The sequence below is a fragment of the Hemitrygon akajei genome, chromosome 5 (assembly GCF_048418815.1).
Source record: "Hemitrygon akajei chromosome 5, sHemAka1.3, whole genome shotgun sequence".
NCBI classification, from domain to species: Eukaryota; Metazoa; Chordata; class Chondrichthyes; order Myliobatiformes; family Dasyatidae; genus Hemitrygon; species Hemitrygon akajei.
In genome coordinates, this window is record NC_133128.1 from 40,342,029 (window position 1) to 40,414,117 (window position 72,089).

A 72,089-nucleotide genomic window follows, 5' to 3' on the forward strand; every position below is an offset into this window, starting at 1 on the left:
ATTCTCTTTAGTTTTTCATGCTCATTATCACTTAAGTGAGTTTTCTGTAAAAATACTATATGGGCTTGTTCTTTTTTCGTTTTGGATAGAATTCTACTATGCTTGATTGGATTTAACAGCCCATTGACATTAAAAGAAATGAATTTTACTTTGTCCTTAGCCATGTGTATTTATCTGTCAATATATTAATGAAATTAGCAGAATAAATCTTAATCGATCTACTCCCTGAACAAATAAGAACCAAGAAACGCAAATAATAAAAAGGCAACAAAGGTGTGATTCCATGGCTGAGGTCTCTAGTATGTGACCCTGGGTTGAGCTGAATGAAATGTCTAGCTGTGGGGGATAGCTCCTCCTACCTGTGAGTTGAGGGCCCCCATTGCAGTACCCATAAAAGTAAGTGAACAAATCTATAACCATTACACAGAAAAGATTTCCCTATGAATTCCTCATATACATACATACACACACACACACACACACACACACACACATTCTCATTTAGGTGGGGAAGTAGTAGTGAATTAATGAGTAATCCACATTATAGTAAGTATTTCTTGAGATAGGTATAGCAACGTCTATTTTTGCTTCCGTTTAGCTTCTCAACATTTTTAACGTTAGCCAAACCTTATTGCTCTTCTTGAGGGGGTGAAAATTTAAAGGACATGTGAGGCAATTTTTTTTTGTTTAACACAGTGATACTGGTATAAGCAGATATGAGTAGCTTTTAAGAGGCTTTCAGCACAGGAATATGCAGAGAATGGTGGGATATGGTTCACATACAGGTAGAAGAGGTCAGTTTAATTTGGCATTATGTTTGGAAAAGACAATGTATGCTTAAAGGCCTTTTTCTGTGCTATTCTATGCTAGGTTCTGTGTATTTGTTGTTTAAGTACTATTCATATCCTGAAACAGGAGAAATATCTCTCAATGAATCTTCTATTTTTGCTCAGGGTCATCTTGGGCCTGGATGCCAGAACTGTTATCCACAAGTTTAATATTTGGGCAAAGATAAGACTTTTGCAAAATCATTAAACACATAATATTTTAATAATTCAGTAGAAAGGCAATTTGTGTACTAACAAACAATTATTGCATAAAATTCAATATAAAACTTAACAAATGGGGAGATATTTTAGCTGCAATATTATTTACTAAAATCGTGAAATACAGATGGAACGCAATATTAACTTGGTATGACCATATTTTAACGAGAAAATAAGTTGATAATCATTTTAGACTCTAAATATTTAAATAAAATATCTAAACAGATTTTGCAACATGGTTTACATTTTGTCAGTACTAAGTCAAAGGTTTAAAATGTATCACCAAGCAGCATTTATATTCATTAACTGGTACAGACAAGAAAATTACTGTTTGGCTAGTTATCTGCCCTCCCCAGTATAAATGAGATTGTACCACTCTTCCAGAGAAGTGCAGAATGAAACAGTTTCTTCTAAATTCACTTATATTAGTGGAAAACATTATTAGATAACACAGGCAGACACATTTAACAATAAGCTTAGGTTAACATTGGAGAGGTTTCACATTATGAAGTTACAGTAGTTCATAATGCCGTGTTCATTTTGTTATACTGTAGTCCAGTTTTCTACATACTCTGTTAAAAAGACAAAAAATAGGGAATTATTTGCAAAATAATATCTGACAAGCATTCAAGCTATTTTGTGAGGAGAATCCACTCGTTTCTTTTTTTTTAAAAAAGCCCCACAGTTCCACTTTGTTGTTATAGACAAAGTGTTTAAAACATTAAAGAATATATTTTAATAGAAAGCCATTCAATTAGCAGCACTTGAAAAACAAATTTGGAAAACTCAAAAATGAAATAAAAACAGAAAATCCTGGAAATACTCAGAGGGCAGGCAATAACAAATGGAAAAAGAAAGATGATATTTCAGGTCGAAGATTGTTCCAGAGAAAAATGAGAAAAGAAATATATGGAAAGTTACAAATATGGAAAAGAGGGACTGCATGGTAGCATACCAGTTAGTGTAACACCATTAGAGCGCTGGTAACTGGGTTCAATACTACCGTTGTCTGTAAGGAGTATATACTTTTTCCCTGAGATCACGTGGGCCTCCTACGAGTGCGCTGGTTTCCTCTCGTATCCCAAAGGCGTATGGGTTAGTAGATTAATTGGTCACATGGGTGTAATTTGGGAGTGCAGGCTTGTTGGGCTGGAATGGTTTGTTACTTTACTGTTTCTCTACCTCTTCTCACTATTCCAGGCATCCAAATGTCTTTCAGGTAAGGCAGCAAATGACTTGCAATTCTTCCAACTCCATATGTTGTACTTTGTGTCCATGGGCAGTGTCCCCACTGAAACCAGAGGTAGCTTTGGTGATCGCTGTAAGTACTTTCTATTCAGTCCACAGTGGTGAACCTGAGCTTCCAGCCATTTGCCATTTTAATTCTCAGTACTGCTCTGACTTCAAACTGCAACCTCCCACACCATTCCCATGAAGCAACTCATTTTCCATTCAGACATGTTGACACTCTGAGCTCAATACTGAATTCAACAATTTACTGCCGTATCATGGGCATTTATTGTATTACTAGTTATATCAGAAGCTGATGCAAAGCCTGTACTGTCAACTCAGCTTTTCTCCGCCATAGGTTTTACTTGATCTGTTGGGCATTTCCAACATTCTTATTATGCTTCCAGCAAATACTAGTCTGCCTTTCATAATCCCAGCACAGTTCCAAAATCCAGCCACTATATCTCCCTCATACACCTCCCCCAATTTGATCAGCTATGATTAATATGTATTCATCATCCATACATAACAGCACAAATCACATGGACAACCTTAGTCTCATAATATCACAAATTCTGGTGTCATCACTATCCCTCCCCTTTACTACTTAACCTGCTCGTCTTCTCCCTTTTCCAGTTCTATTGAAGGAGCATTTACCTGAAATGCTAATTGTGTTTCTAGCTTTACAGACATTATCTGACCAAGTATTTCCAGTATTTTCTGCTCGACTTTGAATTATGATCATGAGCATGTTGTGCTAAAATTGAGCAAACAAAATACTCTATGCAGACAAAAATATAAATACAATTACATTTGCAGAACTGGGGTCTGTCGCTCCTATCTACACCAGTTAAAATTAATTCAATTGCTTTTGCACCTACTGATTTTTAAAAAATAAAAACAGCTAGCACAAAAAGTGCAATTTTACATCATCCTGGCAAATACATCGAGAAATCAGAACAATCATGTATTCAAGCAAGTTGTTTACTGAAGCATAGATGAGAAATATTCACAAATTCCCTGTCTTCATCTTGATCACAATTAAATACAATTAATACCCAACCCCCTTTAAAGGGACAGAAAAACGAAGGAACTCGTTTATTGAGGCAATTGTACTACTGTAGTTTTGCTAAAACTATGCATCTTGTCAAGATACATGCCAGAAATAAGCTTGACAATAATATCTTGATTAAATTAAAATCCAGTGAAGCAAATGACAAACCATAAATGTAATAAAATATTTCTCAAAGTTTCAAAATCATATGCCTACTTTCTATAAAAACTATTTTCTTCAAAGATAGCAGGCCAATTACAATGTACAATAAAAGAACTACTTCATTGCATACCTGTTGTGAAGTTGAGGTGATAAACGTAAGCTCACAGTGTTTCCAGAGCTATTTATTACAGGTAAAACAGTAGCTGTAAACAAAAAGATAATAATTTTCCAACTAAAACAACTTAATTTAAGAAAACAAATGCAATTGGGAACTTTTCTTGAAGAACAACCATGGATGTGCATTGTTTACAATGCTAGTTAAAATGTTTACTTTAACCAGAAAAGAGTTTATAAACTTGTTAACTTAAGATGTGTCAATTTGTCTACTACTATATTTAAATAAGTTTAACTCTCGATTGCTTTTGCCTCGTAATTCCATCCAGCAGTACATTTCCTCAATGATAAACGAACTCATGGCCTAGAGTTCTCTGGCAAATTCTGCTAGACCATTTATTACTTTTAGAGTTTAAAGGATGCTTAACTAATTATTATAATATCCAACACAAAATGCATTTTCTCCATACAATTTTAAGTTTATTATCTAAACATCAATTTGAAGACATTCAAACCAAACTATTAACATTGTAGTAGTCGTTGTAAGAATTACTGAGGACGCAAGTCTAAAAATCAAATACAGGAGAAATCCATGCCATGGCTGCTTGGGAAATGGAAATTCACCCTCACAGAATTCGCAAATCTCAAAATTTTCTGGTAGTGATATGGATTTTGTGAAAAGAAAATACATTTATTTTTTCCACTTGCTTTTCTTGATGCATGTGCATATGGCACAGTTTCATGTTACCAAGAGTTATGGACCATTTCCTAGGAATGCAACCCCACAGTAACGTTGGGTTAGGTGGCACACCAAAAGTAAAAAAAACTGCCTGGAAGAAGAGCTCTGAAGATGTACATTAAAAGGGGAAAACAACACAACTAGTAACGGTAAATTCTTGAGACCAGTAGCAGAGGCACTAATACTACCAGTGAGCTTTAACTGAGCTGGTTGTAGCGATAGAACAAATGCAGGTATGTCTGAATGTTTGTCAAAGACTCATTCTGGCATTGTGACAGATTCTGGCAGCCCTGCAGGGCTTAAGTACTGAACTGGAAAGAAAAGCAACATTTTGTATTCTGTGATCAAAATAATTTTGTAACTAAAGTGGTCACAGGATTGAATTCATACTACAATATTACAAATACTGTAGTTTCTCCCTTAATATTTCAGCCTATTTGAAGGAAATCAATCTCGTATGTGCAAAGTAATTCTATTATGTGAACAAAAAATAACTACCAGAACTGGATTATCAAATTTGATACATACCAGAATTAGAATATGGTCTATTATTTTCCCATTTAATAAACACATCTGCAGCGATTTTCTGGAGAATGCAAAAAGTGCAACAGTGTAAACAGAATTGAACAAGACATCACCAAAGTTATTATGTGCACCATCAATTGCAACACTGATACAACAGTTCTGCACAGAACACAGGACAATCCACAGTACCTCTCTATTTTGCTTGCTTCTTGGAGAAAACAGTGTACAGTGGTATTCCTGAGTCGTGCTTGAAGACTCTGGACAGGAGCGAAATCTCTTCAGTGGCACTCGTGAAGTTTCCTTTGTTTGGTCAGTACACACAGCCCGTTTCCTCGATGACAGGGATGGTAAGCAGGTAACCAAGCTCACTGACGCTATTTCTCTTTTGGGAACGGAATGGACATTTAATATACTGGGATGTGCCATTGAGGCTGAAAGGCAGATTGAATTCTGAACCAAATTTTGATACAGTGATTCAAATGCATCTGTTTTGTTTGGTTTAAGTAAGCTTTGTACAGAACAAAGTTTGTTTGCAACAGGAGCAGAGGAAATAGAATGTCTCTGTTTACTACTGCAGGGAGTGTTAGCTGAGCACAAAAACCTTGCAAATGGTGATCGGCTGCATTTTGCCACTACAGTATCTGGTTGTGTAACTGTACTGTTGTTCACTGGCCATTGTTCTGCATTTTGCAAATGATTAACGTTGATTCTTGAACTTGGCGATTCCACCGTTGCTACACTGGATTTTGAACTCAATGATTTTAAGCTACTGGAGTTAGTCCAAGCTGACCCATTCAAAGGGGATACATTAGTGTTCCTTGTGTTGCAGTAATTTGCAACTTCAATTGGACTTTGAGGATTGCGAGGGCTTACTTGTAGTGGCTGGCAACAAGCTGAATTATCATACAAATTTCCAAATTTGGAACCAACAGTTTCAGATGTTAAATTTGTTTGTAGCACAGTCCTCGGAGATACATTAGCAGCAAGGGAAAAAATTGCGTCCAGATTACCTTGCAAGGTTTTGGAACTTTTTGGAGAAATTGCTTTGTTCTGCATTTGTTTGACTCCATCACAGGTCTTCAATCTTAAAACAGAATGACCTCTTAGCCTCTTAAACTTCAGGCCATCGATCCTGACTTTGACCTTTATTCCATTTTGAGTTGTGTTTGCCTTTGATTTACACACATTGAACTGGAAATATCGATAACGTTGTATTAACCTTGACGCAGCTTCTTTCTTGTAGGTGCGATCAAGCAAGTTACTCATTGAAGCTACCATACTTGGATAAACATCAATAAGTGTTGTGTTACTTAAACCCGAAGAATCATCGGGACTTTCTAGTAGAGTTTGATCAACACGAGTAGGTGTGGTTTCTTCCAAATTCATTGTATCACAACTACTATCCTCAAACTTATGCAAATCAACTTCTATGTTACTAGGAATGCAAAGTGGCTTGGCTGGCATTTGGCTAGAGGTCAAGGCTACTATCTTTGAATTATCTTGGTCAGCACAATGAGAATTTGAAGAATGATTTAATTCTTTGGAGATTGTATCCTGAAGGCCATCATTGCAGTCTAGAGATAAAGAAATTAATGACTTTAGATCAACACACATAAAATAACTTTAATATCTATTAAATTCTGTATCTAATGTTAAAAACAATAGGTCAAACTCAACAATCTTGTAGAAACAGTAACTAACATGCTATGAATATAAATATTTTCACTGACAAAACAAAATGTTTTGAGAATAGAAAAGATTTGATAAATACATTTCACTTGTAAGCCAGTGCAAGCTCAACAAATGATTTGAATGCACATAAAATAATCAGTGTGCTTGGCAGATGCAAGAAATAGGAAATTAATTTTCTACAATCTATTGAAAAAGCACATGAAAACACTTGGGAGCATTGAGAACGAAAGCTGAATTAGAATGAGTAGACAGAAACAAAGCATGTACAATTTCCAGATCTGTGTATGCTGGATAAAGATCAAATCATGATGAATATAACAGAATCAGGTTTAACAGGATTCATACCAATTTGTAAAATAGACTTAACACGTAGTAGAAGCTATTCAGAACGAGTATCTAAAATAAACTAGTTAAAGAGCCAAGAACCAAATCTTACGATGTTCTCAGGAGATGCTGCAGGGCATTCTTAAGGGGAGACCGAAACTGAATTAAGAGATCGAAGAGATACACTAAAATTTAGACTTCAAGAGGGAATAATCTCAGGATTGCTGCCCATGCCACAGGCTAGTCAGAGCAGGAATTGCAACAGAATCAGCACGAATTTTTGGCTCAAGCAGTTTTGCAAGGATGGAGGGTTTCAGATTCCTGGGGCATTGGAACTGGTTCTGGGATAGGTCTACACCTGGGGCCAATGCAAAAATCAGATAGTCTTCACCTGTGCAGGACCAGGATTAATGCCCTGGAGCATTGTTTGCTAGCGCTGTAGGGAGCATTTCAATTAATACGTCAGGGGTGGGTACTCAGGTAGAAAGACAGAGAGGAGTAATGCAGAGATTAAAGCAAAAGTTAGTGAGAGGGGCGTATATAAAAGTCAAATGCAAAAGACACAAAGGCTATTAGATACTAAAAGGACAATGAGTGGAAGAGCACTTTATCTAAATGCCTGTAGTATTAAAAACAAGGCCAGTGTATTTGTGGCACAAATCAGTAGAAAAAGGGTATGATTTAGTAGCCATTAAAGAAACAATGCTTGTGGGGTAGAGATGATCAGAAATTAAAAATCCAAGATTAGCTTTATTTGTCATATGCACATCAAAACACAAAAAAAGGTCTTGTTTGTATCAACGACCAACAGAGTCTGAGGACAAGTTCACAAGTGTCGCCGTGCTTCCAGTGCCAACGTAGCATGCCCACAATTTACTAACCCCGTCTTCAGAGTGAGGAAGGAACCTGGAGCAGCTGGAGGAAATCCATGGTGTCACGGGGAGAACATGCAAACTCCTTATAGCTGTGGAAATTGAACCCTGATCTGGTGGGAGTTGTCTTTAAGCCATAAAATAACATTATAGTGGCACATGCAATAAATCACATATCTGTGATGAAAGTAAGAATGGAATGGGGGGTGGGGAGGAAACTATCACTTGCACTTAGATTGGGCGAATCAAGTTGGTCAAGGCATCCTTAAGGAAGACTTCACAGAATGTAACCATGATTGCTTTCTTGAATAGCATGTCAGTGAAGATCAAGTGGAAATGATATCTTAGATCTGGTTCTGTACAATAAGACAGGCAAAATTAACTATCTTCTAGTTAGGAATCCACTTGGAAACAGTGATCACAATATGACTGAATCTCTCATACAAATGCAGGGTGTAACAGATTGATCCATCTATGCCTAAACAAGCAAGACTACAAAGGGAGAAGGAGGAGCAGGTAGCATAGACTGGGAACACAGACCATATTGTGCGATAATTGAGGAACAGTGGAAGAGTTTCAAAGAAAATTTACACTGTGCTCAACTGCAGTATATTCCAGTTAAAAGCAAGGACAGTAATGGTGGGAGAGCAAGATTTAGATAACTAAGGCTTACTCTCCTCACCCTTATTTTTATAATGTTTTAAGTGTAAAAATATTTTCAACAGAAGAGTCCTTGCTGTAAAACAAGCTGCCTCAAAAGTAGCTAAAATTATCTTCCAAAACTGTATTTTTAAAAAGTTCATTTTAATGCCAGAGTCAAAATTGACAGAAGCTCAACATGATTGCTACCCAGAATATTTCCATGTTCTCTGAAATAAAACTGTTTACTTTACACGTATTTCTTTTTAATGATTATTTTTCAGTACACTTGCAAAAAATATGGAAGGTAGTCTTCATTTCAATCCACTAGGATACCATACAATCATTTATAGTTTCATTGTGTGTGTACAACAACTCATTTGAGTGCATGATACCTAAACCATTTATGGGAATGGTTAGCACCGAAAAATAATCCGAAAACACAACCACATGTTTGTTTTAATGTGCAGGGTTCCTTTCTGCACAAGCATTAGTGTTAAAGGTATTGAATTCACATGAAAATCTCTGAAAATTAATTACAAAGTAATCTAAACCAAAGAGAAAACTTAAAATATGAATATTACTTAGAACACTAAAATTTTTGGTGGTAGTGACACACTTAGAATAACATACGTACCATGAAAATTAGGTGATGATCTAATTTTCAAATTCGATGTGGGTGTAAATGTGATCAATGGATTGTCTTTAGTCTTCCCGACACATTCCACCTTTAATGAGATGTAATACTTTAAATTATTTCGTACTTATGCTAATGGAAAAATAAATTACATGACTTTCCATGGGTCAACAGCTCCCAACAGTGCAAGTTGGTGTAACTTCATAGGAAGCAGAACAGGTAGCCATTTCATCCCAAGTGCCTGCATCATCTTTTAAAACACTATTAGATTTTGTTTTACTTCAACATAATTTGAGTATTAACCCCATATTCCTCAATTGCCCCAGTATCCAAAGAATGGATAATGCATCTTGAGACAGCAACCCTGGACACTTGGTGATCTGGCCAGAGGAAACTTCATCTGCCAAGCCCTACAAGAATTGAATTCAGAGTTTTAATGGTTCACTTCTCATTCTGCTCAACTCTAGAGCGCAAATCAATAAATTTCCACCTGCCCAACCCAGTACTTTAGCAGGCAGCTCTCAAAGTGTATTTTAAGGCATTTTCATATCATTCCTGCATTATTTGTTGCCAATATTGTGGCTTGAATTATTTTAAAGCACGCAAACTTAACATATAACTTTCACCTCAAATATGCCTTTCACCCAAGAAAGCAACATACTTCTCAATACTTTAAAAGAATGGCAGAAAGAATCTTATAGACAAAAATGAGATGCTATTTAGTTCTTATTCAGAAAGCAATCTAGTAAGTTCCATCCCTGCCAAAATCTAATATAATAATATCTTTGAAGTATTTACCCAATTACCATTCAAAAGCCATCACTCAATGTTTCTTCCACCTTGCATTACCAAAATATTTTCCTCATCTCACCTCTGGCATGACTGTCATTCACAAATTCATTCTTTCTGATCACCAACTTTTTATTATCAAATCTAAAATTCCTTAATTTTAACAACTACTAGATCTTCTCTTTGTCCTTTTATTCCTAAATGAATCCCAGTGTCTGCACTCTAATTGTCATTATTATCCTCGGAACCAATCTAGTAAATCTCATCTGTAGTTGTCGCAATCAGATTAAGCATATGAAAATTACCAGAATATCATTATTTTGTAAAAGCAAACCTTAATTATTAATTGGGAACAAATTTTAACAAATTTTAAACATACTAAATGTATTCCAGTGCTAACAAGGAGATTTACCAAATGATTACTTGTTTTCTTCAAATAAATGCAGGAAAAGGTATTATTTTAAAATGGATTAAGGTTGACAATGAAAATAGTGCAACAGAACTGTTGTATTCATTACAAATCAAAATGCTTTACAAAATCACATGAATTAAAATCAGAAAATTGTTTTAAAATAGAAGCACAGAGGATGTTATTAATAAAATGGTGATACAGCCCAACAAAGTGGAATCATTTTAGACTGTGAAGTTCATTCGTTCTCTTGGGAAAGTCAGATTGGTTTGTACATTTGGATAGTGGTTCCTGTCACAAAGAGGGATACACGGAATTAAGTTCTTAAATTAAACTCTATAACAAAATAAAGATCATCATCTACTCATACAATTTGTTTGAGAAAACACATCTTGATGCTTCTCTTTACACAATGCTTACTTGCCATTACTTCCCCAATATACACAGAAATACACTCACCACAACTTGCTCCCCAAGATTTGAGTTGCTAGCAGCCAGCATGTCAACATCTATCTCATATTTATCACCCACATTCATGTCTCCCATGGAGACACTGGTTTGCAACTAGATATATAAAAAAAAATTACCCTTATAAGTTTCAACTTGATTTGTAACACTTCTATCAAATACAATTGTGATGTTAAAATGTTCACAAGGCAATTAAATATAGACATAACTAAAAATGTCTGCCAATATTTAAATGAAGAATTACCTAGTTGAATCTACACCCTTTTAAAATTTGCAAAATTGGTATAATCATAAAGAACAAAGAACAATACAGCACAGTAAGGCCATTCAGCCCACAATGTTGTGCCGACCCTTAAACTCTGCCTCCCAAATAACCCTCCACCTTAAATTCCTCCATATACCTGTCTAGTAGTCTCTTAAGACCATAAAACATAGGACCAGAATTAGGTCATTCAGCCCATCAAGTCTGTTCCACCATTTCATCATGGCTGATCCTGGATCACACACAACCATATCTCCATATCTCTTGATGCCCAAACCAATCAGTAATTAATCAATTTCCACTTTGAGCAAACCCACGGACCTGGCTTCCACCGCAGTCTGTGGCAGGGCATTCCACAGATTCCCCACTCTTTGACTTAAAAAAAATTCTTCCATACTTCTGTTCTAAAAGGTCACCCCACAATGTTGAGGCTGTGCCTTCTTGTTCTGGATACCCCCATCACAGGAAACATCCTCTCCATATCCACCTTATCTAGTCAGTTCAACATTTGGTTGGTTTCAATGAGATCCCCACGCATTCCTCTAAATTCTAGTGAATACAGGCCCAAAGCTGCCAAATGCTCCTCATATGTTAACTCCTTTAATGATATTGCTCGATATTGGGACTTCCATATTGAGCACAGAGACATCAGACAAATTAGCAACTAACTTGTTTTTTCTCCCTGACACCTGTAATGTTGAGGGAAGCTTTTGATGAATTAGACATCAAGGACGTCACTGATGTCTAAGAATCTGTCTGAATTCTGGTCTGAAGTAAAGGAAGTTATGTTCTGTATGCTTTCATCCTGTGCTCACCTGAATGGTTGCACTTGTGCAGGAGGACACTGCATCAGCGTTGCCACTTTTGGACAATGGTAATATTTAACAGGAGGCAGGCTCTCCCGATGCACTACTTATTGTTTTGTTTAAACCTTCAATCAACAATGGTAATTCAGATTTTCTGATCATTATTACATTGCTGCTTGTTGGAACCAGTTGTGTATGCGATTGAAGAGGTTTATTTAAAAGCAAATTTGTCTTTGGCATTTTGTACAAATCTATCAGTGAAAAACCAAGCTGTTTAAATACTGGAGATTAATGACCTTTTAATAGATGACAGCCTCAAATTTTATATTATTCTTTAGATTGGAAATAAAAAAAACAAAGAAAATGTAGAAGATTGCTACAGTGAATACCCCATAAAGTACAACATATTAGCATGTGCCTTATTGTAAATTCATTTCAACAAATGAATTTCTACTCAAGTTAAGCTTCAAAGGTTAAGAGCTAACATTAACATATCAACATGACTGATTAAATAGCGACATTTATTTTACATACACACATTGCTACTGAGGATCATTTTCACAAATGTCATGCATTTGATTTATTTAATTATTATTATTATTTTTTTAATTGTATTTTATGCAAGATATTTTGAGATAGTTACTGCACCTTAGATATACTTTCAGTGTACTGTCCATCCTTCAAAACTTCAGTAGCCTGACCTACTTGACCTGTTAGTAAAAAGACATTTTTAACCCCTTTGAATATATGCAAAATTTAACAGGCTTATATGTACTTATTACCTTACTGCTGCCATGCCCTTCATGAATTGTTCAGACATCCAGAGATTATGATTTTTTTTTAAATTCCAATTTAGATAGCTTGAAGAAAATAGAAAGCCAATCAGCAAACAAATTATTTCATATTATTTAAGTTATGGTCATTGAAAACGTATTTAATTGCTAACCAACATGCCAAGTTTGCAAATACAGGTTGAGTGCCACTTATCTGAAATTCCAAAATGTGAAAACGCCTGGAATCGTTAATTTTTTTCAGCACAGCACGTCACAAATAGAAAATTCAACAAGCTGCTGGGAAGGTTCCAAGCTTTGTGCATTTTTGAGAAGTGACTTCACATGTGTAAGGAACAGCAGTTAATAAAAATTAGAAAAACATTGCATAAAGTGAAAACTGGACATCTCGATTGTGATTGTGATTCAATTCATCAGTGTCAGAGTGAACATATGCCACTGGACAGTACGTTGATCAGGAAATAAGCGAAGATCTATCGCAACAAATTGAAAATTGAAGGTAATCGTGAATATGCTGCAATTTGGCTGATGTAACAAAAGGCACAGCATTAAATTCTAAAGCATTTACTGATCACAAAGGCAGCGGAAAATTGAGTTTGCCGAGATTATCGCTGATGAAAATCTAACAAGTCTACAATGCTGATAGTTTTATACCTTAACTGAAACCCAAGTAAAATAGTGTTACAGTAACCTTTTCATCAAAACACAGAATCATAGGTAGAGACTGAAAGCCGGCCGTTGTTTGTTGCTCAACAGCTGATGTGGCATTCTCCTGATGCTGTTGTTACCCTGCACAAATTATACTTTTATTATATTAATGGTATGTAATAACTTTTACTGTTAAGAAATCGTGTGTGATAAAGAAGTACAAGACAAAGACCATTTACCGTTAGCACATAAATTCAGAGTTGGAAATGATGGAGATCCCAAGCTATCTGATCATATATTCCAAGATCCGAAATCCAAAACACTTTCTGTCCCAAGCATTTCAGATAAGGGGTACTCAATCTGTACCATACTCAAAGACATGGTGGGAACTTCCTACAAAGCCATATCAACACAAACATTTGGGGGCTGGAAGAAGTGGAAACATGCAAAAGAATAAAAATCAGGCATTTCCTGAAAAATTGCTAAAAACTTGAGCCAGTCAACACATTCTTAGCCAAGCATTTCAAATGTTTATCATTCATTCTGGGAAGATGACGGGAGTTTATAGATTAAGAGGCTGGATTAGAATGTGTCAAACAAACACTTAACAAAGCTCTATCTTTTCAATACCAACAAATGATATTGAAAAGTACAATGCCCAGATTTACAGGTCAAACTAAACTAAGAATCAAAGTGTTAATGACTACACAAAAATATAAAAAGGAGTTGGAATAACAGAGATCACTGTTGAAAAATACAAGGTCTAGACACCCAATAAAAATTGCAAATTGGAATGTTCATTTAATAGCATGTGTGAAGCAGCTTGGATAAGTAAAAATAAGTTTGAAATTATAGTTCAATGGAAATAGCCAAGTGGCAAGATTTTGTAAATTAAAGACTGAGTGAGTTGCAATTTGAGAATTGTGAACAATGTATTCCAATGAAGAAACACAGAAATACAGAAAACCTACAGCACAATTCAGGCCCTTCGGCCCACAAAGCTGTGCTGAACATGTCCTTACCAGAGAAATTACCTAGGGTTACCCATAGCCCTCTATTTTTTTAAGTTCCACGTACTTATCCAGGAGTCTCTTAAAAGACACTATTGTTTCCGCCTCCGGCAGCCCATTCCATGCACTCATGACTCTGCTTAAAAAACTTACCCCTGACATCTCCTCTGTACCTACTTCCAAGCACGTTAAAACAATGCCCTCTCATGCTAGCCATTTCAGTCCTGGGAAAAAGCCTCTGACTATCCACACGACCAATGCCTCTCATTATCTTGTACACCTCTATCAGGTCACCTCTCATCCTCTGTCACTCCAAGTAGAAAAGGCCAAGTTCACACAACCTATTCTCTTGAGGCATGCTCCCCGAAGCAAGCAACATCCTTGTAAATCTCCTCTGCACCCTCTCTATGGTTTCCACATCCTTCCTGTAGTGAAGTGACCAGAACTGATCACAGTACTCCAAGTGGGGTCTGACCAGGGACCTATATAGCTGTAACATTATTTCTCAGCTCTTAATCTCAATCCCACGATTGATGAAGGCCAATACACCATAAGCCTTCTTAACCACAGAGTCAACCTGTGCAGCTGCTTTGAGTGTCCTATGGACTCAGACCCCAAGACCCCTCTGATCCTCCACACTGCCAACAGTCTTACCATTAATGCTATATTCTGCTATCATATCTGACCTACCAAAATGAACCACCTCACACGTCTGGGTTAAACTCCATCTGCTACTTCTCAGCCCAGTTTAGCATTCTATCGATGTCCTGCTGTAACCTCCGACAGCCCTCCACACTATCCACAACACCCCCCAACCTTTGTGTCGTCAGAAAATATACTAACCTATCCCTCCATTTCCTCATCCAGGTCATTTATAAAAATCACAAAGAGTAGGGGTCCCAGAACAGGTCCCTGAGTCACTGACCTCCATGCAGAATATGACCCATCTACAACCACACTTTGCCTTCTTGGGCAAGCCGGTTCTGGATCCACAAAGCAATGTCCCCTTGGATCCTATGCCTCTTTACTTTCTCAATAAGTCTTGCATGGGGTACCTTATCAAATGTCTTGCTGAAATCCATATACACTACACCTACAGCTCTACCTTCAGCAATGTGTTTAGTCACATCATCAAAAAATTCAATCAGGCTCGTAAGGCACGACCTGCCTTTGACAAAGCCATGCTGACTATTCCTAAGCATATTATGCCTCTCCAAATGTTGATAAACCCTGCCTCTCAGGATCTTCTCCATCAATTTACCAACCACTGAAGAAAGACTCACTGGTCTATAATTTCCTGGACTATCTCTACTCCCTTTCTCGAATAAGGGAACAACATCCGCAACCCTCCAATCCTTCAGAACCTCTCCTGTCCCTATTGATGATGCGAAGGTCATCGCCAGAGGCTCAGCAACCTCCTCCTTCGCTTCCCACAGTAGCCTGGGGTACATCCTGTCTGGTCCCAGTGACTTATCCAACATGATGCTTCCCAAAAGCTCCAACACATCCTCTTCCTTAATATCTACATGCTCAAACTTTTCAGTCCGCTGCAATCATCCCTACAATCGCCAAGATCCTTTTCTGTAGTGAATACTGAAGCAAAGTAATCAATGAGTAACTCTGCCATCTCCCCAGTTCCATACACACTTTTCCACTGTCACACTTGATTGGTTCTATTCTCTCACATCTTATCCTCTTGCTCTTCACATACTTGTAGGATGCCTTGGGGTTTTCCTTAATCCTGCCTGCCAAGGCTTTCCCATGGCTCCTTCTGGCTCTCCTAATTACATTCTTAGGCTCCTCCCTGCCAGCATTATAATCTTCTAGAATCATATCATTACCTAGTTTTTTGAAGCTTCCGTAAGCTCTTTTTTTCTTCTTGACTAGATTTACAACAGCCTTTATACACCACGGTTCCTGTACCCTACCATCCTTTCCCTGTCTCACTGGAACATACCGATGCAGAACCCCATGCAAATATCCCTTGAACATTTGCTGCATTTCTTCCATCTGTTTCCCTGAGAACATGTTTCCAGTTTATGCTTACAAGTTCTTGCCTGATAGACTCATATTTCCCCTTACTCCAATTATACATTTTCCGAACTTGTCTGTTCCTATCCTTCTCCAATGCTATGATAAAGTAGATTGAATTGTGATCACTATCTCCAAAAGGTTCGCCCACTGAGAGACCTGACACCTGACCAGGTTCATTTCCCAATACCAGATCAAGTACAACCTCTCCTCTTGCAGGCTTATCTACATATTGTGTCAACATACCTTCCTGAACACACCTAACAAACTCCACTCCATCTAAACCTCTCACTCTAGGGAGATGCCAATCAATATTTGAGAAATTAAAATCTCCCCGTTATTATTACTCCTTTCCAGAATCTGTCTCCCCATCTGATCCTAGATGTCTGTTACTATTGGGTGGTCTATAAAAAACACCCAGGAGAATTACTGACCCCTTCCTGTTCCTAACTTTCACCCACAGTCAACAGACAATCCCTCCATGACTTCCTGCTTTTCTGCAGCCATGACACTATCTTTGATCAACAGTGCCACACCCCCACCTCTTTTGCCTTCCTCCCTGTCCTTTCAGAAACATCTAAAGCCTGGCATTCTAAGTAACCATTCCTGTCCCCAAGCCATCCAAGTCTCTGTAATGGCCACATCATATCTCCAAGTACTGATCCACTCGCTAAGCTCATCCGCTTGGTTCACAACACTCCTTGCATTAATATAGACATCTCAAACAATCTGTCTGAGCACGTCCAATCTCTATTACCTGCCTATCCTCCCTCTTGCACTGTCTCCAAGCTTTCTCTATTTGTGAGCCAACCACCCCTTCCTCCGTCACTTCAGTTCGGTTCCCACCCCCCCAGCAATTCTAGTTTAAACTCAGCCACGCATTTATCCTCCACCTCACTCACTCCTATACTCACTGTCACGTGGCACAGGCAATAATCCAGAGTCCTGCTTCTCAACTTCCTTCCTAACACCCTGTAGTCTGTTTTCAGGACCTCCTCCCTTTTCCTACCTATTTCATTGTACCAATATGTACCACAACCTCTGGCTGTTCTCCTTCCCACTTCAGGGTATCGTGGACGTGATCAGAAACATCCTGGACCCTGGCATCTGGGAGGCAAACTACCATCCACGTTTCTTTCTTGTGTCCAAAGAATCGCCTGCCTGACCCTCTAACTATAGAGTCCCCTATCAATGATACCATCCTCTTCCTTTCCCTACCCTTCTGAGCCGCAGGGCCAGACTCTGTGCCAGAGGCACGGCCACTGTTGCTTTCCCCAAGTAGGCTGTCCCCTCCCCCCCAACATTACTCAATACCTTTAGAAATTGAAGACTGCAAAAGATAAAAAAATCATTAATGCTGTAAATAGAGGAATTTAAATGGTAGTTCTTACAAATACAAGATTCTCAGTTAAACTTTAGATACAGCAAAGAAACATCGTGCCTTACCTCTCAAGCTGTTGCATAGCTCCAGGCTTACATCAGTCTTAGACAGGTTTTCAGATTGTGTCAGGGTGACATCAATTTCACACACTTTATCAGACTGCTCCAGGCTTACATCAGCTTCATACAGTTTACCAGACTGAAACGAGGTAATGAACACATCTTTATTGACTTTTCACTGGTTCAAACCACAAACTTTAAGAAGCTTGATTTTCAATTTCTCTGCAAAAATCACAGTCAAGATGTTGTGAAAATACAACTAGATTTAACGTTATTGCATTAAAGGACAGGGCATAGCTTCAATTTTTCCCCTATACTTTTATTATGTATTATATGAAAGACTTTAAATTATAAATACAATGGATCACCAAATTACTTTCACTAAAGAACATTCACCAGCCTGAACTCAATCCATCCCTTTGTCACCTCATTGACCCAGTGTTTCTCACATATTTTAACAAAAAAATTGGATAACTTCTTGATAGAGTGTATAGGATTGATGCTAGTTAAAAAAAAATAGTAAAAGACAAAATAAATCCCAATTTTTATAATAAAAATTAAGTCAATCACAGAATGTGGGCATTGAAGATCATCCCAAATTGCCCTCAACTGGTATTAGAATTTGTAGTTGCTTTAAGTGCTCCAAATTAAATAGTTTAATTGTATAAAGAGAGAAAAAAGGTTGCAACATGAAATTTAGAAACAGAAACCCTACAGTGCAATACAGGCCCTTCAGCCCACAAAGCTGTGCCGAACATGTCCTTACCTGAGAAATTACCTAGGGTTACCCTTAGCCCTTTATTTTTCTGAGCTCCATATACCTGTCCAGGAGTCTCTTAAAAGATCCTATCGATTCAGCCTCCACTACGGTCGCCAGCAGCCCATTCCACTCTGAGTAAAAAACTTACCCTTGATATCTCCTCTGTACCTACTTCCAAGCACCTTAAAACTGTGCATTCTCTTGCTACCCATTTCAGCCCTGGGAAAAAGCCTCTGACTATCTACACGATCAATGCCTGTCATTATCTTGTACACCTCTATCAGGTCATCTCTCATCCTCCATCGCTCCAAGTAGAAAAGGCAGAGTTCACTCAACCTATTCTCATAAGACATGCTCCCCAATCCAGGCAACATCCTTGTAAATCTCCTCTGCATCCTTTCTATGGTTTCCACATCCTTCCTATAGTGAGGCAACCAGAATTGAGCACAGTACTCCGAGTGGGGTCTGACCAGCATCCTATATAGCTGCAACATTACCTCTCGGCTCCTAAACTCAATCCCATGATCGATGAAGGCCAATACGCTGTATGCTTTCGTAACAACAGTCAACCTGTGCAGCTGCTTTGAGTGTCCTATGGACTCAGACCCAAAGATCCCTCTGATTCTCCACGCTGCCAAGAGTCTTACCATTAATACTATATTCTGCCATCATACTTATCTCACACCTCACACTTATCTGGTTTGAACTCCATCTACCACTTCTCAGCCCAGTTTTGCATCCTATCAATGTCCTGCTGTAACCTCTGACAACCCTCCACACTATCCACAACACCCCCCAACCTTTCTGTCATCAGAAAATTTACTACCCATCCCTCCACTTCTTCATCCAGTTTATTTAAGAAAATCATGAAGAGTAGGGGTCCCAGAACAGATTCCTGAGGCACACCACTGGTTACCGACCTCCATGCAGAATATGAACCATCTACAACCACCCTTTGCCTTCTGTAAGCAAGCCGGTTCAGGACCCACAAAGCAATTTCCCCTTGGATCCCATGCCTCCTTACTTTCTCAATAAGTCTTGCATGGGGTACCTCGTCAAATGCCTTGCTGAAATCCACATACACTACATCTACTGCTCTACTTAAAGCATAGAATCACAGCTTTGTCATAAACAGACGACTCCAAAAAAGGCAGTGAATATAACAGCAGCAATTATGATAAAAATAGACAAAACATTTGTAAAACATTGAATTATTACTGTAAGTAGAGATAAAGGCTGGAATTAATGCACATTACAAAGGTATGGCTGCAAGATGACTAAAACTGAGCATTATATGCTTTACTTACTGATAATGGGGAGGATGGGTCTTGTAGCATCACAAGAGTAGTGAATTTTAAGACCAGAGAGTGCTGCATATGGATGTGAATAATAGCAAAGGCCAAAAATATTGATAGGAACAGTCTTCAGTGGCTAACAGCAACTGTACTGTTCAGAGTATCAAACAGGACAAAGGAGGGTTCTAACAAAGGTATAACAAGAATCATGGGGGATGTTAATTTACACATTGACTGGACAAGTCAAATTAACAAAGGTAGTTTCAAGGACTGGCTCATGCAATGTATCCAAGTGCTCTTTCTTAAACAATTGTAGATCTCACAGGTTAACTTCCATCTGGTCATGTACAAGATAGGACACAGCAGATGTTCCATTGGAGGAGTGATCTAGAATTTCACAATGGATCTGAAAAACTGTAAGCTATACCTGACTAACTTGTCAGGTAAGTTTATCTTTTGATAAATAGGGGAAGGAAAAATACAGATCATTTGGCACTATGGACATCATCAAGATCCAAGGCTAAGGAATAAAAAAGAGACATGGATAGAAAATAGACTAAATGACAGTAAACAATGGGAGTGAAATGGCTTTTCTCCCCCCAGACTAAAGACAAATGTAGAATGGAGATTTACGAGGGTCAATACTAGGATCACAGCTTTCCTAATACCTATTGAATTCATCAACTTGTACAGACAAGAGGCAAATGAAAATTAATGCTAAAGAGGAAAGTGTTACATTTTGATAGGAAAAATGAGAAGAGGCAATGTAATAAAGAGGATACAATTCTTAAAGGATTCCGAAGCAAACCTGGATAAGTTCATAGAGTATAGAATAAGTTGTGAAAGCAGTTTTATAAAAATTTGAGGGATCCTAGGCTTTAAAAATAGAGACACACTAGTCCAATTTTTGAAGCTGCACTTCAGGAAAGGCATGAAGGCATTGGAAAAGGTGCATGCAGAATGTACCAAAACAATTCTTGGGGCAATGAACTTTAGTTATGTGAATGAATTGGCTACAAATACAATGATTAAGAGGCATTTAAATGAGGCACAGAAGCATGCAGGGCAATGAGGGATTAGTGCAGATGGGTGGGGGTGGGCTGGGCCACAATCTCATTTCCATGCTGCACAACTCTTGACTGGAAGAACTGGAGCTGATCTCACTGACACCGAGGGGTCTGATACAGGTAATTAAAATCATGAAAGGCCCTGAAAAGGCAAATCGATCCCAGTGCAGAGAGGTCTCAAAAACCAGGGAAAGGAGTGAAGATGACCTGCAAAAGAACACAACACGAGGAAGGTTCCTAATAAAAAAAGTTAGCGATTAGCATCCAAAATCTGTTAGAGGAAGTTGTGGCTTGCTCAACTGTAGTTTCCGTGGAGGAACTAGAATCTATGAAAATTGTAACAAAGAATTTAATATCACATCAACAGAGCATCACTATGATACAAAGAACTACGGTGGTTTGTTGAAATGGAAATTGGTGTTAAATAGATTTATTAAGACTTCTCTGAAAATACAATTAGTGTGGCAGATGGAGAAAAACTGGTGTATATATCTGAATTTCAAATTGGTGGTCAGTGAAGTACCTCAGAAAAGTTAATACATAGGCCAAGAATGGAAAGATGACTGATTAAAGAACAGAAAATACAACTATTTGAATCAACTGCCAAGTTGAATTTACTGAGATGTGACAAGGATCTGTCTGGATGTCTCAGTCACCTATTATCTACGGAAGTTGTATACAACATTTTGCTGAGGAAGGGGGTGTGGGGATGAGTTAGACTTGCAATCCAAACCACTTCCACAGAAACAAACTTATTTTTGTCCAAGCCATTCAGTTAAATATGCAAAAAGCTTTTTTTAAAAATATTAAAAATGTTTTTTTTAATAGGGGAGTAAATACTTCGCACTCTTAGGTAAAGATGTTTTCCTCCAAGACCAATCCTAATCGCACTAGTCTTTAAATTTATGTACATGACTATCATAAACAAAAATAAATTCAGGAGGGAGGCCACAACAAGTGGCAATTAAAAGAATCGTACAGTCCATTGGGCTTCTGAAGTGTTCTTTAAAAAGAACAATTGCAGCTAATGGCAGAAGCTGCACTTTACCCACCAGCATAATATGCCTGACCATTACTCAGGTCTCCTTGTTCTGGTATATGATCCCCAGGCAAACAGCAGGGGAATTGAGCCCAATTGGAGTCCGCAACCAGATGCTTTGATCAAGTAATATCACTGCCCATTGATTTTTAAGTTATTGGAGTTGTCCTGACATTTCCCGGGGAATCACATGAAAGAATATGGCAAGGGAAGTAATACAGTGTGCTGCCAGAAATGACAGAAGTGGGCTTCAGCAATGGCAAGTACTTGTAGGGCAGATGATCACATCCCACAAACTACATATTGAACAGCACAGATCTGTAGTAATAACTTGGATAAGGAACCATATGTAAACAACCATATTTGCTGACAGCACAAGCATATACGTACAAGATAAATACAACACTTACAGTCTGCAAAACCATATGGAACAGATCAAGGGAGTGGGCAAAGAGTTCAGAGAAAATGTTACTTCCCATTTTAGCAAGAAGAATGGGAAAGCAGATGTTTGCAGAGATCTGGGTTTACTGGTAGAACAAATTACATGGATGTTGCAAATGAAAGCAATAGGATGTTGGGCTTTATTACAACGGCATTCTTAAGGATGGTGCTGCAAAGGTTTAATAAAGTTGATTACTGTGACACGAGTTGTCCTAAAAGAACAATTGTGTAGAATGGCCTATACTTGCCGAAGTTCAGAAGTCTCCGTAGAGTTTCCCCAAGGCAAACATTGAAATTTCTTTGCAGGAGAGATCCTGAAGTGCGAACAGGAAGTTTGGGGTGTAGGAAGTCACAGGAAAAGAAATTGGTCATTTAGGATTTAAAAGAGCAGGAATTTCTTTACTCAGAGAATGAATCTTTAGTGTTCTCTAACTGAGAAAACTGGATGCTGAGTAACAGCACATTCAAGGTTGCAGTGGATGAATATTTAACCAACAGGGAAAAATCATACCAGACCAGCATTGATCTCACTGAATCGTGGAACAGGTCTAACTGGACATTTAGCCAACAATTACTCCTTCCACATGTTCCTTATTCTGAGATGAAGGTACCCAGATAGATTATATCCTGCAAGTTCTTTGACAGTCATGGACTCAAACAAAGAAAAATCACGATCAACCAGACAGCAATGATCACTACCCTCCAGTAAGACACACCATTCACATGCCCAATAATAGAATCCTAAAACATATACACAATTCCAAGCCCCATCACCAGAAAAGACAACTAAGTGAACAGAGAAAAAGATTCAAAGATGCATTCAAAGGTTTTCTTTGGAGAAGTACATCCCACGGATACATCTTGCCCACAATCATTCAAAGGGGAGGAGCATTTGGAATAGTAATGAGAACCTAAAGTCCATGCATTGGAAGTGCTCAGACACCCTGCATAAATGGCAGAAGTGCACACCACCTCACCAACTACACATTCATCCACCCTGTAAGCAGTGCCAATCTGCAGAAGAGTCTACAGTTCCATACACTAGCCTCGTTAGCTAACTCAGAACCTACAAAATCAAAGTGGCAGTAGGTCATTCTTGATTCTGAAGGGCCACCCAAGAGAAGATCTGAAAATAAAATTGATATGGCAATCTAATTGCCAAGAATCAAGACATTGCTTCAATATTTCATACGTACCTTTTTCTTGCAGTTATTTTTATTTAGTTTTCTCAGTTTACAGAAGTTTAAGTCAACAGCACGCCATGGCTTCTGACCTGAAAGAAAAAGGCTCAAGTGTCACTTTGTGTATAATGAAAACGTAACAAGTAAAACCAACTCAGAATGGAAGTTCCAAAAAAAAGAGTAAACATAATACATTTTCTATCATTACAGCTTGGTTTTGGCAAATAAGACTGGTGCTATTATGCCTTCCAAGATGGGAATTAAAAATTAGTTTTACTAAAATTTCAAGTGTTAAAATTATCCTGACACCTGCATTTATCAAGGCTCAGAGTACATTCTAATTTCTTTTAGCATTACTAAACAAATACCTAGTTAATTTCATATTTTCAACGGATGCCCCTATTGGATCAGTGTCTAATTGTTACTTCCCTTGCAATTCAACAATTAATTATCTGCTTATATACAAGTAGTTTTTACATGCAAGCTTAAGATGCCTCTAGTGGTTATACAACGTATAATTCTGAAAAGCTCCGGAAGCTTCTTTGTACAGCATTATTTGAATAACGACTTTTTCATTGGTTAACTCTTATCCATAAATTTGAATGGATTTTTTCCTTATCTATGGGTATAAAATAGCTAAAAGCAAAGCAGCACCATCCTAATCTTCTTTAACATCGTAGCCTCTTGGCTTCAAGTCTTCTGCTACTGTTTCCTTTGTTTATCAATGCTTTAAGACAATCGTAAAGCAACAAGTTTTGTGGCTCTTTTCGGACTTCTGAGAACACCTTGGATTTAAAACATCAGAATACAACACCCTCTACAGAAAGGGAAGTGCACAAATCTACAATTTGTGAGGTCAACCTGAGTGTTGAAACTAAGGTAACGAGGTTTCAACCTGTTGCCATAAAACATTTCCCCCTTTCTATACAGCTAGAGTGGAGACTCAGTACTACACCAAGATTGCATAATCGATTGATTTAGGTTTTTAAAAAAATGTAGATCACAATTCTTGAGTAGAATACAAGTGCCATGAACAGATATTATAATAATTTAAAACCTACTCAAATCCCAAAAGACCTTAAAAATGAAATACAATTACAACCAAAAATGGTAACATCCAGTTTTCATGACTATTGAAGTCAATATAAAAATGTAGTTTCCATACATTAGGCCAATGAGTCTACGCAGAATCTCAGAGCATTTTAAACAACTTTAAAGCACATTTTTCATGCTATTCATACTTTCTTATATGGCCATTAATTCTATTCCCCCTCCTCCCAACTCTGTTGACAATCACTTACATTTGGATGAATTTACGGTTGCTAATTTACCTACCAACCAATGCAGCTTAAGGATGTAGAAAGAAATCGTATACACACCGAGGAAACCCTCAGGCACCAGGAGATCTTGAGAATTCATATTGCTAACCCCCAAGGACAATACCAAACCCAGGCCACTGAAGGTATTCAACAGCAGCATAGCAGATATGTCACCATGCATCAATTACATGTAGCATTAATCTGTGCCAAAATACTTAAGTTTTAAGGAAAGCAAAAGCAATGTAAGCATACATTTTGAGAGGACTAGAATATAAAAGCAAGAATGTAATGCTGAGGCTTTATAAATCATTGGTCAGATTTCACTTAGAGTATGTGAGCAGTTTTGGGACCCTTATCTACGAAAGGATGTGCTGACATTGGAGAAAGTCCAGAGAAGGTTCACGAGAGTAATCCTGGGTATGAAAGGGTCGACACATGAGGAGCGTTTGATGGCTCGCCTGCACTCACTTAAGTTTAGAAGAATGAGGGGGAACCTTATTGAAACCTATCAAATACTGAAAGGCCTGGATAGAGTGGATTTGGAGGGGATGTTTCCAATAGTGGAAGCATCTATGACCAGAGGATAGAGCCTCCAAATAGAAGGACATCCCTTTAGAACAGTAATAAGGAGAAATTTCTTTAGCTAAAGGTGGTGAATCTGTGGAATTCATTTCCATTAATGGCTCTGGAGGCCAAGTCATTGTGTATATATAAAACAGAGGTTAACAGATTCTTGATTAGAAAGGACGTCAAAGGCATGGGGAGAAAGCAGGAGAATGGGGTTATCAGGGATAATAAATTACCCATGGAGGAATGGCCTAATTCTGCTCCTATGTCTTATATTAACTACACATAGCAGTTTGACAGTAATAAACTTGCATGAGTTAAATAGAATTACCTTCATCTATCCATCATATCTGACATTAAGCATTATAGAATCTCACTCTGCTCCATTTAAATTGTATACTAACTCAGGAACATCTTAAAAATAAATAAATAATTTTCTATTCCTTGCTATCTATGGTTCCACAGACTTCTTCCTTCCATCCCTTCACCCTTCCACTGCATTCTTTGACTGGACCCCATCACCACCAGTAAGTATTAATCACCTTTCCCGGTCAATGTTAACATTAACTCATTTAAAATTGTTGCCACATAACACAGCTCAAGTCTTGCTTAACTCATTACTCATCCCCAATGCATCTAAATTTAAAAATCTCAACATATTTACATTACTTAAATGTCATGTTCTCCTTAACCCCTTACACTAAATTCTCAGACTGGAACATGCCTCTTCTCTGCTGTGTCATTGTCAGATAATCCATCAGTTGTTGGGCCAAATGCTCTCCCATTAAACTTCTAAATTGCAGATGTAATTTTTTCGTTCTGTTCCTCCACTACCCCCTTGGTCGAGACATCATACTTCAACACTAACATTGGAAATAACCACTGAATTCAAATTACTATACAAATTAATTTTTTGTTAATTTCAATTCTACATTATACATCGAATATGAATATTTAAACATTCCAAAATGTCTTAAATTACTGAATTAAAATGGAGTGAAAAATTAATTTTCATCAATGCCAGAGAAAAGCAATTATATCTAAAGAAATTGAAGTTCATCCAAAACTGTAAGATGCTGAACCACTTTGTCCCACTTTTATACTGCATCGCCAGAATGCTAGTGACATGACAAACTGGTTTTCAATATTATAATGCTGGAAACCTTAAAAAAAACTTCACAACACAGTTTAAATTAGTAGTTAAACCCATCTTAGTTTTAAATTTTATAATAATTAAGTAATTCAGTCAAGAAACAAAAATCAAGGCACATGCAATGAGGTGCAAAAATGCTGCTTGTATTCTCTACTCTCCTCATAATGCTGCAATGAGATGGTACAACTGTAGACCCCTGTTTATACTTTTGCTGGAGTGCTGGTATTGCTATGAAGAACCTCACACATATAGAAAGGAGGAATTCATCAGATGACAATACTTCAGTTTTGAAAATTTCAATAGATGCCAAAATTTCACAATTTTATTTGTGAAAAAGAGCTGTGGAGGCCCAGTATGAACACATTCAGAGGTAAATTGCCGTTAGGATATTAAAGGATAATCAAGCATTAGTGAGGGAGAATAAGACCGTTAAAGGATCATCCATTTCTGAAAGGCAGAGTGGGCACAAACCTATTTTGTAGGCTTTTAATATGTTATTAGTCTTACCTGTTTCAGTGTCAACAGTCATATCCTCAAGATTAATAAGCAGGTCATCTTCAAATGGTCGATTGTACTGCATGGATCAGAACGATTAAATTATTTGCTGTATTTAAATTATATTCCATATTTAAAAGGTTGATTGGCACATTTGATGATTAAAAAAAAAACTTTCAAACCTCTAATGTGGAAATAAAAAAATAAAAACCAGAGGTAAGCCTTTGGGCCATTTTAACATGCTCTTCCCTTTTATATGATCATGGCTACTCATCTACATTCTCTACTTATTTTGACTTTCTTCATTGATCTCTTTAGCTGTTCACCATATGCAATTCCTTTAATGATTCTGCCTCACCTGCCTTCCATGGGAAGAAATTCTTCATAGAATACATTTATCAGTTTTTAAGGCTGTCCATTCCCACCGCAGGAACAAATATAGAGGGAAGGATGTGATTAAGCTAAGAGAACACAGAAAAGCTTCAAGTAGATAGTGCTGGGACTGGAGTACTGGAGTTATAAGGAGAGATCGGATAGGATGGGGCTGTTTTCCCTGAGCAGAGGAGACCGCTGGGTGACATTATAGAGGTTTATAAAATTATGAAGGACATAAGTTAGATGAATTGTCACAGTATTTCCCCCAGGGTAAGGGTATCCATAATACAGGACTTAAAGTGGGTGGAAGGGAAGATTTAAAGGGCATCGGAGAGGATAATTTTCCCACTAGTTCAAGTTTACCGTAGATTTCGCACTACAGAGCGCACCTGATTAAAAGCCGCTGGCTCTAATTTTAGAAATAAAATCAATTTTTTACTTGTAAAGGCCGCACTGGATTTTAGGCCGCACTGGATTTTCGGCCGCAGGTGTCCCACGTTGTAATATGAGATATTTACACAGAAAGATATTACACGTGAGGATTTTTTAAACTTTTAATTAAATCCATATGGTAACATAAACAAATACATATTGCAAATGCTTTTTTTCGAGCCGTGCCTGTAATGCGGCTACTTTTAAATATACATACGTATCGGTAACACACAAATTACGTTGCATATACTTTTTTACTGAACAACATTCCAATATCTCCTAACGACTGGTAAAAAATATATATACTGCAGCCTACCAGGAAAAGTTATTGATCGCCTTTAACTTAAAAGCAGCGTTCGCTCAGATCTAATGCCGCTCACCCCCACCTTCCCGTTTATCGCAAACCGGTATTTCCCACAAGACGCGGCGAAACCGGGTGTGACGTCATAGCATCCCGGGATGTAGTACAGAAAACAAATATAGTTAAAACACTTCTAACTTTAACTAGAAAATGAATTACTAAGCGAAAATATTATAAACTAAATAACTGCCATAAAGGCAGCACAATGCTTTTCTTCGAGTGTTTTCCATGTTGATGAGGGTGAGTACAAATGACTGATTTACAATAATTTAATTGTGAAAGTGCGCTTGATTTATCGTACAATTTCATTGGACCTCTGTGAACTACTCATCAATTTTATTGGTCTACTGTTACGAGGCAAAATGTTTTTGGCGGCATGAAAAAAAATCATGCATTAGCCGCACCGTAGTAAAGGCCGCAGTGTTCAAAGCTGTTCAAAATGTGGGAAAAAAGTAGCGGCTTATAATCCGACATCTACGGTAATTGTCATTCAACCATACACGAATACAGCCAAACAACAGTGCTACTCCAGGGCCAAGGTGAAAAACACAGTACCAACAATCATACACAGCACAGGGCATACAAGATATGGACAAGGTACACAGTCACACAAAAAAATAGTCCAAGTCCAACTCCGAATCCATGGATGCTGTCAGCAAGAACAAGTCCGCAGCAGTCTGCAGATGAACACAACCCAGCTTGTTTTCCATTGAGTGAACACTGGGGGCAGCATCAACACTAGCATGGATGTTCCGCTCCTCGGCAGCTGCAACAGAAGACACCACAGCATGAGGGTCAGCCGGCACTACAACTGAGGCCATGCAGCTCCACTGTCGGCCCCGCCAATAAACCAGTGAACCACGTAACCAATGTCCAACGGGGCTTGCTATCACAAGAAAAACAACTAAGACAATCACTTGCTGTTGGACTGCACACCGACTCAGACACCTCTGTAGCAGGCAGCAACACGGTCTGCACCTCATGCAATAAGGAACTCGCTGATGGGGTAGACCTGCAGTACTTGAAGCTCTTGACGCCCAGCAGCACCTTGTAATCATAAAAAAAGACAACACCTTTGGTTGGCTCTGTCAAGGCCCCTGTGACGAAGCATGCTGCCACCTTACGTGAAGTGGACCACACACTAAAATGGGGGTTGGTATATGAGACAACCGGTAGAAGTGGGTACAATTATAATATCTAAAAACATTTAGATAGGTGCATGGGTATGAAAGGTACACAGATAGGAGAGGGGACTGGACTAAATACAGGAGTTACCTATCCCGTGAGCATGATGTAATTGTCTTGTGATATTGGTATGATGTAATTGGCTTCTGATAGTGGGGTGATGTGATGTCATGTGACGGCATGTCCCGCTGCTATAAAAGGGCAGACAATAATTTGTGTAGTTTTGTTGGGAGTCACAGCCAGTGGTTACATGAGGGGGAGAGGAGATACCAGGTTCATGCGGATCCAAAGATTGGGTAGGAATCAACGGCATTCTGTGTCTATCGAAGTGATTGACGTGAAGTGTGGCTCGCACTTTTGGTTAACCCCCGCAAGGTCTTAGATGTGTGCTGACCACCTCCAGCGAAAGGTCAGTTACTTTGAGAAATCTTATTCTTTGGGATCTTTGGAAAAGGCATTTATCGGCTGGGAGCTGCGTCAGTAGTTTTGTCTTTTCTTCAAGGTTCGGCTCATTGCCGGTTCAGGAAGTCTCTCCTCTCAATTATTTCATAAATCACTTGGACTTCTTAAACTGCCACTTTAAGACTGTGCTTGAATAAGCTCTGTTAAGAATTATCTCCGAGTTCAACTGTTTGATAACTATAGACGCATATCACTGTTGACTTCTGTTTAAGTTAGTCATTTGTTTATTTTTCAATGTTTTTGAGTAGAGGTTAATAAATTTCGTTTATTTATAAAAACTCGACTCAATTTCATATCTATCGCTGCTGGTTGTGTAACACAGGCAAGTGGGAATAACTCAGCATGACACGTCAGTCGGAATGACAATTTGGACCAGTTTTCTTCCAGTAAGATGGCAGAGCGCTCGATCACAGCAACTTCTATAGGGTCAACCAAAGATGTTATTGCTATTTTTAAAACTTACTTTTTATGATCACTAGACAATGGGGTGACCCATTAGGGCACCCTTTGAGAGACGGGTACTGCAGTCTGATGTGACCAGAATGAACATTATATTCTCCTGACTGCTATTGTTATCACTTTGCTTTGGAAATTGAAGAAAACCTCAGTTTATTAAAGAAGAACGACACATAGCAAGGCAAATATAGATCCTCCTTGTTTAACAAAGGACACTTTTGATGGCATCATTTCTGGTTGATCTGCCACCCTTGTGCCTCCCATTGACATTCTGGAGACATGCAGCCCTTTCATCCGCCGTCTCTTCATCTCTTCATTCTTTGTCTCTGATACTGGAGACATGCATTTCTCAGCTCCTTTGTCTCTTCCTCTCTCCTCCTCCTGTGCCTGTTGTCATTCTGGAGATGTGCATGCCTCTCCTCCTGTCTCTTCTCTCATCTTTTTTGTCCAGACTCTTTGATCCTGGAGTCGTGTGGCCCAGGCCTCATCCGATTCTTGTTCTCTCCCTCTCCTTGCTGCTTCCCGACGACGTGTGTGTCATCTCTTGACCATAAATGTCCCCCTTCTCTTTCCACGCAGCATTATTAGGCTGACCATTTTTTTTTACCCTAATGCTGGATAGAAGATACAAAGCAGTAACACCAAAGCCTCCAGGATGCTGATTATTCTTGATGATGTGGTTGGCGCTCTCCTAAATAGATGTGATATAGTTACAGCTGTCCTCTGACTAAAGCAAAGGGTTTGATGGGTGTCTCGAAGTATGCCATTAATTAGATTTAATTGTTATTGATGGGTGGCAGTTAGATCTGTCCCAATCCTGCACATGCTGATGGTGATTAGCAGAATGTGACCGCTCGAAATAGAGCTGCCCTGCCCTTTTGCTCTGCTTGGTGTCGCTGCTGTGAGCATCGTGAGTCGCTTCTGAGGCTAGACATGCGCATGCATCATGGGGTTGCATCGCAGTATCCATCATGGCTGACATCAGCTCTCGGGTGAAAGCGGGGCTGTTGATTTTGGCGAGTGAGCAATTTTATACAAATATATTACACTGAACTTTGCCTGCATTCTGTAAGTTAGCACATTTTAAGTAGATTTAGCTAAAAGTAGTGTCGCTGTAATGCACCGTTTGCGCTAATCAGAAGTCACAGAGCATGAGAGTTTTAGTAGGATATAGATAACACCCTTCAGGATATTAAGAATTTAAGTATTGCAGTCTACCCCATCAGCAAGTTGTTCGTTGGCCGAGCAAGTGAGGAAGCTGGACTTGCTGCGGATCGTGCTGCTGCCTGCATCAGATAGATGTCAGAAGAGTCGGTGCATGAATGCAGGCTGCAGTCTAACAGCAAATGATCGTCTTAGTCACTTTTCTTGTAATCACAAGACTCTGTTGGCCATTGTTAATGCAGTATGCTGTAAGCTCGATTCACAGATTTATTGGCGGACGTGAGGGAGTTGTACGGCCTCAGCTGTAATGAGGACTAGGCCTCAGGCTGTGGGGAGAGGTGTTGGAATCGGTGCAGTGTGGCGTGGCATCCGTGGTGGGAGTCTGTGCGGCCACCACCCGCACCCACGGTTCAATTGGCAGAAGACAAGCCGTATTGTGTTCAACTGCAGACTCTTGCAACATTTACGGACTCAGGGTCTTGGACTATAGTTTTTTGTGTGACTGTATTTTGCTGATACCTGATAAGGTAGCAATCACGTATATCTGCTATACACACCTTGTGTTGTGACTGTTGGTACTATGTTTTAATCTTGACCCCAGAGTAACACTGTTTCATTTGGTTATTTATATTCATGCAAGCTTGAATACCAGTCAAACTTGAACTTGCTCCAAGGGCCCATTACCACTCCAACTCTTGGAAAATAGGACCAATCATCCTAATCGTTCATACATCAGTTATGCCATTCTCAGAATCAGTCGAGAGTAGGGATTCCCAACCTTTGTTATGACATGGACCCGAACCACTGACCGGGGGGGTTTATGGACCCTTGGTCCAGAGAATCTGCAGAAACATAGAAAACCTGCAGCACAATACAGGCCCTTCAGCCCACAAGGTTGTGCCAAACATGTCCGTACCCTAGAAATTACTAGGCTTACCTACAGCCCTCTATTTTACTAAGCTCCATGTACCTATCCAGATGTCTCTTAAAGACCCTATCGTATCCACCTCCACCACTGTTGCTGGCAGCCCATTCCACACACTCATCACTCTGAGTAAAAAACATTACCCTCACATCTCTTCTGTACCTACTCCCCAGCACCTTAAACCTGTGTCCTCTTGTGGCAACCATTTCAGCCCTGGGAAAAAGCCTCTGACTATCCACATGAACAATGCCTCTCATCATCTTATACACCTCTATCAGGTCACCTCTCATCCTCTGTCGCTCCAAGGAGAAAAGGCCAAGTTCACTCAACCTATCCTCATAAGACATGCCCCCCCCCCCCCCAATCCAGGCAACATCCTTGTAAATCTCCTCTGCACCCTTTCTATGGCTTCCACATCCTTCCTGTAGTGAGGCGACCAAAACTGAGCACAGTACTCCAAGTGGGGTCTGACCAGGATCCTATATAGCTGCAACATTACCTCTCAGCTCCTAAATTCAATTCCACGATTGATGAAGGCCAATACACCGTACACATTCTTAACCATTTAGTCAACCTGTGCAGCTGCTTTGAGCATCCTATGGCAGTGATCCCCAACCACCGGGCCACAAAGCATATGCTACCAGGCCGCAACAGAACGATACGATTTGGTTATATGAAATGATACGAGTCAGCTGCACCTTTCCTCATTCCCTGTCATGCCCAGTGTTGAACTTGAATGCATGTGAGGTCATCAGTCGGTCATTAACCTACAACCACTCAATGAGTAAAAGACAAATATCGCTTGAGAGTTTCTTTAGAAGAGGTGGTAGGGACATAGAAGGTGATGATAACGCAGAGACAGCTGAGGCCGAGACTGCAAAAAAAAAAAGTTCCTTCAACAGAAAACATGATGAGTTATACATAAAATAAGGCTTTAATGCGTCTGGCAACTCGCACGCTCCAAGCCCCGTGTGTGATATGTGGAAACAAGCTGTCTAATGAGGCAATGATTCACCTCGAGTCCAAGCACCCTGCACTTAAAGACAAACACGTTGAGTTTTTTGAGCAGAAAAAACGTGAGCAAGCGGGACAGAAGCAAGTGCTGAGAGCCACCACCTCCACAAATGCTGCTGCACAGAGCGTCGTATTTAGTGGCTAGCCGTATTGCTAAGGCTAAGAAGCCTTTCACTGTTGGTGAAGAATTGATTCTGCCTGCTGCCAAGGACATGTGCAGTGAACTGTTGGGAGAAGCTGCAGCTAACAAGATGGCACAGGTTTCTCTTTCAGCTACCACAGTTTCAAGGAGAATCGATGACATAGCGGAGGACATCGAAGCACAGCTGTTGGAACGGCTTAACGAGTCACCATGTGATGAGGAGTGGATAGCAAAGCTCAATTTGTCACTTCAGGGGAGAATGACAACTGTCTTCAAGTTGGCAGATAAAGTATCTGCTTTCAAAGCCAAACTGGAACTGTGGGGACGGCGAGTGGACAGGGACATATTTGACATGTTCCCAACATTAGCTGGGACTTTGGGAGAGACTGAGGCTGCACTGTTCTTCTCACATCTGGTGCGCAATCACCTATCTTCGCTGTCGACAGAATTTGAGCGTTACTTCCCAACCGCAAATGACCCAAGACGTGCAAAGGAATGGTTCCGTGACCCATTTGTGAATGTCCCCGGTGAATCATCCATGTCAGTGCGGGAAGAAGATCAACTCCTCGAGCCTGCAAATGACAGTGGGCTGAAAAGTATGTTTGACATAACATCTCTGCTGGCATTCTGGATCAAAGTCAAGGCTGAATATCCTGAGATAGCCACAAAAAGCACTGAAAATGTTGCTTCAATTTCCAACATATCTCCGTGAAGCAGGGTTTTCTGCAATGAATACTAAATTGCAGAATAGTCTGGACATAAGGAACCTCCTTCCAGTTTCACTATCTCCCTTCACCCCTCGATGGGACTGTCTTGCCCAGGGCTCCCACTGATTCAGCGATATTGGTGTGTTGCAATGATTATATATTTTCATATCAGGAAAATATGCGCTGTTTGTTTAATATCCAAACGTTACTTAAAATGTTAGGATGGTATTGACTTATAGGTGACGTATAACTGACTTATCACTATATTCACGCGAGGAAAATAACGCACTGTGTTTAATATTAAATTCGTTCGATAAACCCTTTAGAAACGAAATTTAGTGTATTAGCCACTTGTAAGTGACTTACAGCTGAGTTATCACCTATATTCCAGTTGTGATTAACACCCCCCCCCCCACCCCGTCGACCGGTCCACAAGACTATTGTCAATATTAAACTGGTCCGCAGTGCAAAAATTCCTATGGACTCAGACCCCAAGATCCCTCTGATCCTCTACACTGCCAAGAGTCTTACCATTAATACTATATTCTGCCATCATATTTGACCTACCAAAATGAACATTTCATACTTATCTGGGTTGAACTCCATCTGCCACTTCTCAGCCCAGTTTTGCATCCTATCAATGTCCTGCTGTAACCTCTGACAGCCCTCCACACTATCCACAACACCCCCAACCTTTGTATTATCAGCAAACTTACTAACCCATCCCTCTACTTCCTCATCCAGGTCATTTATAAAAATCATGAAGAGTAAGGGTCCCAGAACAGATCCCCGAGGCACTCCACTGGTGACTGACCACCATGCAGAATATGACCTGTCTACAACCACTCTTTGCCTTCTGTGGGCAAGCCAGTTCTGGATCCACAAAGCAATGTCCCCTTGGATCCCATGCCTCCTTACTTTCTCAATAAGCCTTGCATGGGGTACCTTATCAAATGCCTTGCTGAAATCCATATATACTACCATCTACAAACCAACTTGATGCTTTCCAAAAGCTCCAGCACATCCTCTTTCTTAATATCTACATGCTCAAGCTTTTCAATCTGCTGCAAGTCTTCACTATTAGTATCACCAAGAGCCTTTTCCATAGTGAATACTGAAGTATTCATTAAGTACCTCTGCTATTTCCTCTGGTTCCATACACACTTTTCCACTGTCACACTTGATAGGTCCTATTCTTTCACGTCTTATCCTCCTGCTCTTCACATACTTGTAGAATGCCTTGGGTTTTTCTTTAATCCTGCCCGCCAAGGCTTTCTCATGGCTCCTTCTGGCTTTCCTAATTTCCTTCTTAAGCTCCTTCCTGTTAGCCTTATAATCTTCTAGATCTCTGAACCTTTTGTAAGCTTTTCTTTTCTTCTTGACCAGCCTTTGTACACCACGGTTCCTGTACCCTACTATAACTTCCCTGTCTCATTGGAACGTACTTGTGCAGAACTTCACACAAATACGAACATTTGCCACATTTCTTCCATACTTTTCTTTGAGAACATCTGTTTCCAACTTAAGCTTCCAATTTCCTGCCTGATAGCCTCATAATTCCCCTTGCTCCAATTAAACACTTTTCTAACTTGTCTGTTCCTGTCTCTCTCCAATGCTATGGTAAAGGAGATAGAATTATGATCACTATCTCCAAAATGCTCTCCTACTGAGAGATCTAACACCTGACCAGGTTCATTTCCCAATACCAAATCAAGTACAGCCTCTCCTCTTGTAGGCTTATTTACATATTGTGTCAAGAAACCCTCCTGAACACACCTAACTCCACGCCATCTAAACCCCTGGCATCTCCCTAGAGCAAATCTATATTTGGGAAATTAAAATCTCCTATCACAACATCTCTTACTATTACACCTTTCCAGGATCTGTTTCCCTCTCTACTCCTCGGTATCCGTTATTATTGGGCGTCCAATAAAAACACCCGTTAAAGTTATTGACCTCTTCCTGTTCCTAATCTCCATCCACAGCGACTCCGTAGACAATCCCTCCATGACATCCACCTTTTCTGCAGCTGTGACACTATCTGTGATCAACAGTGCCACACCCCCTCCTCTTTTGTCTCCCTCCCTGTCCTTTCTGAAACATCTAAAACCCGGCACTTGAAGTAACCATTCCTGTCCCCGAGCCATCCAAGTCTCTGTTATGGCCACCACATCATATCTCCAAGTACTGATCCATGCTCAAAGCATCTAGCCTCAAGGAGTTCCTGGCCTGGTCTTTAGATCCTGCACGCATCAGCTGGCAAGGAAATTTGCAGACATTTTTCAACCCCTCCCTACTTCAATCTGAGGTTTTCACCTGCTTTTGGAAGATCACTACCAACTCGGTGCCAAAGGAAAGAAAAGGTAATATGCTTTAATGACTGTTGCCCGGAGGCTCTGACATCCACCACCATGAGGTGCTTTAGGCAGCACACATCGGCTCCAGCCTCCCAGGCAACTTGCCTACTGCTTAAACAGAGACAAAATCGATAACATCTCTCTGCTCCTACACTGATCTAAGGAGCATCTGGATAATAAAGACATCTCCATCAGACTATTTATGACTTCAGTGCCACCTTCAACTCCATAATTCCAAGCAAACTCACTTCCAAACTCCTAGACCAGGTATTCAATGCCTCCCTTTACAACTGGATCGTTGACTTCCTGACCAATCATCAAGGACAGGCAGCAACACTTCCAGTACATTTATCCTCAGCACTGATGCCACACAAGGCTGCATCCCCATATTTCACTCCCTTTCACTACATGGCCAGATTCAGATGCAACTCATCTACAAGTATGCAGATGATATCACTATAGTGGGCCAAATCTCAAATAAAGATCAGTCCGAGTACAGGAACGGGATAGCAAACCTAGTGACATGGCTTCATAACTTATTCCTCAATGTCAGCAAAATAAAAGAGGTAGCCATTGCCTTCAGGAAGCAGGGTAGAGCACACACTCCTGTTGATAGTAATGGTACTGAAGTAGAGATGGTTGAATTCCTAGAAGTAATAACCAATGCCCTATACTGGTCCAAGCACAGGGACGCCATGGACAAGGAAGCACATCCATGACTCTGCTTCCTCAGGCAGCTAAAGAAATTCGGCATATCCCCGTTGACACCCACTTTTTTTTATAGATGCACCACAGAATGCATCGGATCTCAATGTATTACAGCTTAGCCCGTCAACTACTCTGCACAAGACTGCAAGAAACTGCATAGTTATGGACACAGCACATCACCAGGCGCAAGAAAGCTTTTGCCCTGCTGTTACAACAGCTCTCTTGTACAATAAAATGAACTCAATCTGAATTCACCTCATTGCAACTGTACCTTGTCTGCCTGCAGTGCACCTTCACCATACCACTATATTCTATTACTATTTCATCTCGTACTGAGATGAACCGATATAACAAACCAATTTAGTTATTTTTTAAAAAGCAATAGCTTTGTCAATCATGATCTTTCGTTCATAAGTCCATGTTGACTTAACATTGATCCAATCATAGCTTTCCAAATACTCTATTACACTGTGCTATCACAATTTTTCCAATCAACGGCAGGCTAACAACCTATAATTCTATTTTCTCTTACCTTCTTGATTAAATTATAATAACATCAATCTACAGGAGCTAATCCAGAATACAAACTTACATTGGAAAATGACCAACAATTTGTCTGTTCAGACACTCAGTACTCTGGGGGTTTATCAGCCTTCAATACCATTAACTTTCTTAGCAAAATAAACGTCCGTCATTTTTCCCTTCTCATTAGACCCTAGGCTCCTTTAAACTTGCAGGAAGTTGTGTGCTTCTTTGCCAATACCCCACACCCCTAGGTTATTTTAATATTTCTTTTCAACGATCACATCATCCCCCATCACCGGCAAAGATAAGGGAAGTAGGGAGAGGTGGGGAAGTGTTGGGAGGGTAATCAAAACGCAAGTACACGTGAGCTCCCAGTTCCTCCCCAAAACACGATTCTGACATCTGAATATTTATAAAATCTCTGGAACTGCAGCTTCCCCATTTATTATTTATATATGGAAACCTCCCCAGTGGGAACTACAACAGATCAAGGGCATTTTACCAATACTGTCTGCACCTTCAAGGTGACAGGGAACATAAAACTCCTTGTAAAGTAGCCCCACTTAGCTAAGTACATCCAATCTTTCATTCCAGGTGTTTCAAGCCAGCTGCATTAGTAATTAACCATCCATAGCAGCCCCTGACCGGCGAGCAGGCTGGAGTCTCGGCCACCCCCCGCTCTTCGGCCCCCATCCCGTCTCCAGCGAAACCGACATTGTGTTCGTGCCTACGGCAGCCGAGCCGAGCCGAGCCGCGCCCCGCTCCAAGCTGCTCGTTACCTTCAGAAAAATCAGCTCCATGGCTTGCCTGAACTTCCAGCCGTTGTTCAGCAGCCCGTTTTCCAATTGCCCGTCGCCCATCGCTGCCCCGGCCACGCCGCCCAAACGGCCAGTCATTCAAACCGCCGCCAGCTCGCTCATTGGCTCAGCGCCGCAGCGGCGTCACGGAGACGGCGCCTAATGCCATTGGTCCAAATGAACTTGCGTGCGGCAGTCCTACCTGGATGGGCCGAGCGGAGCCGTTCTGAGAAAAGCCACGTCCAGTTGTTGGCGCTGCTCCCTGCCAAAAAAGAGGCGTACAGGCTGAAAGCTGTAAGACATTCAGAACAGATAGGATACCTGCTGAAATTCCTCAACGTGAAGGACTCTTAGAAACATCTTCAAAGAGACAAACCCATTGGCGGCTAAAAGGCCCCCCTAGCCTGGTTGTAAGGAAAGTCCTCGGCTGCTGCCCCAGTTGCACAGAGTGTCGCTCCGGAATAGATTTTCTCAATCAAGAACCATGATGGCCATAATCCTCGCTGTGCAACAATTCCAGATTTGCATTTCGAGCTCAACCTCTCCATGTGGTATCCAAGACCATTCCCATTGGCTTGATCTCCGGGATCTGACGAGCTAGGGTTGTTTTCTCTGGAATGGCAGAGACTGAGGGGAAACTGATAGAAGCTTACAAGATTATGGGAAGCATGGATAGAGTAGGCAGCCAAGGTAGGCAGAATGTTGCCAGCAGCCCATTCCAGACATTCACCACTCTCTGCGTAAAAAAACTTAACCCTGACATCTCTGTACCCACTTCCAAGCACCTTAAAACTATGCCCTCTCGTGTTGGCAGTTTCAGCCCTGGGAAAAAGCCTCTGACTATCCACACGATCAATCCCTCTCATTATCTTGTACACCTCTATCAGGTCACCTCTCATCCTCCATCGCTCCAAGGAGAAAAGGCAGAGTTCACTCAACCTATTCTCATAAGGCATGCTCCCTAATCCAGGCAACATCCTTGTAAATCTTTCTATGGTTTCCATGTCTTTCCTGTAGTGAGGTGACCAGAACTGAGCACAGTACAAGTGGGGTCTGACCAGGGTCTTATATAGCTGCAACATTACCTCTCAGCTCCCAAACTCAATCCCACGATTGATGAAGGCTAATGCACCATATGCCTTCTTAACCACAGAGTCAACCTATGCAGCAGCTTTGAGTGTCCTATCGACTTGGACCCCAAGATCCCTCTGATCCTCCACACTGCCAAGAGTCTTACCATGAATACTATATTCTGCCCATTTCATGGAGTGGTTTCTAGACAGAAGGATGATGATGACAAACTCCTGTTGTTATGAATTACAGGGCCTCCATGTCCCGATCGTCAATGGATTATCCACCTGGCTTGAGAATGGCCTCCCCAGAATTTCCCTGGTTGAAGTGAAGTCTTTTTTTGGCCTTAAATTGACTGAAGTGTCATATAAAATGCTTCCTCAGCATCACTGCTCCATCAGTTAAAATGAAACAAAAGGGACAAACAAATTTACAAATTAACAGCTGGGAGTAGGCAACTTGGTCGCTCAAGCCTGAACTGCCATTTAATCAGATCAAGGTTGATTTGTTTGTATTGTCCACATATTCCCACCTACCAATCCTAAATTTTCACTCCCTTGTTTATAGTGTCTACTTCTGACTTAAAAATAGTTAGGAGGCTTCATAAGACACTAGTCAAGCTACACAGAGTACTGTCAACAGCTCTGGGCTCTATATCTCAGAAAGGATGTGTTGTTGTTGGAGAGTCCAGAGGAGGTTCACGAGGATGATTCTGGGAATGAAGGAGTTAACATATGAGGAGCATTTGGCAGCTTTGGGCCTGTACTCACTAGAATTTAGAAGAATGCAGGGGGGGATCTAATTGAAACTTACCGAACGTTGAAAGGACTAGATAGGGTGGCTTTGGAAAGGATTTTTCCTGCATTGGGGATATCAAGAACTAGAGGGCACAGCCTCAACACTAAGTGGTGACCCTTTAGAACAGAGGTAAGGATGAATTTTTTTAGCCAGAGAGTAGTGATTCTGTGGAATGCTCTTTCACAGACGGCGGTGGAGACCAAGTCTATGTGTACATTTAAGACGGAAGTTGACCGTTTCCTGATCGGTCAGGGCATCAAAGGATATGGTGAGAAGGCAGGTGTAATGGGTTGAGTGGGATCTGGGATTAGCCATGATGGAATGGCGGAGCAGACTCGATGGGCTGAATGGTCTGAATTTGCACCTGTCCCTTATGGTCTAATGTTATGAAATGATGTACAGATTACCTGCAGAGGTTGCTTTAAAAGAGATTGTGAGTGGAATTACAAAAGCAGCAGATTTTTTTCAAAATTTTTGATTTCAGTTTTTGGCGGAAGCATTTCTTACAAAAACTTGGCAATCAAATCTTAAATTCAATAATAAACAAGCTGAAAGTAAAAGTGGTAAAATAGAACATTTATTAATACTGTTTACTTAACCACAAACTAGAGTTTTAAAAGAGACAATTCCACGATTTGACAAAAGTAACTTTGTAAATTTTTAAGAGCAGATTCACAGTAACAATTTGAATATGTGCTATGAATTCATAACTTGCTTTTGATCACTGTACATATCTGAAGAGTCCTCCTTTGTTGAAAACATTAACTAGTTTTTTTCATAAATTCAGTTATCTTCAGGAAGTGGCTGATAAAATAAACGAGAAAATTGACTCAACTGCTGGGTGAATTCCCAAACCTCACCATTCTCCATTCTCCCCTACAGTCACAAAACATGGGGACGAGCACCACAGTCCCACAACTGGCCTGCCAGTCCAAGCCCACGTGCATAGACTGGCAACCACAAAGGCTTGGCATTGTATGCCAGTCAAATAGCCACTGAACTTCGCCCCTCCATATGGTCCCCAAGTCCGATGGTGGTTGCCTCCCTTGTGGTGATTACCGATGCCTTAACAAGGCCATCAACCTGTTCGTTACCCAATCCCACACATCCAAGACTTGTTGGCATGTTTAGCTGGAAAGTTAACTTTTTTCCAAGTCAATCTAGCTAGGGGCTACCATCAGGTGCCTGTATGCTCAGAGGACATTTCTCAGAACTGCTGTGATAACCCTGTGTGGCTCTCTTTGAGTTTCTCTCATGCCACTTGGGCTGAAACATGTAGCACGGACTTTCCAACGCTGATGGATTCTGTATTAAAAGAATTAGATTTTCTTTTTGTTTACCTGGATGACATACTTGGCGTCTAAATCCAAACACGTATCCCATCTCTGCACACTTTGAGCGCTTAAACCAACACAGTTTGATTACTAAGCCTGCTAAATGCCAGTTTAGATTGTCAGCCACTGACTTCCTCAGCCATTGCTTCTCCTCAGAAGGTGTGAAACCCCTCCCATCAAAAGTAGCTGCTGTTGTGGATTTTTCATTGTCCTGGACTAATAAAGAAACTACAGGAGTTTTTGGGCATGGTGAATTTCTATCACTACTTTATTCTGCAAGCTGCTGAACTTATTCCCCCCCCCTCCCCCAACCCATATAGTGCACTTAAAGACAATACCTCTAATCAAATGTTTGGCTGATCAGCGGACGTGACTAGGGCATACGATGGTACCAAACAAGCTCTTTCCAATGTGACCTTACAGGTACACCTGCTCCCTAACGCACCTACAGCCATTACTACAGACACCTCGGACGATGCTGTGGGTGCTGTGCATGAGCAGTTGGTCGGAGGCGTGTGGCAGCCTCTCACCTTCTTCAGCCGGCAGCTCCATCCCCCTGAAAGGAAGTACAGCACGTTTGACCGTGACTTCCTCAGTCTCTATCTGATTATCTGCCATTTTCATTTTCTTCAAGAGGAACGTCATTTCACCATGTTGTTTGACCACAAACCCCTTGTGCATGCGATGGCTAAAATATCAGACCCTTGGTCTGTATGGCAGCAAATGACCTGGCCTACGTATCAGAGTTCCTAACTGATATACAGTGAGGCCGTACATATCGAGGGTTGACTATGCCAGCAAGGCAGCCGACCAAGCTACTGACCCAGAGGTCCTGGCTTACCAAACAGCAGCCCTGGGCCTGTGGTTGGCTGACATTAAGTTTGGGGAAGCTGAGGTTTCTCTCGTGTGATGTCTCAACCAGTCACTCTCACCCCTTGCTGCCTACAAACTGGAGCCGGATTGTCTTTGATTCCATACAGGGCCTCTTGCATTCAGGCTGGAAGGCCTCACAGAAACTGGCTGCACTAAAGTTTGTGCGGCCTGGACTTAGAAAGGACATGTGTGATTAGACCGCAACCCGTAAGGAGTGCCAACGGGCAAAAATTAACTGTCATGTTCAGGCGCCATTAGCACATATTGAGGTCCCCGAGCAACGATTTGACAATGTCAATGTGGACCTTATTGGTCCTCTTCCTCCCCCTCAAGGTTTCACATACTTCCTTACCATGGTGGACCGTATCAACAGGTGGCCAGAGGTCATCCCTCTTGCATTGACAATAGCCACAGACGTGATTCAAGTGTTCATCAGCGCCTGGGTTGCCCAGTTTGGCATTGCATCTGATATTTCCTCTGACCACGGTCCCCTATTCATATTAGACCTCTGGGCTGCGATGGCCCAGATCCTTGGCATCAGGCTACAGCACACCATGGTGTATCACCCGCAGTCCAATGGCCTATGCGAGTGGCTTCACCTCTCATTGAAGGCCGCTCTGAGGGCTCCCTGACTGATGAGTGTTGGCATGATCGTCTCCCATGGGTCTGGCTGGAGCTCAGAACAGCTCCAAAAGAGGAGCTGCAGTTGTCCACTGCTGAGTTGGTATATGGACAGCCATCATGAGTGCCAGGTAATTTTACTCCTGACGCCACGACCACCTGGTCAGCCTCTTAACATCGTTCCACCCTCCTCAGTAAATTCAATTCCTTTTCACCTATTCCTACCTCTCATCATGGTGTACAGCACTCTTGGGTTCCTGGTGACCTATATTCTACCTCGTTTGTTTTCATCCACCATGGTGCACACCAATATTCTCTTAGGTCCCCTTATGATGGCCCTTCCGTGCTTTGTAACGGAGCGAAAAGACTTTTATCATAGCTAAGAGGGGTAAACCTGAAGGTCTTTCGGTAGATCGCCTTTAAACCAGCCCACCAGGATTTGGAGGATTCCACTACCACGCCCCTGCCGTCACAACATGACCATGAGTGTGTCGACACTCCTTTGGATGAGCTGTGAAAATGACTCCAAAATTGAATGGTTTGTCATATGAAGAGTGTGTGAGGGCTCTAGGCCTGTATTCACTAGAATTCAGAAGAATGAGGGGTGACCTCATTGAAACTTAATGAATGGTGAGAAGCCTTGATAGAGCGGATGCGGAGAGGACATTTCCCATGGTGGGAGAGTCTAAGACCCAATGACACAGCCTCAGAATAGAGGGGTGTCCTTTCAGAACCAAAATAAGGAGGAATTTCTTTAGCCAGAGAGTGATGAATCTGTGGAATTCTTTGCCACAGGCAGCTGTGGAGGGCAAGTCTTTATGTATGTTTAAGGCAAAGGCTGATAGATTCTTGATTAGTCAGGGCATGAAGGGATACGGGGAGAAGGCAGGAGATTGGAGCTGAGAGGAATACTGGATCAGCCATTTTGAAATGGCAGAGCAGTCTCGATGGGCCAAATGGCCTAATTCTGCTCCTGTATCTTATGGCATTACAAAAAAGACACATTATGATCAGCTAAATATGGAAACTATAGTTTGTGAATCTTAAAATTGCCAAAGTTGCAATGTTCAATACAGTAATTCAGGAAGAAAGGAGGAAGAACATTAGAAAGGAAAAGGCGGCTTAAAAGACTTTCTGTGAGTGTTCTTTCTTTATTTTACTGGGAGTCCAACAAACACATTGACTAAATAGAGTTGCTTCTGAAAATTTATTTAAATATATGGCAATAGTACAGGTGCACATCCCAAACATGTCCCTACAACTGTGAAAGGCTAGGGATCCAATGTTCTTGCTTCTTGGATTTTCAGTGGGGCTTTGCAATTGGCAGGGAGCAATATCTGCAGTCAGATCAGCAACAACTCAATGACCAGGATTAGAGCAAAATTCCCCTGGTCTTTATTCTAGATACAGTAGTTCAGAACTAATGAGATGTCCACTTTCTTCAAAGAGAGGGGCTTAGCTTCCCTCAGCATCAACTCTGCCCTCATTGGCATCTCTTCCATTTCGTGCACGTCTACCCTCACCCCATCCTCCTGCCCCCCTCACCAGGAATAGGATTCCTTTTGTCCTCACCTACCATCCCAGCAGCCTCCGCATCCAGCACACAATTCTCCGCAACTTCCACCATCTCCAATGGGATCCCACCACCAGGCATATCTTTCCCTCGCCAACCCCCCCACCACCGCCGCACGGATCGCTCCATGCATGGCTCCCTTGTCCATTCATCCTTTACCACTGATCTCCCTCCTGGCACTTACCCTTGCAAGCGGAACAAGTGCCACACCTCCCCCTAACACTTCCTCCCTCACTCCTATTCAGGGCCCCAAACGGTCCTTCCAGGTGAGGTGACATCACCTGTGAGTCTCTTGGGATCATCTACTGCATCCGGTGCTTTCAGTGAGACCCAACTTAAATTGGGAGACCGCTTTACCGAGCTCTGTCTGCCAGAAAAAGTGGGTTCTCCCGATGACCACCCATTTCAATTCTACTTCCCATTCCGACATGTCAATCCATGGCCTCCTCTACCACTGCTGTGATGAGGCCACACTCAGGTTGGAGGAGCAACACCTTATATTCTGCCTGGGTAGCCTCCAACCTGATGGTATGAATATTGATTTCTCAAACTTTTGGCAATTCCCCACCCACTTCCACCATTGCCTATCCCCATTTCCTTCTCTTACCTCATCTTTTTACCTGCCCATCACCTCCCACTGGTGCTCCTCCCCATTTCTTCCATGGTCTGTTACCCTCTACTGTCAGATTCCCCTTCCTCCAGCTCTCTATCTCTTTCACCAATCAACTTTCCAGCTCTTTACTTCACTCTTCCCCCTCTCCTGGTTTCACCTATCACCTACCACCTTGTACTTCTACCTCCCCTCCCCCACCCTTTTGCTCTAATTTCTCATCTTCCTTTCCAGTCCTGATGAAGGGTCTCGGCCTGAAACATTGACAGTTTACTCTTTCTGTAGATGCTGCCTGGCCCGCTAAGTTCCTCCAGCATTTTGTGTGTGTTGCTTGTATTTCCAACATCTACAGATTTTCTCATCTCCATTATGTGGTTCTTCCTTTATTATTGTGATGTCCTATAATTGGCTGCAAATTAATGCATTTACACAATTAATCACACCTTGATGGAATTGGTTTTGGGTTCAACTATTTAATTTTTAGACTGTTAATTTCTTTGTAGTATAACAATTGTCTTCCAGTGATACTGTCAGTGATGCTACTTCTGGTGCTTGCACTGCCCTGGGAAACACCTGCTACATCAAACAGTTCCTTGAGAAAGCGACACCACCTGAATTTTGAGAACTTGCAGCCCACATCAAACAGTTCCCCTGAAACAGCATCTGAAGCCTGAGGAATTACAGCCCATGTTGGGCAGCTTCCTGATAAAGCGCCACCATCTGGGGAAGTACAGGATGGGCATGACATGGACTCTATGGTGCCCCCTTGTGACTCAGGGGAGCATGGCAGTGAGGAAACAATAAGATTGACAGCTATTTTACGGATTTCTCCAATCAAGACAAATTTTTTAGGGTCCAATTTGACCCAAATCCCCTTACTGCCTTGTTTCGTATTATTGCAAATGAAGATATAACTTTAAATACTCCTAACCTACAGGTTTTAGTTTTTACCTCTCTTTTAACAAGGAGAGCAATCTTGCTTAAATGGAAGGAGTCTACCCCTCCTATACATCTTCAATGGCTACGTGATATTATGTCTTATTTAAATTTAGAAAAGATCCACTGCTCAGTCTTAAATTCGAAACAATCTTTTTATGAAATCTGGGGACCTTTCCTAAATTACTTTTCCAATTTATAAAGTTTAACAGTGCACAGACTTTTATGTATATTTCTATCTTCTCTTCTTAAGCGAATATGATTTTTTTCCTAATTATCCATTATCATCCATCAGCTTTTTTCTTTGGTAGTTGGTAGGGGGTTGACTTTCTTATATAAAAATTTCTTTTATGATGTATGACCTATCTTTAAATTTTTGATTACAGAGTGGTATACCTTTATGTGATATGCTATAACATTTTGATCAATTTTATCACAATATATGAATGTACACAATTTATGTTGAGATGTATCTATGTGTTGCACTCTTTAAATCTTGTTTTTTCTTCTGAATAAAAATATTGTGAAAAGAAAGACAAAAGAAGTGAAGATAAACAGGACTGAAGATGAAACCATTGATAATCAATGTATTAACACACTAACCCCTCTAGTGGAAGATCCATCAACTATTTTCAATGCCTTGAAGCCATCACATTAGTGGTTTACAGTTACTGATATGGTCAATAGATTTTGGTCCATACCACTGGCACCTGCATGCCAGTCGTGTTGGCTTTCAGAGTTGTTGGTCAACAATGCCAGTCGATGTGGCTACCACGAGGGCTCCACAACAGTCTCACAGTCCATCACATTACTTTGAGACAACATTTAAGGGACTTACCAGTTATTGATTTAACTATCACACAATATCTGGATGATGTCCTGATTGCATCCGAAGCTGCAGAACAACATGAACCTGATCCACTTTATTTGCTCAATTATTTATCCTTCAAAAGCAAATATCTAGACAAAGCACAATTGCAACAAGAGGAAGTAATTTACCTGGGATAGAAAACTTCCTAAGGTAAGCAGGAAATCACCGAGGATCGTGTAAAAGGGGCTAAGTCAGCAAAACCTCCTACAACAGTTCAGTGACTGTAGATATTTCTGGGTTTGTACAACTACAACAGAGCTGAAGTTACTCAACCATCCAACAATCTGCGAAAGGGCAGCAGGCACTAAGATGATCCTGTGACTCTTAATGAATACCAACTGAAAGCTTTTCAAACTTTAAAGGAGGCATTGTGCACTGCACCAGCATTAGGAATCCCTGATACAGTAATCTGTATTTCAGTAAGACGCATGACAACATGATGGCAGTCTTACCTCAAGAACATGGAGACCTATTGGTTATTACTCTGCTAGATTGGATAACGTAGTATTAAGATGGGGTTTGTGTTTACAAGCAGTACTGACAACCTATCTAGTAGTCATGGCTGTTTCTAGCTTCATGCTTGATCAAATTTTAAATGGACAACGTCCACCCTCAGAATACTTTACTGACTATGGATAGGGCCTCTCAGGTAGCAGCTGATCAGTGGTCCATGCAGCCTACTGTTCTTGAGGCTTCTAATATCATCAGTCAAGGAGCAAGTCCAGCAAATCAGCTGCACTGTAACTGTCAGACATGGAAGACGATGATGACCATGACTGTGCAGATGCAAGTTATTACAAAGTATCACCTTTATTGAACCCAGATCTGATGGCTCCTCAATGATTAAGAGACTGACTGATGGGCTGTGTTATCTGGAATTGAAGTGCTGGAATCGGGAAGCACATGGTACTTCAGTACAACAGACAGAATTGAAAGGTTTGAATGAAGCCTATAAGTTAGCAGAAGGAAGATCAGCTAATTTCTATACTGATTCTCAATATACTTTTGACATTGTTCATGATTTTGATAACTTCCAGAGATATGGAGGATTTCTTATAGCTGCAGGAACCCCTTGATTTCATACAACTGCCGTCAGAAGTTGCCGTATTAAAACGTAAAAGCCATTCCAGAACAACTACAATGGGAAGTCCTGGGAAAGCATTTGCAGATGAAACTTGCAAAAAGGGCAGCATGGAAAGGAGTAAAAGAAATAAAAGTATTGGGAACATACACAGTGAAGTCGACAACTGGGATTATGGAAACAAAGCTGAACTCTGTATGACGGTACAAGATATTCGAGAAATGGAAGCTCAAAGCTCTAGCCAGTAAAAGTGCTTTTGGCTGGAGAATGATGGGAGGTTAAACAGTGATAGAGTATGGAGATATAGCACTTGTTGTAGACTAGTAGCACCAACTACTGGTAGATCCATTATCTGGCCCATTCCCTTGGACAGAGTGGTGTGCAAAAGATAACTGATAGGTTCTCCCAGAGCTGGTGGAATCCAAAGTTCAGGGCACAAGCACAACAACATTTCAAAGATACGTAGCATGCCAGAAGAATCCTGGTGCAGCAGAAAAGCTAGCCCAATTAAATGCTCCTGCCCACCTGTCCATTTTTACACCTGTAAGTGGACTACATTTCATGGAACAGCATGGGAGAGGCTGACTGAGTGGCATAGGATTAACCCATTAATAACTACATTTATTTCATAAGATACCATTCTAAGGTAGTGGTTTGCTAGAATGGAACTGAGTCCATGACCAGATCAGCCATGATCTTATTGAATGGCGGAGTAAGTTCAACAGGCCAGATAGCCTACTCCTGCTCCTATTTCTTATGTTCTTGTAACTGACAAATCCCCTGTCAGTGATGACTGTGCTCACCTAAAGAACGAAAAACTAGTCTGTGTTTCAAAGGGTAGGCCCATATATGTTTATGGGCAAATACACAAAATAAAATTGTGAATGTTCCATCATCAAATGCGGAGACATCATCAGTGCACTGTTGATTTGTGGTGTGTCCTCTGAAAGTTTGCCCCTTATCAATCAGCTGATTGGTCGTCATTGCAGAAACTCACTTGCGATGTAGAGAGGGGAGTCTCTCGTCACCGATTCGTTGTTGGCAAACTCCGTGCATCCTGGTCTGGAAATTTGCCTGCGCTGACTTATCGAGGTCTACATGTCTGTTGACAGAATCGTTTGCGGAAAACCACGCTTCTAGGAATTCCCTTGCATGTCGCGTGCTTGCTTGTGCCATGACTTTCACTGAGGCCCATTCGAATTTGTGCCCCTCTCAGACTTCATGGGTAGATATTAAGGAGAGTTGGCCACACTGCTTTACAGTCAGTTGATGTTCATGAATCCTTGTGGATAGTTTTCTCCCAGTTTGGCTGACGTAATATTCGCTGCAGTTCCCACATTGGATTTTGTGGACCACATTTGTCTTGTCCAATAACTGATCAGTGGTATGTTTGATGATATTAACTTCACGATGGAAACAGAAACTGAGGGGAAACTGGCATTCTTGAATGTGTTTCTTAGTAGAAACACAGATGGTACTTTTGAAACATCTGTTTATCGTAAGGAGAAGCATACAGATCAGACCCCAAACTCTCATGTTAACCACCCAAACGCACACAAGAAGAGCTGTATCAAAACTTCGTTCCAAAGAACGGAGACGCACCGTAGCTTGGCTGAACTAATAGATAAAGAGCAGAAAGAGCCCTTCAAAGTTTTTGCACAAAGTGGATATCCACGTAACTTCATACGAAGATGCTGCTGAGGTCGACAACGCACCAAGCAAGAAGTGACAAACGGGTTGTCTTTCCGTACATTCAAAATATCTCAGAAATGACGGCCCAACTGCTCTAAGAACATAGAATCTCGGTTGTACATAGGTCGACAGCAACACCGAGGAGAGTACTCTGCAAACCAAAAGAATAAACCAAACGATTGGACAAGACCAATGTGGTCTACAAAATCCAACGCAATGACACAGAATAACTTAAGTAGCTTAGGAAAGGCCTAAAGATTGAGGAATATTTCTCCATAGCTAATAGTATATTAATAATTTGAAATTTAAGTTTCGATCATGTAATTTTATTAATAATTGATCAAAAGCTAGTTTTAATGTTAAGATTAACCTTATCTGGTTGGTTTCCGGTGACGTCATCGTCGAGAATGGCAGTTTAAGTCACTAGCTCCTCCGGAAAAATGCGTATTAAGCCCCGTTAACCCATCAAATATAATATTTTTTGAAAAATATTTGAACTGAAAAGAGGGGCAAGGATGGGGAAAAGGAATGGAAATAAAAAAGCGACACTGCGGAGCCTGCATCCGAGAGGAGTGCAGCGAGCGGCTCTCCTACCCGACCGCATGCTAGCGAGGCGGACGCTGGGCCTCGTTCAGGCGAAGCGGCGAATATCTTCGAAATCCTGAAAGTAATAATGGAGGTCCAGAAAGATATAAAGCAGCAGCTACATGATATTAAGTTAGAGCTCACCAGCATCAATCAAAAAATAGCGGTGGCAGAGACTCGAATTGAGAAGGTAGAAGATTGCGTTCAAAACGTGGAATGGATACTGAGTAAGACAATAAAAATATTAAATCACCAAGAAGGTAAACTGCTTGACCTGGAGGGAAGATCACGGCGGAAAAATATCAGAATCTACAACATTCCCGAAGGAGCGGAGGGCTTGTCTATGACGGAGTTTGTCGGAATGTTACTGAGGGATGCGCTGGAGCTTCCCTCGGCTATGGAGCTGGAAGTTGAAAGAGCCTACCGCGCGGTCGTCCCGAAACCCAACCAGGATAGAAAGCCACGCTCAATAATAATTAAATTCCTTCGGTACAGCATCAAGGCAGGGATTCTATGAAGAGCCTGGGGTAAGAAGAGAGTGTTTTTAGATGATAAAGTAATATATTTCGACCAAGATTACTCCCCCCCCCCCCCCGCGGTCCTCCTGAAATGCAAAGAATACTCTGAAGTAAAGCGAGTACTAAAGCAAAATAAGATTAGATTTCAAACTCCGTACTCTGCTAAACTTCGAGTGTTTTATGACAACGGGACGTGGTTGTACCAGATGGTGGAAGAGGTGACTACAGACATGAAGGCCAGAGGGTTGCCCGTCAGCGTGACCAAACCGAGGGAAAGCCTGGCAGAGGAATTGTCCCGCTCCACCTGGGAAATAGTGTGAGAATCGAGAAGGCAGGAGATGGGAGGAGGCCGAAAGAAATATATCAAGAAGAGACCGGGAGTTTCCCAAAGACAATCCTCACCCCCTTCAAAAGAGCCATAAGGTTTGGCTAACTTTAAAAATGCTGAGAAGCTAAACAGAAGCAAAAGTACACGGTGATATATCTATCTCGAGAAATACTTATTATAATGTGGATTTTATATTACTTAGTTGTTATTCTTTATTCGCTCACTTACTCCTTTCCCCCCCACCAAAATGAGAATATATATATATGTGTGCACATATGTGTATGTATGTAATGTGTGTGTGTATATATATATATATATATATATATATAGGAGGAGTACACAGGGAAATCTTTTCTGTGTAATGGATTTGTTCACTGACTTTTATGAATACTGCAATGGGGGCCCTCAACTCACAAGTAGGAGGGGTTATCCCCCACAGCTAGACATTTCCTCTAGCTCAACGCAGGGTCATCTACTACAGACCTCAGCCTTGGAATCACATATTCGTTGCCATTTTTGTTGTTATTTATGTTTCGTGGTTCTTATTTGTTCAGGGAGTAGATCGATTAAGTTTTGTTCTAATTTCAATGATACATTGACAGATAAATACAGATGGCTAAGGACAAGGTAAAATTCATTTCTTTTAATGTCAATGGGCTATTAAATCCAATCAAACGTAAGAGAATTTTATCCAAAATGAAAAAAAGAACAAGCCCATGTAGTATATTTACAGGAAACTCATTTAAGTGATAATGAGCATAAAAAAAACTAAAGAGAATGGGCTTCACTAATCTGTTTTTCTCCTCATATAAATCAGGACATAGGAGAGGAATATCTTGCTTGAGATATTCTTATCTCAAGCAAGCTAAATTTTGAAAAAGTATTCGAAATGGGAGATAAAGAGGGCAGATATATTCTGGTAAGGGGGAATATAGACGGCAATTCAGTTACTCTATTGAATATATACGCACCCCCAGGAAGTGATATTGGTTTCTTTCAGAATATTACTGATATTATGGGAACGGAAACAGAAGGTCTCCTGATATGTGGGGGAGACTTAAATTTACCATTACAACCAAACTTAAACTCTTCCAATAGAAAATCCTATGAATCAAAATCTTTACACAAGAAAGTTAATACACTTTTTGAGGATGTTGGTTTAATTGATATATGGAGGGACCTTTTCCCTGACAGAAGGGATTACACTCATTATTCTGCTCCCCATTCTGTATATACAAGAATAGACTATTTCATAACATTTGGAAAAGACAAAGACAAAATAAACACCTGTGGAATTGGGACAATAGATGCAAGTGACCAGGCACCTATATATTTATCTGTTGATTTTGACCTACAACCAAAGAATACTATTTGGAAACTAAATTCAAGACTACTGAATGATCCGTACTTTAAGGAACAAATTTAAAAAGAAATTGGTCGCTACTTAGAATTTAATGATAATGGACAGGTTTCACCTCCCATTTTATGGGATACTCTGAAGGATGTCTTAAGAGGGAAAATTATAGCGATATCTTCGTATAAGAAAAAACCAAGGAATAAAACATTAGAGGAATTACAAAACAGGCTGAAGGAACTAGAGAAAAAACACAAATTGAATTTGGCACAGGATACATTAGGGGAAATTAAAAGAATTAGGGATGAAATAAATAATTTGGCTATGCAAGAAATCAAGAAAAACTTAATGTTTCTGAAACAGAGACATTATGAAAGTGGATTGAAATCTATGAAAATACGGGCGTGGAAACTGAAAAAAAAGATAGCAGAAAATACAATTCATAGAATTAGGGACCCAAGAACGAAAATGATAAAAAAAAAGCTAAGTGAAATTCAAGAAGCTTTTGAAGTATTTTACAAAACTCTATATTCCAAAGTTCCAGGGTTCCATAACCCAAATTGACACCTTCCTGAATTCTCTAGAGTTACCCACATTAAGCGACGAACAAAATAGAACGATGACTGCTGACATAACTGAAGTTGAATTAAAAGCTGCAATTAGTAGGCTTAAATTAAGCAAGTCACCAGGATCAGATGGGTATACAGCAGAGTGGTACAAAGAATTTTAAAATGAGTTAATTCCTGTTTTACTCCCCACACTGAACTGGGCTCTAAAAAAGGCACAAATGCCACCCAGTTGGAAGGAAGCGATAATCTCAGCTATACCGAAAGAAGGCAAGGATAAAATGGAATGCTGGTCATTTAGACCAATATCCGTTCTTAATGTAGATTATAGGCTATTTACCTCCATCATGGCCAAATGATTAGAGGAGTTTCTACCTATACTGATACGTAACGATCAGACAGGTTTTATACGACAACACCAGACACAAGACAATATATGAAGGACACTTCACATTATGGATCATATACAAAAAAAATAAAATCGAAGCAATAGTGATAAGCATGGATGCTGAAAAAGCATTTGATTCGGTTAATTGGAATTTTCTTTACAGAGTTTGACATAGATTTGGTTTCCAAGACACAATTATTAAAACTATACAGATACTATATGACAATTCTACTGCTAGGATTAAAATCAATGGATATTTATCAAATAGTCTTACCCTAGAAAGGGGCACGAGACAGGATTGTGCAGGGTCACCACTACTCTTTGCGTTATATCTGGAACCATTAGCTCAATACATCAGACAAAATGAAGATATCAGGGGAATTACTATTAAAGGGACAGAGCATAAATTTGCTTGTTATGCGGATGACATTTTGATCTATCTAGGGCAACCAACATACTCTTTGCCTAAATTGATGCAATCCTTTGAACAATATGGTCAATTATCAGAATACAAAATCAACATAGATAAAACCCAATTACTTTCATATTACTATAGCCCACCAAGAGAAATTGAAAGTCGATAACCCTGGGCATGGCACACAAAGTCTTTCAAATATTTGGGCATCATTATGCCAAAAGATTTGGCAAAATTATCAGAATGTAATTATCAGCCTTTATATAAAAAATTAAGGAAGATGTGGCAAGATGGAAACTGATTCCTTTTTTCAGTCTCAGTTCAAGGACTGAGTCTATTAAAATGAATATACTGCCCAGACTGTTTTATATCTCTTTCAGACCCTACCAATAGAGATTAATCAAAATCAATTCAATGAATGGAACAAGATGCTATCAAGGTATATTTGGCTGGGTAAAAGGCCTAGAGTTCGTCTCAAAACTTTGCAATTAGCCAAGGAAAAGGGGGGATGGGTCCTACCTTCTCTTAGAGATTATTATTTTGCAGCACAGTTGAGAGTTGTGATATGTTGGTGCAACCCATCATATGACGCTCAATGGAAAAACATTGAGGAGCGGGTACTTCCCATCCCCATACAAGCAATTTTGGCTGATAACAACCTGCAAAGGTACATAAATATTATTGATAACCCATAGGTGAAATTGACTCTTAAAATATGGAAAACTACTATAAAAGAATATAATCTAGAGGGAGATATTGCAGTTCTTAAATGGTGTGCACATGACTCAGATTTTACACCAAATAAATTGGATGCTAGATTTAAGGACTGGACAGCTAAAGGAATAACAGTTCTTTGCAACATAATGAAAGAAGGAACACTGTTCAGTTTTGAAGTGCTTAAAGAGAAACATTAGAAAAACAAGATTTTTATCGGTATTTACAGATGCGACAATATGTTAATAAGACACTTAAAAATGTAACCAAGGCAAATACATGCTTGATAGAGCTATTTAGAAAAGCATATAATTCAGATAATGGTAGTAGAATCATTTCAAGCAAGTATAAGGGTTTGTCAAATCTTAAAACACATTGGACTTCATACATTAAAACAAAATGGGAGAAGGAAGGAGGAATAATTATATCTGAGGAAGAATGGACAACAATACGGAGATATCAATGTAAGTGTACCAGTTGACAGAAATGGAGGGAGTTTGGATGGAAAAACTTGATAAGATATTTTATTACACCCTCTCAGAAATCCCGTTATGATAGTAACCTCCCTGTTGCTGGAGAAATTGTGGAAATCAAAATGCAAATCATTATCATATTTTTTCGGACTGCCCTGTTATCAAAAGCTATTGGAGGGGGATACACAATGCCTTACAAGACATCTTTAAATGTGAAATACCCTTAGAAAGTAAGACCATATATTTTGGATATATACCTCAAGAATGGTTGAAAAGAGATAAATATTTAATGAATATACTGTTGGTGGCTGGTAAAAAGACTCTTACTAGGAAATGGTTATCACAGGAGAGCCCAACTTTAAATACATGGATGGAAATTACAATGGACATAGAAACATAGAAAATAGGTGCAGGAGTAGGCCATTTGGCCCTTCGAGCCTGCACCACCATTCAGTATGATCATGGCTGATCATCCAACTCAGAACCCTGTACCTGCTTTCTCTCCATACCCCCTGATCCCTTTAGCCACAAGGGCCATATCTAACGTCCTCTTAAATATAGCCAATGAACCGGCCTCAACTGTTCCCTGTGGCAGAGAATTCCACAGATTCACCACTCTCTGTGTGAAGAAGTTTTTCCTCATCTCGGTCCTAAAAGGCTTCCCCTTTATCCTTAAACTGTGACCCCTCGTTCTGGACTTCCCCAACATTGGAAACAATCTTCCTGCATCTAGCCTGTCCAATCCCTTTAGAATTTTATACGTTTCAATAAGATCCCCCCTCAATCTTCTAAATTCCAGTGAGTATAAGCCTAGTCGATCCAATCTTTCTTCATATGAAAGTCCTGCCATCCCAGAAATCAATCTGGTGAACCTTCTCTGTACTCCCTCTATGGCAAGAATGTCTTTCCTCAGATTAGGGGACCAAAACTGCACACAATATTCTAGGTGCGGTCTCACCAAGGCCTTGTACAACTGCAGTAGAACCTCCCTGCTCCTGCACTCAAATCCTTTTGCTATGAATGTCAACATACCATTTGCCTTTTTCACCGCCTGCTGTACCTGCATGCCCACCTTCAATGACTGGTGTACAATGCCACCCAGGTCTTGTTGCACCTCCCCTTTTCCTAATCGGCCACCGTTCAGTGAATAATCTGTTTTCCTGTTCTTGCAACCAAAGTGGATAACGTCACATTTATCCACATTAAATTGCATCTGCCATGAATTTGCCCATTCATCTAACCTATCCAAGTCACCCTGCATCCTCTTGGCATCCTCCTCACAGCTAACACCGCCGCCCAGCTTTGTGTCATCCGCAACCTTGGAGATGCTGCATTTAATTCCCTTGTCTAAATCATTAATATATATTGTAAACAACTGGGGTCCCAGCACTGAGCCTTGCGGTACCCCACTAGTCACTGCCTGCCATTCTGAAAAGGTCCCGTTTACTCCCACTCTTTGCTTCCTGTCTGCCAACCAATTCTCTATCCACATCAATACCATACCCCCAATACCGTGTGCTTTAAGTTTGCACACTAATCTCCTGTGTGGGACCTTGTCAAAAGCCTTTTGAAAATCTAAATATACCACATCCACTGGCTCTCCCCTATCCACTCCAGTAGTTACATCTTCAAAAAATTCTATAAGATTCGTCAGACATGATTTTCCTTTCACAAATCCATGCTGACTTTGTCCGATGATTTCACCTCTTTCCAAATGTGCTGTTATCACATCTTTAATAACCGACTCTAGCATTTTCCCCACCACCGATGTCAGACTAACTGGTCTATAATTCCCCGGTTTCTCTCTCCCTCCTTTTTTAAAAAGTGGGGTTACATTAGCCACCCTCCAATCCTCAGGAACTAATCCAGAATCTAAGGAGTTTTGAAAAATTATCACTAATGCATCCACTATTTCTTGGGCTACTTCCTTAAGCACTCTGGGATGCAGACCATTTGGCCCTGGGGATTTATCTGCCTTTAATCGCTTCAATTTACCTAACACCACTTCCCTACTAACATGTATTTCCCTCAGTTCCTCCATCTCACTAGACCCTCGGTCCCTTACTATTTCCGGAAGATTATTTATGTCCTCCTTAGTGAAGACAGAACCAAAGTAGTTATTCAATTGGTCTGTCATGTCTTTGTTCCCTATAACCAATTCACGTGTTTCTGACTGTAAAGGACCCACATTTGTCCTGACCAATCTTTTTCTTTTCACGTATCTATAAAAGCTTTTACAGTCAGTTTTTATGTTCCCTGCCAGCTTTCTCTCATAATCTTTTTTCCCTTTCCTAATTAAGCCCTTTGTCCTCCTCTGCTGGTCTTTGAATTTCTCCCAGTCCTCAGTTGTGTTGCTTTTTTTTGGCTAATTTATATGTTTCTTCTTTGGACTTGATACTATCCCTAATTTCCTTTGTCAGCCACGGGTGCACTACCTTCCCTGGTTTATTCTTTTGCCAAACTGGGATGAACAATTGTTGTAGTTCATCCATGCGATCTTTAAATGCTTGTCATTGCATATCCACCGTCAACCCTTTAAGTATCATTTGCCAGTCTATCTTAGCTAATTCATGTCTCATACCTTCAAAGTTACCCTTCTTTAAGTTCAGAACCTTTGTTTCTGAATTAACTATGTCACTCTCCATCTTAATGAAGAATTCCACCATATTATGGTCACTCTTACCCAAGGGGCCTCGCACGACAAGATTGCTAACTAACCCTTCCTCATTGCTCAATACCCAATCTAGAATGACCAGCTCTCTAGTTGGTTCCTCGACATGTTGGTTCAGAAAACCATCCCGCATACATTCCAAGAAATCCTCTTCCTCAGCACCCTTACCAATTTGGTTCACCCAATCTATATGTAGATTGAAGTCACCCATTATAACTACTGTTCCTTTATTGCACACATTTCTAATTTCCTGTTTAATGCCATCCCCAACCTCACTACTACTGTTAGTGACATTTACAAAATGGAGAAGATAATGGCATCTGTTAATCATAAACTGACACAATTTGATTCATACTGGGAAAAATGGTTTAACTACATAATGCCTCATAGGCCTGATTTTATTCTCACAAATCAATGAAACTGTTGTAAAAAAAAATCACTCCCTACTTGTACATAGTTCTTTCCTTTTGCTTGTTTTTTCTTTCCACTCTTTTCTATTATGTGTATACCTCAGATAAATACTTTGTGGAGATTTGTGATATATATGATTATATGATATATATGTACAATGTCTGAAATACATCTTATGGAAATGTTTGTTTGATGATGAACTTTAATAAAAAAAAACAAAAGATTAACCTTATCTATTTGTCCTTATAGTTTTTACATTGTTTGCATTTTTACTGCTTTTAGTAAGTATTTCATCAGCAGTAGTCATTTAATTTTATTTTAGTGGCCTTATATAAGCAACACAATATCTACATGATTTTAATATAAATTCTGCAAAAATTACATAAACTATTTGGCTCTGCTAAAATCAGGAGCTGATGAAAGTACCCTACACATAAGCTTCTTGCTATATTTACATTTTTCGCAGCATATGTACATTCTGTGTGATAATCCTGAGCCCATCAAGATCCTTTGGTTTACTGCATCAGGATTGACACACATGAAAAAAATATTCAAGAAACTATTAAGCTGATACCAAAATAATTTTGGTTATGATAGTTCTTCTTTCAGTTACTAATTTTACTTATTAATGTTACTATATGAGTGCAACACTTCCATTTCTGCTTCACTTCCCATTCAGAATTCTGCAGTGTATACAAGGTTTCCAAAGCTGCAGTGACAATTGTGAAAATGCCAAAGTAAATTTCCAGGGTTACTGATATCACTGAGGTGGCAGTTTTGGATCTGCTTACTGGAGTCCATGCCAACTCCGTCATTCAGAAAGTACAACATAAGGCCCCCTTTCAACTGTTAATCTCTGAAACACGAATTGTGAATCAAATCGATCTTGTTTACCAAAGTTCAGACTTCCACAGTTTCCTGAAATACTGCTACAATGACTTTGACCACTTCATCCCGAATGGCTTTCAGAGTAATGCGGTCAATGTGAATTTAATTTATTGGTAAACAATTCAATGGCATGTGACAGGATTTTCACATGGAAAAAGATTCTGCTTCTTTCATTAAACATACAAATGTAGAAATTTACAGCACATTACAGGCCCTTCGGCCCACAATGTTGTGCCAACTATGTAACCTACTCTAGAAACTGCCTAGAATTTCCCTACTGCATAGCCCTCTATTTTTCTAAGCTCCATGTACCTATCTAAGAGTCTTTTAAAAGACCCTATTGTATCCGCCTCTATCACCTTCACTGGCAGTGAATTCCACGCACCCACCACTCTCTGTGTGGAACACTTACCTCTGACATCCCCCTTGTACCTGCTTTCAAGTACCTTAAAATTATGCACCCTCATTTGAACCCTGGGAAAAAGCCTCTGGCTATCCACATAATCAATGCCTCTCATCAACTTGTACACCTCTATTAGGTCGCCTCTCATCCTCCATCGCTCCTTGGAGAAAAGGCCAAGTTCATTCAATCTATTCTCATAAAGCATGCTCCCCAATCCAGGCAATGTCCTTGTAAATTTCCTTTGCACTCTCTCTATGGTATCCACATCATTCCTGTAGTGAGGTGACCAGAACTGAACACAGTACTCCAAGTGGGGTCTAGCTTTAACATTACCTCATTGCTCTTGAACTTAATCCCACGGTTGATGAATGCCAACACACTATAAGCCTTCTTAACAACATTGTCAACCTGTGCAGCAGCTTTGAGTGCCCCATGAACACGGACTCCATGACCTCGCTGATCCTCCACACTGCAAAGGGTCTTAATATTATGTCGTGTCTTCAAATTTGAACTACCAAAATGAACTACCTCACACTTACCTGGGTTGAACACCCCTGACAGCCCTCCACACTATCCACAACACCTCCAACTTTTGTGTCATTAAAAACATTACCATCTTTAAAATCTTTAAAATTATGTAGCCAAAGCACATGAAGACCACCTCAAGGTAGGAAATAAGTGATATTTCAAGTAGGTGATATCTGTGATTTCTTTCAACATAGTTTATTTATATAATTATCCAAAATGCTATATTGTGACTGTATTCTTTCTAGATCCTCTTTCTCAATGTTATACTTTCTTCCTTTAATTTGCATTAGGCAGTCATAACTGACTCATATTATGGGGAAGGAATTAGTCATTGTTGTTTCTGTTAGTGTTTTTGTTCCAATGTGACTGATGTTGGGCCATTTTTCCCTCACAAGATCTTAGTTAAGGAAGAAACACAAGATAAGTAACCTAATGACTAAGTCAAGGCTGTGGCGATTATTGTTTCCATTAGCTGTTTCCAAATCAGCATTTGCATTTCTGACCATTAAGTGGCATAGATCCAAGACCCAACTTCATTGGGCATTTATTAAGGAGTAATGCAATGGCATTTTGCACCAGTTTTAATGTATTGTGATCCTGCTGCAAATGTTAATTTTCATTACCTTTATACCCTGTAGATATATGGCTATGACAACAATAAACTTGAAATTGAATTTGAGCCCGATGCACAAATTTCCCCTACTGAATATTCTACATTTTACTACAATGTTCAATATACAATAAATTCCACAAACTTTGACATTTTACAAATACATCAACCATATCACAATCCATTAGCAAGGGCAAACAAAAATAAGATAGGGACAAGAGGAGTGGCCTTTGTTGGAAAAAAAAGAAAGAAAGAAAGAAAGAAAGAAAGAAAGAAAGAAGTGACATAAGATTGGAAGATGTAGAGTCCTTCTGCGTAGAATTTAGAAACTGCAAGGTTAAAAAGACCCTGATGGGAGTTATATACAGGTTTTCATACAGTAGCCAGGATGTGGGATACAATGGGAGATAGAAAAGGCATATTAAAAGGGCAATGTTACAATAGTCATGGGGGATTTCAATATGCAGGTTGTGTGGAAAAATTAGGTTGCTGCTGAATCCCAAGAGAGAGAATTTCTAGAACGTCTAAGAGATGGCTTTTTAGTGCAACTTGTGGTTGAGGCCACTAAAGGAAAGGCTATTTTGGATTGCTTGTTGTGTCATGAACGGATTTAATTGGGAGCTTAAGGTAAAGGAACCCCTGGAAGACAATGATCATAATATGATAGGAATTCGTCAGCAATTGAAGAAGGAGAATCTAAAGTCAGATGTATCAGTATTACAGTGGAGTAAATGGAACTATAGAGACATGAGAGAGGTGCTGGCCAAAGTTGATTGGAAGGAGATCCTAGCAGGGATGATGGCAGAACAGTAATGGATAGAATTTTTGGGAGCAATTTCAAAAACGCAGGATAGATACAATGCCGATAAAATGTATTTACCCCCCCTCGGAATTTTACATGTTTTCTTGTTTTGCTACATTGAATCACAGTGGATTTAATTTGGATTTATGACACTGATCAACAGAAAATGACTGTTTTCTGTCAAAGTGAAAACTATATAAAACACAAAATAATTGATTGCTTAAGTATTCGCTCCCTTTAATATGACACACCAAATCATCACTGGTGCAGCCAATTGGTTTTTTAAGTCACATAATTAGTTAAATGGAGATCACCAATGTGCAGTCAAGGTGTTTCAATTGATTATAGTAAAAATAAGCTGGAAGGTCCAACTGATGTGTGTCAGTATCCTGGCAAAAACTACACCATGAAGACAAAAGAACACTCCAAGCAACTCTGTGAAAAGGTTGTTGTAAGTAAATTTCCAAGTCACCTGGGAGTGCAGTCAAGTCAATCATCAAGAAATGGAAAGAATATGGCTCAGCTGTAAATCTGCCTAGAGTGGCTGTCCTCTAAAACTGAGTGACTGCACAGGTTGTGCAAGTTGAACTCTGGAGGAATTACAAGCTTCAGTGGTTGAGATGGGAGTGACTGTGCATACAAAAATGGTTGCCCAGGTGCTTCAGCAGTCACAACTTTATGGGAGATTGGCAAAGAGAAAGCCACTGTTGAAAATACCTCACATGAAATCTTGGCTAGAGTTTGCCAGAAGGCATGTGGAAGACCCTGAAGGCAGCTGGACGAAGGTTCTATTGCCTGAAACCAAAACTGAGTTTTTTGGCCATTAGACTAAATGCAATGTTTGGTGCAAGACAAGCAGCACACATCGTCAAAATCACTCCATCCCTACCATGAAGCATGGCGGTAGCTGCATCATGCTGTGGGGATGCTTCACTGCAGCAAGCCCTGGAAGGCTTGCGAAGGTAGAGAGTAAAATGAATGCAGCAAAATACCAGGAAATCCTGGCGGAAAACCTGATGCAGTCTGCAAGACAACTGCGACATGGGAGAAGATTTGATTTCCAGCAAGTCAATGACCCCAAACAATGAAGCCAAAGCCATACAAGAATGGCTTAAGAACAACAAAGTGAATGTCCTGGAATGGCCAAGCCAGAGCCTAGATCTCAATCCAATAGAGAATTTGTGGCTGGACTTGAAAAGGGATGTTCACTCACAATCCCCAAGCAATCTGACAGCTTGAACAGTTTTGTAAACAAAGATGGGGGAAAGCGTCCTGATCTGCAAAGCTGATAGAGATCTATCCACACAAACTCAAGGCTGTAATTGCTGCCAAATGTGTACCTACTAAATACTGACTTGAGGGGAGTGAATACTTGTGCAATCAATTATTTTGTGCTTTATAATTGTAATTAGATCTGCAATTACAATTATAATTGTAATTAGACTTTGACACGAAAGAGTCTTTTTCTTATGATCAGTGTCAAAAAAGCCAAATTAAATCCACTGTGATTCAATGTTGAAAAAACAATGGAACATGCAAACTTCCAAGGGGGGGAGGGGGGCGGTGAATGCTGTTTATCAACATTGTACATCCCAGAGATGAAGTTTTCTAAAGGGGGGATGACATAACAGAGGAAGTCAAAGACAGCATAAAAGCAAAAGAGAAGGCATTTAATACAACAAAATAAGTAAGCAGAGAATTGGGAAGCTTTTAAAAAATCAACAGAAGGCAACTTTAAAAAAAACCATAAGGAGGGAATTGATGAAATATGAAGATGAATTAGCCAATAATATAAAAGAGTATACCAGAAGTCTTTTTCAGATATGTAAAGAGTAAAAGAGAGGTGAGAGTGGATATCGGACCACTGGATTATGGCAAGTATTTTGCATCAGTTCTCACTGTGGAAGACACAAGCAGTATGCCAGAAGTTCAAGAGTGTCAGGGAGTAGAAGTGAATGTAATTGCTATTACCAGAGAAAAGGTGCCTACAAAGCTGTAAGGTCTGAAGTTGGATAAGTCACCTGGACCAGATGGACTACACTCCAGGATTCTGAAAGAGGTGGCTGAAGAGATTATGGAGGCATTAGTAAAACTCTTTCAAGAATCACTGGATTCTGGTTTGGTTCCAGACAAATGGAATATTCGAAATGTAACTCCACCCTTCAAAAAGGGAGAGAGGCAGAAGAAAGGAAACTATAGGCCAGTTAGCCAGACCTCAGTGGTTGGGAAGATGTTGGAATTGACTGTTATGGATGGGATCTCAGTGTACTTGGAGGCACATGATAAGATAGGCCAAAATCAGCATGGTTTCCTTAAGTTGGAATTCTCTTGAGGAAGAAGGAGAATTGATGGATGCTGAGTACTTAGATTTTCAGAAGGAGACAAATATGTTGGAATTTTTAAAGGATGTACCAAGCAGGATAGGCAAAGGAGAATTTGTGCATGTTGTGTAGTTAGATTTTCAGAAGGGCTTTGACAAGGTGTCACAGATGGGGCTGCTTAACAAGATAAGGGCCCATGGTCTTACAGGAAAGATGACTGCATGGATAGAGCAGTGACTGACTGGCAGGAGGCAAAGCGTGAGAATAATGGGAGCCTTTTCCGCTAGGTGACAATTGCAGGGGTCAGTGTTGGGACTGCTCCTTTTTACGTTAAATGTCAATGATTTGAATGATGGAATTGTGCTCAGGTTTGCAGATGATACGAAGAAAAGTGGAAGGGCAGGTAACGTTAAGCATGAAAGGAAGCTGCAGGAGGACTTAGACAAATTAGGGGAGTGGACAAGGAAGTGCCAGATGGAATAGTGTCTGGTCATGCACTTTGACACAAGGAGTATAAGTGTAGACTATTTTCTAAACAGGGAAAAGATTTAAGAATCTGAGGTGCAAGGGGAGTCTTCATGCAGGATTCCCTAAATGTTAACTTGCAGGTTGAGTCAGTGACGCAGAAGGCAAATGAATGTTAGCATCCATTTCAAAAGGATTAGAATATAAAAACAAGGATGTAATGCTGAAGCTTTATAAGGCACTGACGAGGCCTCACTTGTGAACAGTTTTGGGCCTCTTATCTAAGAAAGGATGTGCTAATGTTGGAGGGGGTCCAGAGGAGGATCATGAAAATGTTTCCAAGAGTGAAAGGGTGAAGGTATGAGGAGCGTTTGATGGCTCTGGGCCTGTACTCACTGGAGTTTAGAAGGATGAAGGGAGTTCTCATTGAAAACTATTGAATGTTGAAAGGCCTAGACAGAGTGGATGTGGGGTGTATATTTTCTATAGTGGGGGAGTCTATGACCAGAGGGCATTTTCTCAGAATGAAGAGGCAACCATTTAGAATGGAGATAGAGAAATATTTTTAGCCTGAGGGTGGTGAATCTGTGGAATTCATTGCCACCGGTGGCTGTGGAGGCAAGGTCATTGGATGTATTTAAGGTGGGGGTTGATAGGTTCTTGATTAGTCAGGGTGTGAAAGGTTATTGGGAGAAGGCTTAAGAGGGAAAGTGGATCAGCCATGATGAAATGGTGGAGCAGACTCGATGGGCTGAATGACGTAATTCTGCTTGTGTCTTATGGTCTTATCATGCTGTCCAAACCCACGTTTAGCTTAGCTGTGCTATCTCTGCTGTACAAAGAATAACTGTGTGAGCTTCTGAGCATCGAACATACAGGGCATTGGGGTTCATTAAGTAGATACAAAGGAACAAATTGCTCTTGCTTTAAAATTACATATCATGGGGTTGTAATGATTGTGGCGTATTGACAATTTCCAAAAGAATTGAAAGAAATAGTTGTAAGTGACCAAAATGTATGCTTAGAAGGGAGAAGAGGGAGTGGACAGTGACAGGACGCGTGCATGATGTGGGTAGAGGTGATTAAAAATACACCAGAGTGTCTTCTCTTTGCATCGTTAATCCTAATAATGTGCAAGCTCAGTAAATAAAGTGATGTCAAAACTTGGAGATGACACTTACCTGGGAGCTACAGGTCAATGCTGGAGACCAAAGAACACTGCTAATGGAGAGCAGGTTAGGCTGGGACTTACTGTGGCAGATAGAAATCAACGTCACTAAGAGCAGAGTATAGTTAGACGACAGCAATACTGTAACTACATTCTGATTGCAAAAGGGTTTGGGCAACAAAAGAAGCAAGTTGGGAGTGAAAACTTGCAGCATAATAAACAAGGCTGCTTGGTTCGCAAGCCCGAAAGTAAAACAAACTTAATGGTATGTATTTATTCATGCATTCCAACACTAAAGTAGAACAATGAGCCCATATAAAATCAGAAGGGCACGAATTCTTACCTTGAATTTGAAGCATGAACTTCACTACTTTTGACGTTACAACTCCTCAGTGCAAATACTCAAGTGTTGCTCTGGCATCTCTGCAAATACACAGAATTATTTCTATTATATTTTTCAAAAAAATCTCAAGTAGCAAAGATAGTAATCAAATATAAGGTTGGAAGCAGTCAGAAAATGTAAAAAAAAGAGAATAAAATGCAATATCCCTGTAATCCATGGGAAGCAAACTGGCCATTGTCTTAGCATAATATTGGCTCACAGAAACAGCAGCTCATTCAAACCAACTATAACTTTTGATTCTACAACACAAGAGATATTAAGTATGGTGGTAGTAAATTGCCAATTCACTAAGCTACTGTCATACCACTGTTAGATACCAATATCACCCTGTCCACTGACAAACCTCAATGTAATCAAAGCAAGTTATAGTTACCCAAACAATGATTTCACTGAAATTATATAAAGCAAAACTTTGAAAGTGATTGGCTCTTCAGGTCAGGCAGCATCCAGGGAGAGGAATAAAGAATTGGCCGTTCCAGGCCAGGACAAATCATCGGGACTGAAAAGGAAGGAGGAAGCAGCCCGAATAGAAAGGAGACAGGGAGGGGAAGGAGTACAAGCTGGATGGTGATAGGTGAAGCCAGGTGAGGGGGAAGGTAGGTTGGTGGGAGTGGAGGGAGTCATTGATGAATTGAGGAACTGAGAGATGATGGATTGAATCGGTTAAGGACTGAAGAAGGAAACGCTGATAGGAGAGGAGAATGAACCATGGGAGAAAGGGGAGGAGGAAGGGCACCAGAGCGTGGTGATAGGCAGAGGAAAGGAAGGTATGGGGGGTGGGTGAGCGAGCCAGAATGGGGAATGGAAAGGGAGAGGGGACGGAAATCAACAAATATTGTAGAAATTGATGGCCATGGCATCAGATTGGAGGCTACGCAAACAGGATACGAGGTGTTGGTCCTCCAGCCTGAGAGTGGCCTCACTGTGGCAGTAGAGAAAGCCATCGACTGACGTGTCAGAATGGGATTGAGGAGAGGAATTCATCAGGACTGGAATACATTCAAAAGTACTGGAGGACACTTAATTTTGAAATTGTATTCTGTTAATTATTCTGGTTTACTACAGCTGCTTTCAGATATGAGCTTGTAGAGATAATTATTCCCAGTAAAATCACTAAACCTAGATAACATACAAAACCATAAGATATAGGAGCAGAAGTAGGCCATTCAGCCCATTGAGTCTGCTCCACCATCCAATCATGGGCTGATCCAATTCTTCCAGTCATCCCCACTCCCCTGCTTTCAGCCCATATCCTTTGATACCCTGGCTAGTCAAGAACCTATCTATCTCTGCCTTAAATGCACCCAATGACTTGGTGTCTGCAGCTGCTCGTGGCAACAAATTCCACAGATTTACCACCCTCTGACTAAAGTAATTTCTCCACATCTCTGTTCTAAATGGACGTCCTTCAATCCTGTGAAGTCGTGCCCTCTTGTCCTGGGCTCCCCTACCAGGGGAAATAACTTTGCCATATCTAATCTGTTCAGGCCTTTTAACATTCGGAATGTTTCTATGAGATCCCCCCTCATTCTCCTGAACTCCAGGGAATACAGCCCTAGAGCTGCCAGACGTTCCTCATACGGTAACCCTCTCATTCCTGGAATCATTCTCATATCTTCCTATTAGACATGTTGGAGATGCCTTGTTCTACTCTTGTTGGAGGGAAATGGGATGGGTGATGGAGAAGCAGAGGAGTGGATGGAATGCATGCATGGAAAAACAAACATAGGGTGGTGTTAGAAGGCAGCATCAGTCCAATCTTGGGAATAATTTCTGTGGCGTCATAGAGAGTTTACATCAGTGTATCATGTCTAACCGAAGGATTTCATGGCCGCAGCTTTTAATTCTTTTTGCATGTAGACCCAAAGTGGCTGCTTGAAATTCTGCCAGTAGTTAGATACTCAGGTAAGTTATTTTAAGCTTGTATATTTAGTGCTTTGTATTTTGTATACTACCAATAATTGATGTATTTTCATGAAACCTTTTATCACTTAGTAAAATTGCTGTAACTATTCAAACACTCTGCAGGTCTTCTGGGTAGCTTTGATCTTTTTAGATTTCTCTTCAATTAACCATCAATTAGTTGTCACTTCACTCAATGAAAAGATTGTAAATAAACCGGTTCAACGATCTGCCATCCAGCCCTTTTGAGCTTGCTTTGCTCAATCCTTAATGTCTTGAATGCCAAGAATTCTATAATTCATTATTTTTTTATTTAACTCAAGATTGGGTCTCTGGAGGTAGGAAATTCTAAAGAGAAGAAACGCTTCTACATCCCGGTCTTAAACAGCCTACCCCTTGTTGTGAAACTGGATCCTGGGCTCCTCAATCTAAGTTAGCTAAAAGGTCAGTGATTTCCCATGTTCTCTTACCCCCCTTTTTTAAATAGTAGATTCACATTTGCTACCTTCTAGTCCACAAGAACATTTTCAAAATCTTTTGATCCTGGAAGAAGTCAACTAGATCATGCCCCATCTTTAAAAACCCTCCTTCAGATCTCTCATCATGGTTTATAACTCATTTTTCACCCTTGTGTGTGTATCTTCATCTGCAGTGGCTTTCAATTTTAAGAGCATTATTAGAACTTTTTTAAAAATTGCTTCAAAATAATGGATAATTTTGACCTAGTGCATGTTCTGATTTTATTTTCATATTTCCAACTTCTAAAATATTTAATTAATCACCAGTGTTACTGCCGCAGAAATTAACTAAAGTTTATATGATGAGTTTCATTTTGACTTTGCAGTGTTTGCTATCTGTCCTGCAATCTTGAAAGGAAAACTAATTTCAAACAAATTGCAGGAACTCAGTTGGGTAGAACTAATATCTACTGCTTTGATGTCATGATCTCATGCTGACTAATATATCTGGAATGGTAAATGAAGCCCTGAAAGAGGATGATTACCAGGCAGATGGACCCAAAAAACCATGTAGACTCAATAAAGAGCAGACGCTAGAATCTGGAGCAAGTAACAACTTGTTGGATGAACTCAGTGGCTCAAGTAGCATCTGTGGGGGAGGTGGGCAGGGAAGGAATTGTTGACATTTCAGGTCAAAATGGACAGCTAGTATGTATTCTAAAGGAACATTTGAGAGATTAAATACTTCACTTGCTACAAATAAAAAAAAGAGAGCCTGTTTCTGAATACTTGACCTATTCAGCAACTACTGGAGATGCTAACATTCAAACATTTACACTCAGTGTAATTACTATAATTGAGTACCCCACCAACAAATCCTGGTAGTCACCAAGGGGAAAAAATAAACAGCTCCATCAACAAGAACAGATCACAGGATGAGTATTCCACAGTCAGTGTTTCACATTCTGAACCCTCAAATCCTTTCCAACATTTAAAATGCATGACTCAGGAATGCGACAAAATACTTTCTATTTGCCTAGGTGTGGATGCCTGAAAGGGACATTGATGTTGAGAGTGTGTTCCCAGTACTGAGAGTCTAAGACTGGAGGACACAGCCTCAGAATAAAATGACATCACTTTAGAACAGAGATGAGGAGGAATTTTTAGCCGGAGGTGGCAAATCTGAGGAATTTATTGCCAAAGTCAGCTGTGGAGGCCAAGTTATTGGGTATATTTAAAGTGAAAGTTGATAGATTCTTAATTAGTAAGGGTGCCAGAGGTTACAGAGAGAAGGGAGGAGAAGGGGTGGGGAAAAAATAACAACTTATCTATAATCAAATGGTGAAGTAGTCCCAATGCTCGATGGGCCAAATGCCCTACTTCTGCTCCTATGTCTTATAGAAATAACATACACAAACTACATGAAATAAAATGGCCAACTTGCCCATTGAAACTTCAGTTATATGTACTGGTAACTACTTGATTTAATATCAGATGAGGTTCGCACCAACAACATTCAATACTGTACTTCGCATTACCTACCAATTCTGCCAGTGCTCCAAGGAGGAATTCATAAATGGTTCTGTAAACAATTTATAAAGAATGACTAAGCCAAAAAAAATAAAGAAAAAACACAAATGTGCATGTAATTGTGAATTATTCAGTCATACTAGTTTGCACGTACACGGTTAGAGCACTGGCTGATCGGTAGGAGGCAGCGAGTGGGAATAAAAGGATCGTTTTCTGGTTGGCTGCCAGTGACTACTGGTGTTCCGCAGGGTCAGAGTTGGGACTATTTCTTTTTATGCTCTATGTCAATGATTTAGATGATGGAACAGATGGTTTTGTTGCCAAGTTTGCAGATGATACGAAGATTGGTGGAGGGGCAGGTAGTGTTGAGGAAACAGGTAGGATGCAGAAGGACTTAGACAGATTAGGAGAATGGGCAAGAAAGTGACAAATGAAATACAATGTTGGACAATGCATTGTCATGCACTTTGGTAGTAGAAATAAATGTGCAGACTATTTTCTAAATGGGGGAGAAAATCCAGGAATCTGAGATGCAGAGGGACTTGGGAGTCCTTGTGCAGAACACCCTGAAGGTTAACTTGCAGGCTGAGTCGGTGGTGAGGAAGGCAAATGCAATGTTAGCATTCATTTCAAGAGGTCTAGAATACAAGAGCAGGGATGTGATGCTGAGGCTTTATAAGGCACTGGTGAGGTCTCACCTTGAGTATTGTGAACAGATGTACTGGCATTGGAGAGGATCCATAGGAGGTTCACAAGGATGATTCCAGGAATGAAAGGGTTATCATATGGGGAACGTTTGATGGCTCTGGGTCTGTACTCGCTGGAATTCAGAAGGATGAGGGGGGATCTTATTGAAAACTTTCGAATGTGGAAAGGCCTAGAAAAAGTAGATGTGGACAGGATGTTTCCCATGGTGGGAGAGTCTAGGACAAGAGAGCACAGCTTCAGGATAGAGGGGCGCCCTTTCAAAACAGAAATGCGGAGAAATTTCTTTAGCCAAAGGGTGGTGAATTTGTGGAATTTGTTGCCACATGCAGCTGTGGAGGCCAGGTCGTTGGGTGTATTTAAGACAGAAATTGATAGGTTCTTGATTGGACATGGCATCAAATATTACAGGGAGAAGGCCAGGAACTGTGGTTGAGGAGGAGATAGAAAAAAAAGATCAGCCATGATTGAATGGTGGAGCAGACTCGATGGGCCAGATGGCCAAGTCCTGCTCCTATGTCTTATGGTCTTATGTAGGTAATCACAAGTGAACTGAGCTCTTGATAACTCATGAAATTTGTCTACCATTTTGATCTTCACTTTCTGTATACTCCAACATTATATCAACAGCTAAAATTGTAGATTCCTAGAATCTACCAGCCTACATTCTGTAAATACATTTAAAAACCTTAGATGAATTACCTCAATAGAATCTGGGCCAATTTCTTTTTCATTTGAAACTGAAGTCAAATGATTCCAAGTGGTCAATAATATTGAGGCTTCTGACAAGCTGCCCAACATCTGATGGGAGTATATACATATATAGGCTATTGTAATGAAAACATCTATGCATGATGATGATGATCATCAGGTGCTATGCCCAGTCTGAGCTTTGGCTGCCATGGCCCACACACTCCTGTTTTATGTCAAGTGGATCAATTCATTGGTATTTCATTTCCAGTTCTCTGACTGCTGTCTCCATCATCATTTGTCTTTGCTTTCCTCTTGCTTTCTTCCCTTCAATCTTTCCCATAATTACCGTGCGTTCTAACTCCTCTTTCCTAATCACATGTCCAAAGAAGTTACGTTGCCTTTTCATGATCTCATGCATTATTTCTCTTTTTGTGCCTGCTCTGTTCATGACATCCTCGTTAGATATTTGTTTTGTCCATGATATTCTTTGCATCCTCCTCAAAAACCACATCTCTGCTGCTTCAATTCATTTCCTCATGTTACTAGATATTGTCCAACATTCTGATCCATATAACATAACTGGATAAACATAACATTTCAGTGCTCCTAGGCAGGTTGTCATGCCTAGTTCAGTGTTGGTCAGTATACTCTTCATTCTCGTAAAGGTGTCTCTTGCCATCCCTATTCTTCTTTTGATGTCTATGTCACACCTGCC

At 40.3% G+C, this 72,089-nt stretch overlaps 1 protein-coding gene across 1 annotated transcript; it reads right to left on the bottom strand.

Moving 5' to 3' along the window:
- Positions 1-1,031: 1,031 nt before the first annotated feature.
- On the bottom strand, positions 1,032-38,714 carry LOC140727666 (uncharacterized). Its single transcript, XM_073045305.1, has 11 exons — positions 38,598-38,714; positions 27,018-27,084; positions 23,487-23,563; positions 17,695-17,827; positions 12,417-12,478; positions 10,692-10,796; positions 9,035-9,125; positions 5,060-6,444; positions 4,874-4,931; positions 3,623-3,695; positions 1,032-1,618 (listed from the first exon to the last, which is right to left on the bottom strand). Exons 1-11 carry the CDS (start codon positions 38,712-38,714, stop codon positions 1,582-1,584), a joined length of 2,205 nt encoding a protein of 734 aa, XP_072901406.1. The 3' UTR covers positions 1,032-1,581.
- Between the last annotated feature and the right edge of the window lie 33,375 nt (positions 38,715-72,089).

What these genes read in the sequence shown, in the direction of transcription:
- LOC140727666 (XM_073045305.1), bottom strand. Translation starts at nt 38,714, where the DNA reads ATGACTGGCCGTTTGGGCGGCGTGGCCGGGGCAGCGATGGGCGACGGG. An exon ending in ATCTTGGGGAGCAAGTTGTG is followed by an intron (nt 9,126 to 10,691) that starts GTGAGTGTATTT and finishes ATCTCATTAAAG; the next exon opens with GTGGAATGTGTCGGGAAGAC. An exon ending in TCACCTCAACTTCACAACAG is followed by an intron (nt 1,619 to 3,622) that starts GTATGCAATGAA and finishes TCTTTTTAACAG; the next exon opens with AGTATGTAGAAAACTGGACT.